The sequence below is a fragment of the Urocampus carinirostris genome, chromosome 11 (assembly GCF_059441175.1).
Source record: "Urocampus carinirostris isolate Australia breed hairy pipefish chromosome 11, RoL_Ucar_1.0, whole genome shotgun sequence".
Taxonomy (NCBI): Eukaryota; Metazoa; Chordata; class Actinopteri; order Syngnathiformes; family Syngnathidae; genus Urocampus; species Urocampus carinirostris.
In genome coordinates, this window is record NC_142359.1 from 40376631 (window position 1) to 40433229 (window position 56599).

The 56599-nt window shown below is 39.7% G+C and overlaps 1 protein-coding gene across 2 annotated transcripts; it reads left to right on the plus strand.

Annotated features, from left to right (window-relative positions):
- Positions 1-2117: 2117 nt before the first annotated feature.
- On the plus strand, positions 2118-55251 carry rerg (RAS-like, estrogen-regulated, growth inhibitor). Of its 2 annotated transcripts, XM_088347976.1 has the most exons (6): positions 2118-2395; positions 17647-17786; positions 42398-42454; positions 47801-47874; positions 51520-51639; positions 51709-55251. In XM_088347976.1, exons 2-6 carry the CDS (start codon positions 17726-17728, stop codon positions 51928-51930), a joined length of 534 nt encoding a protein of 177 aa, XP_088204102.1. In that variant the 5' UTR covers positions 2118-2395; positions 17647-17725; the 3' UTR covers positions 51931-55251. The 2 variants fall into 2 exon arrangements, with proteins under 2 accessions (XP_088204102.1, XP_088204101.1); XM_088347975.1 differs by having other exon boundaries at positions 2121-2395; positions 51520-55251.
- The last annotated feature ends 1348 nt before the right edge of the window (positions 55252-56599 follow it).

Here is a 56599-nt window from a genome sequence, read left to right on the forward strand (position 1 = left end):
AAGCGCACCAAAAAAATAATTGCAATGACATTAGCAGCAACATTTTCCCAAATACAAGTACTGACCTAAAATATCCTAAATTTGACACACATTCATGCAAACATACCTAAAATTGCTCGCACTTTATACATAAATATAGATAAATATACTTTATATAAAAAATAATAATAATAATAATAATTTCCTTTGTATTGTCATTCTTTGTAACAATGTACACAGAACGAAATGTCGATACACCAAATGTATATATATGCATGTATATATATATATATATATATATATATATATATATATATATATATATATATATATATTGAAGGATTTTATACATTTTACTATAAAGGATTTTATACGATTAAATACAAGTTACATTTATCAAGTGCAATGAACATTTTCACTGAGTGGGCTTCAGGTCACGCCGTTCCAAATGCAAAATAATTTGACTAGGGAATTTTGATAACAGGATTCTGACAGAGAAGGCAAGACGCCCAAGGACAGACATTGCGACGCTCTTCTCCGAGATGATGGAGCCCACGTGGGGGGCTTTCCTGGCACACCCATGGTAGGAGCCGGCACACCAGCTTGCGGGGAAAAAACGTGGGCAGAGGAATATATATATATATATATATATATATATATATATATATACACAGAGGAATGAAGAGAGCACAATCCAAAGAACACCATCCCGAACTTTGAAGCATGGGGGTGGTAGCATAATGCTTTGGGGGTGTTTTTCAGCACATGGGACAGGACGAGTGCACTGCATTAAAGAGAGAATGACTGGGGCCATGTATTGTGAGATTTAGGGGAACAACCTCTTCTTTCAGTCAGAGCATTGAAGATGGGTTGTGGCTGGGTCCTCCAACACGACAACAACCCGAAGCACATAGCCAGGAAAACGAAGGAGTGGCGCCGTAAGAAGCATATCAAGGTTCTAGCATGGCCCAGCCAGTCTCCAGACCTGAACCCAATCAAAAACCTTTGGAGGGAGCTCAAACTCAGTGTTTCTCAGCGACAGCCCAGAAACTTGACTTATCTAGCAAATATCTGTGTTGGAGGAGTGGGCCAAGATCCCTCCAGCAGTGTGTGCAAACCTGGTGAAAGAATACAGGAAACGTTTGACCTCTGTAATAGCAAACAAAGGGTACTGTACTAAATATTACCATTCATTTTCTCAGGTGTTCAAATACTTATTTGCAGCTACAATACACAAATAAGTCGTTAAAAAAAACGTGCATCTGGATTTCTGGACTTTTCTTTTTAGTTTATCCCTCTCACAGTGGACATGCACCTACAAGAAAATTTCAGACCCCTCCATGATTTCTAAGTAGGAAAAATATACAGCGTCAAAAACAAGGTTGAAATGTCTTTCGAATGGGTAATGGGCAATGTGAAGCAATGACATGCACTTCACACATTTGTGCATAGCACGTTGTAGGTGTAACCGGTCTTGATTCCTGTGTAGAGATCCCCCCACCCACCAGCCCAATCTCCTGCTGAGTCCTAGGGTAATGGCCCTGTTAGCAAATGAAAAGAATGTTAATTATGCCTATCTGAGCCTAGTTTTGGACTAAGGGATCATTTGATCCCCTTTGACCGTCCAAGGGGATACAGAAATCCCCAGGTCTTGTAGTGTGAAGGAAAGAAGAAGAAAATAACAAATTGGTAGAATAAAAGAAATATACCAAAGAAAAATGAGTGGATAAAAACGGGTCTGTGGGGGGGACAAGAAGGATAGAGCTTAAATATAAAATTGCTTGAAAGGAAGAATTAACTTGAAAAGCTTCTTATAAATTAAAAAAAAGATAAACATGTGTATACACGTACCAAAAGGTTTATGCACTTGTCACCCACAGTGGTTGAAAATAGTAGCATTAACATTTAATTGATTTCTATTTTGTAATAAGTGATGACCGGAATTTGTTTTTCATTTTCTAAACTATTTGCTTCAGATGAAACAAACCCCCACATTCTGGGACCCACAACAGGATACTTCCGGTCTTTAATAAATACGACACGTTATTGGAAGAAAACTGACCAATGAAGTTACAAAACAGAAACGCCTGCGTCAGTCAATCCAGGCGGGTTTCCCCTGTGCTACCAAAACGCTCCACTTTAAGTCGCTGTCGGCGCTTTTTTTAGAGACACCGCAGGGACATGCGGAGCTCGTCACTGTTGGGAACTCCGCGTCTTATATGAATGCTGTCCGCCCGCTTCACGTTCTTTCACAGCACGCGAGAGAGCTGCTGTTCAATATCCTTCCGCCCTTTTACCAAACAGTTCTCTTATCCGCACACTCATTCGTGTATTCTCTCTACATCAAGCTGTGAATTGCAGTCGGCACATCCACTCGGAGATGTCATTTCATTTCCTGCACTGAAGATCCTCAGTGGTGAGTCCTCTGGTTGGTCTATTTAGATGAGTCGGGGTTACAAAATTGATTTGTTTTTCATAGGGAAGTGCTGCTCAGGTGATCATCTGATTTAAATCCACTGGTGTTACAAACAGTGGCACCTCCACATATTTTTCAAAGCGTTGGTCAGATGGGGCCACTTAAAACTACAAGCCATAATTTTGGGTTATTGAAGTATCAAGGTCAGAAAGACTCATGGATACGGCTATTGATATATTTTGGTTTGTGTTTAACCTTGAATGTTACTAATGATTTATTGTGCATAGTCTATAACTGTCCAGGTAACATTTTAAGTACAAACCATTAGGTGGGTAGAGTAGCCTAAAATATTACTCAAGTAAAAGTAGTCACTTCTGAATAATAGAAAAAGACTCAAGTTGAATTAAAAAGCAGTCATCCAAATAATCATTTGGGTAAAAGTAAATAAGTACTTGGTGAAACAACTACTCAAATACTGAGTAAATGTAGCAACCTCTCCTTGTCTCTCTCTGTCTCCCTCAAATATATTCATTCATTATCTGCACCGCTTATCCTCAGTGGGGTCGCGGGGGTGCTGGAGCCCATCCCAGCCATCTTCGGTTGCCAGCCAGTCGCAGGGCACATAGGGACAGACAATTCACTCGCTCATTCACACCTAGGGACAATTCGGACCGGCCAATAAACCTGACATGCATGTTTTTGGAATGTGGGAGGAAACCGCAGGAAACCCACGCAAGCACGGGGAGAACATGCAAACTCCACACAGGGGGTTCGATATCATGACCTCAGAACTGTGCCGCACATGCGCTAACCACTGCGCCGCCGTGCTGCCCCTCTCAAATATATATATATATATATATATATATATATATATATATATATATATATATATATTTTTTTTTTTTTAAACAATCATTAAATCCGATCGTCAAAGTCCACACAATCAACAATAAATTAAGTCTCTGTCAAAAATGCCTGATAAACAAATATCTAGATGAATAAATACAAAATAAAAACTTATTTAATGAGTGTCTGTCCGGCAATCCTAAAAAAATCTGGCAATAATTAAAAAAAAAAAAGTTCCTTACTCTGCTCACAAGTGCTACGTGGTGGTTTGGGTCACAGGTCAAATTTAAATAAAATAAACAAATAATGTTCCTTTGCAGAGACGGACAGATGTCTACTTACATGGAGGGGATTTAAGGAACAGGTTCAATGTAGGTTAATGTCGCGGTGTAGGAGTACACATTTTCTTCTTGACAAATCTACTCAAGTAAAAGTAAAAAGGATAGTGATTTAAGAATGCTCCTGGAAGAACAAAATGTCCCTAAACTTACTCAAGTTAATGTAACGGAGTAAATGTAACCCGTTAGTACCCACCTCTGACCACAACAAATCCGTTTTATTGTGTTGCGTATATATTCGTACTTAAGGTTTACATTTAACAAAACAATTACTGGGTTGAGGCAGATACAAATAAAAACAAGTACAGAGACAATCGTCGCTTAACTGGATCATTTGTAACACATTGTGAATGTGACACAAAAATTATTATATATATATATATATATATATATATATATATATATATATATATATATATATATATATATATATATATATACAGTATAGTGAAGAAAATAAGTACTTGAACACCCTGCTATTTTGCTTTTTCTCCCACTTAGAAATCATGGAGGGGTTTGATTTTTTCTTGTAGGTGCATGTCCACTGTGAGAGGAATAAAATAAGAAAAATCCAGAAATCACAATACAGTGGAAATTTCAAAAAAATTCTTGCTTCGCAAAAAATCGGAGTTCGAACGCCGGTAATGCGTGAGTGCGTATGCTAGGATGCGATGCTGAGCGGCGTACGGGTGTAGATCGCTCTTTTCGTGACCAACTGTTATCGCGTGCGGACGTGCTTCGTTTTGCTTTCGCTTTTAATATAGGTCTACGAAGTGTTTTAGCCCCTAATCAGTGCAAGCAGCAAAGTTGCTACAGGTGGAAAAAGAAAAGTAGTGCGTACAACTATTGCATTTAAGAAAGAAATAATAGCAAAATATGAAGGAGGTGTGCGAGTGTCTGATCTTGCTAGGGAATACCCCACTGTCCATCTCCGCCTTCTGCTGACCACCACAAAAGTAAGAAATCCTATTCATAATTCTTTTCTTTATCCTTTTTTATTTTTACACGTTCATGTTAGCGTAATCTTTCGTACGGAAGATTACGATAACGCAAACGTACGATTAGCCTTGGTTAGCTTTAGTTTAGGTTGAACATTCAGGGTGTTGGAACGGATTAAAACGATTTACATTATTTTTAATGGGAAAAATTATTTCGGTGATCGAACAAATCGGTTTTCGAACAGGGTTCTGGAACGGATTATGGTCGAGAACCGAGGTTCCACTGTACATGATTTTCTTTAACAATGTAATTGTGTGATATAGCTGCAATTAAGTATCTAAACACCTGAGAAAATGAATGGTAATATTTGGTATTGTAGCTTTTGTTTTTTTGCAGAGGTCAAACGTTTCACCAGGTTTGCATCGACTGCGGGAGAGATCTTGGCCCACTCCTCCACTCAGATCTTGTCTCGATCAGTCAGGTTTCTGGGCTGTCACTGACAAACACGGAGTTTGAGCTCCCTCCAAAGATTTTCGATTGGGTTCAGGTCTGGAGACTGGCTGGTCCATGCTTGAACCTTGATATGCTTCTTACGGAGCCACTCCTTGGTTTTCCTGGCTATGTGCTTTGGGTTGTTGTCGTGTTGGAAGACCCAGCCACGACGCATCTTCAATGCACTAACTGAGGGACCGAGGTTGTTCCCCAAAATCTCACAATGCACGGCCCCAGTCATCATCTCTTCAATGCAGTGCACTTGTCCTGTCCCATGTGCAGAAAAACACCCCCAAAGCATGATGCTACCACCCCCATTCTTCACAGTAGGGATGGTGTTCTTCGGATTGTACTCTTCATTCTTCTTCCAAACACGCTTAGTGGAATTATGACCAAATAGTTCTATTTTTTGGTCTCATCTGACAACAAAACCTTCTCCCATGACTCCTCTGTATCATCCAAATGGTCATATGCAAACTTAAGACGGGCCTTCACATGTGCTGGTTGACGCAGGGGAACCTTCCGTGCCATGCATGATTTCAAATCATGCCGTCTTAGTGTATTACCTGCAGTAACTTTGGAAACGGTGGACCCAGTTCTTTTCAGGTCATTGACCAACTTCTGTCGTGTAGTTCCAGGCTGATTCCTCACCTTTCTTAGAACCATTGAGACCCCACGAGGTGATATCTTGTATCTCTCTACTCCGATTGAGATTGACAGTCATGTTTAGCTCTAATGATTGCTCCAACAATGGGCAGCACGGTGGAGCAGTGGTTAGCGTGTGTGCGGCACAGTTCTGAGGTCATGAGATCGAACCTTCCTGCGTGGAGTTTGCATATGCTTCCCGTCCTTGCGTGGGTTTCCTCTGGGCACTCCCACATTCCAAAAACATGCATGTCAGGTTAATTGGCCGCTCCAAATTGTCCCTAGGTATGAATGAGTGAGTGAGTTGTCTGTCTCTGTGTGCCCTGCGACGGGCTGGTGTTTTTCAACCCTTTTTGAACCAAGGAACACTTTTATTCATAAAAAAGTTCCGTGGCACACAGTCCGTTGAAAATGTTTGAAAATTAAGTGGTATCAAATATTTCACTGTACTACCTCATAAGCAGATAATTAGTATATAAAAAGAAGAAAATACTTAATATAAAAAAGAATGATGTGCTTTATGCAGTGTTCTCGTTTGCCCGCGTCCCTGTGTCCTTGACGCATCATTTTTGCTGGGGACGCATTGTGTCAAATCAACGTGCGTCCCTGGGAAGATTTACCGCACTCTAAACCTTTCGTCAGGCAGATCCGCCATTGTTGTTTTGGTCTCGCGCCGATCTCCGCAAACGAGATCTCGTTGCTTCGAGATGACGTCATTGTTTTGGTGGTTGTCGACTGAAAGAGAAGTACGCCTCCGAAAAAAAGGTTGGTATTAGGTGCAAATCAACAAAAAATTAGTAATTTCTTCAGTGTCGATAATAAGTCGAAACATAATACAGAAAGTGGAACAAGGGCAATAATTCCGGCACGAAAAATCAGCGGAGAAATTCTTCAGAAGACCGCGAAGGCAAAGAAAACATGTGTTTTGAAGCGAACAATTCGACGAAAGATAATAAACAAAAGAATACTCCAAACAAGGAAAGGACTTTTCTGCCAAAATGGATTTTATATATATATATATATATATATATATATATATATAAATATTATAATATATATATTATATTCCTGGTTACGCTATGAGGAGGATGATAACGAAGGCTTATATGTTCTGTGATGCGTGCAACCAGCGTGACAAAAAAAACTGGATTGCATAAATCATTTCTCAATACGAACTTTCAGAAAAGCACATTGGATCGGCACAACAACATGAAAACCACAAATTAGCTATGGAAATTCCGTTGCTGCAATTGGACATTGAGAAGGCATTACAACAGTGGCGGGACAGCAAACCACAAAGAATATATGAACTTAAAAATCTGAAGGTATTAAAGCTGCATGAATATATAGACTAATATTTCAGCAATATTATTTTGTATAATGTACAATATTTTTGTGAACTGAAAAATCTGAAGTGATAACTGTTTTGTATTACCAATTAACTGTGATGATTAAAACTGGATGAATATATAGATTTATATATTTATTCATATATTTGTCGCCGATTTACAATTTCAACCCCGATAACACTCACACACACAATTTTGGGGACCCATAGATCTCTGTTGGGACCCATAGATTTTTTGAGGTAAAATGAACACTGTTTATGTTTTTATTTTTTACAGTGCAATCTTAAACCGCTTTGTTAAACAAATTAAGTTATTAAATGTACCGTGCTACCTCAAGAGCAGATAATTAGTACATAAAAAGTATATAAAAATCTACTGCCACCTACGGTTATGGATGACTGTTACAGTTCCTCGTCTGAAGAGTGCAAAAATACTGAATAATGGCCTAAATTTTTGGAAAGATAAAATTCCAGCGGCACACTGGAATAACTGACCTATTTATCTTCCACTATTCTTGTTCATCAATTAACTAAAATATGATTGTGAACAACATATGGAAAGGCCTGTAGCCATTCGGACTTTTTACCAGAATCAACCATTCTTCATCAACTATAAACTACAATCAAAAAAGTAATATGGTCAGCTACTATACCATTCATCAATAATATATTGTTGCAGAAAATATTAAAACTTGAAATAACAGCAGCAATGCAGAAGGCACGCGTGCGCACACATGCAAACACGCTCGCGCGCACGCACACACATGCGCGTGCACACACACGCTTCTTTAAAATATTCGCCATCAGTAAATGGTTTTCCGTGCTTTGCTACTCAGTGAGCAATTTGTTAGATAGCTTCATTGGTGGTGTTTTTACCAGCGACAAAGGTTTTAAGGGTTTGTGTTTATTTGCCGTATCTGGACCTAGCGCATTTTGATGTGTCTGCCTTGAATTCATGTTCATGTCTCGTAATGACGTTTAACACTTGATGCGCGAGGTACAACACTCTCGGGGCATAATGCACAAAAAAGCACGGTAATTTTTTGCACAAAGCCCCAGTCATCTGTCCACGCTGGCTGGAGATACCGCGATCTTTTCGCCCGAGGAGCCGTCATGATCCGTTCATTTATTGCGCGCACGTGTGTTTCGTTGGCTAGGTCTCTCTCTTTCTCTCTTTCTCTCTTTCTCTCTTTCTCTCTTTCTCTCTTTCTCTCTTTCTCTCTTTCTCTCTTTCTTTCTCTCTCTCTCTCTGTGAGGCGCCGTGCAAACTCACACTGAAAAACCCACGTAAAGCCAAACGTATATCCTTTACATAACATGGCGCTCAACTGAAGATGTCTACACTTCAGGTAAATGCGCTTTCCCCCCCAAAAAATCTTTATTATTTAGCCGTGCGCTCGCGTGCCACTGCTTAACCCCCACGCGTGCCAGCAGTGGCACGCGTGCCATAGGTTGCCGACCCCTGCTCTAGAGGACATGAGGTCAAATTGCCAACTTTGAGATTTTATTTTTCGAGATCCATGGCACGTGGAATATTATGGGACATATCTGCATGTTAGAGGAGAGGAAGACTACACGTTCTTTGTGCAATTAAAAGGAAAAAGGTCTTTTGTAATCTCTTTAAAGAGGCAACTTTTGGACAGCAAAGTTCATTGTGAAAGTGATCTACTTGCTGACTTTTTGCATCCTCGTTCTACAAGACATCTGTTTCCATTTAAGTATCCCTACATGTGCAGATATCATGTACTTCCTCTTCTCTAGCCCAGGCACGTTGCATAAGAGTCCATATCTCAGTGGACATGGAGGTCATCTCTTGACAGATCTGCTCCGGCCTAGCTTTCCGTACAGATGCGATTAATTGGATTCAAAGTGATCTTTGACAGGAAATGAAAGTTTATTAAGTTAACAAACCGTTATTGCAACCCCAAAGCTGATGTGTGCACATTAATAGAGCCAAAGAATGTTACTGTAATAACACTGATGTGATGGTTCTAACCCGGTCCACATTTTCCTTTGTTATTTGAGGTAGTATATTCAGTACTAGTAGTAGATGACAGGCAGTGGTCATCTGTCTTTCTATAGTGTATGCTGCAGCAAGTCTCCCAAGGCTTGGAAATTTGCACTCTATAATCCCCTTTAACCTCAGCACCACCCAGATTCCTTTTACAGGGCAACAGTGGCGCAAAAAGACAAATGGGCACAAAAAAAAAGAACCTGAAACAAAACAGGAGCTCAGTTGTACATGGCAATTAAAGAGAGCCCTTGTGGGGAGGAGTTTCAAGACAAATTCAAAGAAAGAACGGTGATAGCTGTAATAGTGGCGCTCAAATCCTCTTCTGGCTACAGAATAAAATGCAACGGAAGTTACATAATTATGAATGAATTAAAAAGTTATGAATGAAGCAATTATAAAATCATGGGTAAATATAGGCAGTGAACTTGCTAAATATTACGACAGTACCAACATGAAATTTGTTCTTGTCAAGTCGAGTCTAGTCATGATTATTTGTATAGACCTTAATCACAAGGAGTCTCAAAGGGCTGCATAGACCAAAGATGATTGCAAACCATAGACTATTATTAACCCATCCCCTGATCTAAAACCTACACGATGGCAAGGAAAATAATTCAAAAACCTCAACATGAGGAAAATGAAGAAACCTTGAGAAAGGGCCGCGCAGAGGTGATCCCCCTTCCAGGATGACCAGGCTGCAATTAGCTGAATGTGCTCCTTTCTTAACTCTTTGGCATAAGTGCTGTGCCATTACTGCCTTAAAGAAAAGATTATTTTTAAATAAAGAGAGCAGTGGATGTAATTCCACTTGTATGTTTAATTTTTAAACTAACTCCAACTAAAGTGTCATGAAAATTATTAAATGTTGATGCTAAGGCAATGCTAACCTGAAGCATCCTATAATTTAAAGGGCCCAGGTGCCAGAGCCAGTATAGGACAGTGGTGAGGTTGTTTATTTCTTTGCAGTTTTTTTTGTAACGAAGATGAGAGAACACGAGTGAAATATACTACTGTTTTACAATTACCTCTTGCACTCAGTAGGTTCGTGGGGGTGCCGGAGCCCATCCCAGCTATCTTCGGGCAGTGGGCAGGGGACACCCTCATCTGGTTGCCAGCCAGTCTCAGGGCACACAGAGACAGACAACTCACTCACTCATTCACACCTAGGGACAATTTGCAAGCACGGGGAGAACATGCAAACCCCGCACAGAAAGGCTGGTAGCTGGATTTGAACCCATGACCTCAGAACTGTGCCACGGACACGCTAACCATTCAACTGCCGTGACACCCCATTTCTTTTTATACTGTTTAAAAAAAAGATTGTGTTTTTACACAATCTAAATGTAATTGTAATAATAATACTAGTAATATTTTTTATTGAAGAAAAAACAAGTTTAAAAATGAACTTTTGTCTAATGATGAAATTAATTTTGGTTGTTTATCAACATTGTACCTTTCTAGCTTTGTAGCTAGCTATCTTCCTATCTTTTAGCTATTTAGAAAGATATCTATCTAGCTTTTATTTTTTTTGCATGCTATATAGATAACACTTGACCTTTTTTGCTAGTTATCAAGCTATATATTGGCCTCCTCTCTAGTTATCTAGCTAGCTTTCATTAGCTTTCTATGTGGCTGTTTGGTTGGCGTTTTACTCTGTTAGCTAGCTATGTAGCTCCCATTCATTTTTTTACCTGTTTGCCTTTGTGGGCTAACTATCAAGGTTCATTTTTAGCTATTTAAAAAGCCATCAAGCTAAGTTGTTATTTTCAAATCAAACTGGGGGTCTTTTGTGCTAATTAGTCAAAAAAATTGTCGCTTGACGGTTGAAAAAGGTTGAGAACCTTGGTGTAGTGTAACAAAAAATGGGTGCTAAAATGCACAAGGAAGAATACAAACTACGGAGACTATAGTGACAAAACTGCACCATTTCTCTTTTGCCGAGCCTTTTTGGTTTTGGGGGGGTTCCCGTAGCAGCAAGATGGCGCACAATTATCTACCTCTATCACCTCTCTTCAACAACTTTTTCAACAGGTTTGACCACTCCGCCTCATCCTCACCCCTGAGTACTGCAGCTGTCCTTCCCCCTCCCCCTCTGGACACTAGCATGGAAGACATCCCCCCACTAAAAATAACTGCAGCCCAGGTGTGTGGAGAGCTGAGAAGGCTGCGAACCAGCAAGGCAGCTGGTCCAGATGGAGTATTTCCCCCGACTGCTGAAAGCCTGTGCATCTGAGCTGGGAGACCCTCTACAGCGCATCTTCAACCTGAGCCTTGAACAGGGGAGGGTCCCTCAGCTGTGGAAAACATCCTGCATAATCCCAGTCCCAAAGAAATCAAGACCTGAGGAACTCAACGACTTCAGGCCGGTCGCCCTGACATCACATGTGATGAAAACCATGGAGCGTTTGCTGCTGCACCACCTGAGGCTACAGGTCCGTCATGCCATCGACCCTCTGCAATTTGCTTACCAGGAGAAGTTGGGAGTAGAGGATGCTATAGTATACATGTTACACCGATCCCTCTCTCACCTGGATAGGGCTAAGGGGGCTGTGAGGATTACATTTTTGGACTTCTCCAGTGCCTTCAATACCATACAGCCTCTGCTACTGAGTAGGAAACTGACAAAGATGGGAGTTAGCTCACACCTTGTAGAATGGATTACTCACTACCTGACAGGCAGACCACAGTATGTGAAACAGGGGGGCTGTACATTGGACACTGTGGTTAGCAGCAAAGGATCTCCGCAGGGGGCCGTGCTCTCTCCGTTCCTATTCACTCTGTATACATCGGACTATAAGTACAACTCTGAGTCCTGCCATGTGCAAAAGTTTGCCGACGACACTGCGATCGTGGGATGTATCAGAAATGGGCAGGAGGAGGAGTACAGGAAATTTATTCAGGACTTTGTCCGATGGAGCGACGCAAAGCACCTGCACCTGAACACCACCAAGACCAGGGAGATGGTGGTGGACTTCAGGAGAACCAGAACTCACGCGGTTCCTGTAACCATCAAAGGAGAATGTGCAGAATTTGTCCAGACCTACAAATACCTGGGTGTGCAGCTGGACAACAAACTGGACTGGACTGCCAACACAGAAGCTCTATGTAGGAAGGGGCAAAGCCGACTTTACTTTCTCAGAAGGCTGGCCTCCTTCAAAATCTGCAAAAAGCTCCTGAAAATATTCTATGAGACAGTTGTGGCAAGCGCCATCTTCTATGCGACAGCGTGTTGAGGAGGCAGCGTCAAGAAGAAGGATGCCTCTCGTCTCAATAAACTGGCTAGGAAAGCGAGCTCTGTTGTGGGTAAAGAGCTGGACACCCTAACAACAGTAGCTGAGAGACGGGCACTGGAAAAGCTGCGGTCAATCATGGACAATCCATCGCATCCACTACACAGCATTTTCTCCAGACAGAAGAGCAGTTTCAGCGACAGACTGCTGTCACTGTCTTGTACTACGGACAGACTGAAGAGATCTTTTCTTCCTCATGCCATGAGGCTCTTTAACTCTACCCGGCAGAGTAAAAGCCCACATTAAACCACACCACCTACATTGCATATTACCGAATTTTATTGCATTGTAGCACTATTTAGATATTCTACAGTATATAACACGCTACAGTGGGCATTTGCACGTCACACTGGGTGTTTGTATATTGTATTCTTTTTGCTTTATTATTGTATTGTTCTCAGCTCAGGGATGCTGCTGGAAATGTGAATTTCCCTTCGGGGATCAATAAAGTATCTATCTATCTATCTATCTATCTATCTAGGTCAGCCTCATTTCATGTAAAAATGAATACACATTTCTTGACCTACAAATATTTAAAAAAAAACACATTTACATGATAGTTCATGTATTTTTTGCTTATTATTTAAATCAATACATATATGTTCTTTATTATATTTCTAATTAAGTTTTTTATTTTTATTTTTCTCCAAACGGAAGAGCAGCTTCAGCGACCGACTGCTGTCACAGTCTTGTTCTATGGACAGACTGAGGAGATCATTTCTTCCTCATGCCATGAGGCCCTTTAACTCCAACCCGGGGAGTAAAAGCCGACATTAAACCACACCCCCACATTCCATATTACCCTATTTTTATTACAGTGTGTATTTTATGTAGCACTATTTAAATACTCTATATCAATACGTTCCATTGGGTATTTATGTATCATATTCCTTTTACTTTATTATTGTGGGCAGCACGGCGGGGCAGTGGTTAGCGCATGTGCGGCACAATTCATGTCTTGGGAACCTCCTGCGTGGGTTCAAATCCAGCTCCAGACTTCCTGTGCGGAGTTTGTATGTTCTCCCTGTGCTTGCGTGGGTTTCCTCCGGGCACTCCGGTTTCCTCCCACATTCCAAAAACATGCATTTCAAGTGAATTGGCCGGTCCAAATTGTCCCTAGGTGTGAATGAGCGAGTGAGTTGTCTGTCCCCGTGTGCCCTGCGATTGGCTGGCAACCAGTTCAGGGTGTCCCCTGCCCACTGCCCGATAATTGCTGGGATAGGCTCCAACACCCCCGCGACCCTACTGAGGATAAGCGGTGTAGCTAATGAGGATTTATTATTGTTTTTTTTTTTTCATCACAAGGATACTGCTGGAAGTGTGAATTTACCTACGGGGATGAATAAAGTATCAATCTATCTATCTGTCTATCTATCTGTCTGTCTGTCTGTCTGATCAAAGCCGTCCTGAATTAAAAAGAAACGTGTATGAATATTTGAAATCAATAGTGGGATGAGGTTTGCGAAAAAAAAACAATGGTAAGCAGAAAGTCTATCATAGGCACATTAAATTAATTTGTTTCTGCCGGATGCTTGACTTCATTTTATGTGTTAAGAAAAACGTGCCGAGACAAACGTCCAAGGACGACAATGTGTCGCTTTTAAGGGTCCTTCAATCAACTTTTTATGCAGAGGTGTCAAACATGCTGCCCTCGCCAAGGGTCTTAATTACGGGCCGCGAGACAACGCTGAGGGATGCGCAAAGCAAAATGAGCTGCAGTTATCAACATGTCCACCCGGATGCCGTCAAAGCCAGGTGCCACTTGCACAGCAACTGTAGCTACATTACTTTCTTTTTTCCTTTTCTTTTGGTTGTTAATAGTATCCAAACCTGTCACAATCCTGCGCATTAAGTTCTGTTTCACTTGTATGCTCTCTCTCTTCAAGTCTCTCTCTCTGTCTCCCTCACTCTCTTACTCTTGTTTTCTTTCTATCTCTCTTTTTCTTTCTTTTTCTCTTTCTTTCTTTCTTTCTTTTCTCTTGTTCTTTTCTCTTTCCCTCTCTCTCTCTTTTGCTCTTTATTTTTCTCATTTTCTTTCTTTATCATGTTCTTTTTTCTCTCTTTCTGGTTTCTTTCTCTCTTTGTCTGTCTCTTTCTTCTCCCTTTCTTTTGATCTCGCTCTTCCTCTTTCCTTCTCTCGCGTTCTCTAGTTGTATTTTTCTCTCTCTCCTCTCTTTACTTTTCACTCTCTTTCTTGCATCCCTTTTCCCTCTCTTTGTCTCACTTTTTCTCTTTCTTTCCTCCTTTTTCTTCCTCCCTTTCTTTTTTTTCTCTCTCTATCTCTATTTTCCCTCCTTCACTCTCTCATTCTGTTTCTCTCTCTCACTCCCTTTCTTTCCCTTCCTCTCTTTATTTCCCTTTAACCTAATAGTCCAGCTCCCCTGAGAGTTTTATTTTCTAACCATGTGTCCCCCGAGCTCAACCTTCTTTGACACCCCTGTTGTCACGACTTTGAATCCTCTGTTATTTCTCCGGGAAGGTTCCGAGTGGGCGGACGCTGCGTAGGGCTGAAGACGAAAATTACCGTGTTGGCAAGGTGACTCGTTCACTGATGTTTCCCTTTCACAGCTGTGTGGGTGTTTTTCTCTGACATTACTGTACAGAAAAAACACACCACATATTTGAAAATTGCAGTTCAAAAGCGTCAGCCAATTTAACATCGGTGGGGCTGCCTCTGGGAACTTAATAAGGTTGGAGAAAACCTATTAGCAGCCGCGCGAGAGGCAGCCAACATTGTAGGCTTTTTTTCTCCAGCTTCACATTGACACAAACACAGAGCAAAACTTCTGTTTAATGAATAAGAGATAAACATAAAAATATACTTTTTGAACAAGCGTACATTGGACCTGGCCCAAGAGGACCATTTGTCTTCTAATTTACGCTAAGATGCTAAATTGCTAATCAGTGTTTAACAATTTAGGGATTACAAAATGCACAGAACGTCTAGTGTTCCTTCCCTCAATCATGCAGATATGTTTAAAAATATTCCACACGCCATGGATCTCGAGAAACTTATCCTCAAATTTGAATTTATATTTCCTGGAGCAGTGACGTCACTGGATGACAACAAGGGTTCAAAACAATGGTTGGTCCTGTTGAAAAACAGCTGGCGATTGTATTTATCAAATGCATAGCGCTCATTTTTGCTTGGATTATTTTGGAACTTTGCGCACTGTGTCGCTGGGGGACTTCTGACTGTTTTGTCTGATGTGCGTGTTTGATTATTAAAATCTGCGTGGGGTAAGTTTACTTGCTAGTCGTTTAACTCCAGCATTTCTTTTTTGCTTTCATCTCTTTCTCTCTTTCTCTCTTTCTCTCTTTCTTTTTTTCTTTCTTTTTTTCTTTTTTTTCCTTTTTTTCTTTTTTTCTTTCTTTTTTTCTTCCTTTTTTTTCTTTCTTATTTTCTTTCTTTTTTTCTTTCTTTGATTCCTCACCTTCTCTCCCTCCATTTGTGTATTTTACATTACATGAGTGGGGTCTGACATGATTGTCCGTCATCTTGCTGCTACCGGGAACCCCCAAAACCTTGTGAAAAAGTGAGCAAAACGAATGAAAGAAAAACGGTGCGGTTTGACCACTTTGAGTCCACCAGTTTGTAATCTTCCTTGAGGTTTGTAGACGTTTTTTGGGCAACCTAAACATGCGACCCGCCCACCAAATGAAACTGAAAATATGACAATATAGTGGTGTCTACTACTAAAATACTACTAGGAAACAATTACAGAATTACTACGAATTTATAAGGATTTCATATATTCTTTTACTTTAATTAAAGAAAGAAAAAAAACTACTAGAGTAATACTGTAATACAAAATACTACTACACGAATCTACAGAAATACTACCACATCTAGTTACCATTATCTTTAGAAATCCAACTACAGAAATCTTACAAAAATACTACAGAAAATCTTATGTAAATACTACAAGAGTATTTCTACAAAAATACTATGACTGAAATACAACCACAGAAATATAACAGTAGCAATACAAAATACAAATACAGTAATACTACAAAGTACTTCTACAGAAACAATACAAAATACAACCACAGCAATCCTACGAAAAAAATCAACAGCTCTATATAAAAATATCCATCTGCACCGCTTATCCTCTGTAGGGTCGCAGTGGGCTAGAGCCCATCCCAGCCATCCTCGGGTAGTGAGCAGGGGACACCCTGAACTGGTTGCCAGCCAGTCGCAGGGCACACAGGGACAGACAATTCACTCGCTCATCCACACCTAGGGACAATTTGGACTGGCCAATTAACCTGACATGCATGTTTTGGGAATTTGCGAGGAAACCGAAGTGTCCGGAGGAATCCCACCCAAGCACAGGGAGAACATGCAAACTCCACACAGGAGGTTCGATCTCATGACCTCAGAACTGTGCCGCACACAGTATTACTACAAAAATACTTCTACTGAAATACAAACACAGAAAGAAATAGAAGATGTATATTTCTGCGTATGTTTCTTCATGGTAACTAGTAATTGCACTTCTTTTAAATTCTATTACTTTTTAAATTCAATGTTTTAATTTCTATTTCACTTTAAATAATTTGTGTATATGTGCACTATATAGGGCAGCTTTGAATTTCACTAACACTTTGTGTAATGACAATAAAGTTGGCCTATTCTATTCTAATCATAAATGCTAATGAGAAAAATTGGATAAGTTTCCCGGCTTGGAGCCCATGCCATTTTCTTTTACCAAATGCGACCTGCCAATCCAAAAGAAAATCACAATGACCCAGCACAGGTACGCAGGCACCTAAACCGTTCTTAGGGGGCACCACGTTGTAGACCCCTGGCACAGAGTATAAGGATTGAGTATGAAGTGTAGACACAAAGTGTAGCAGGCCCTCAAGTGACCCCGTGGAAAAAAAAGGTATGCGGATGCGGAGGCAGGCAAAGAAAGACGGGGTAAAGAGTCAAACAAAAGTCTCCTGCAGTAGCACTTCACTGTGGCCTTGGAGGAAAATAAGCAAAGACTGGTGTACTTGCTATGTCAAAAATGTTGAAAGTGGACAGAATGAAGCCAAATAAATTAAGCTTTAAAGTTCAAATCACACTGATAAAACAATTGATTTTTTTTCTGTGAAAATGTGCCGAGGTGATGTGTTACCATCAATAACGAGTAATCTTTGTTTTGCCCCCACCGCATGTGGTCACTTAAAAAAGAAGGATAAATCTTGGGTGGGGCGCGAAATGATTTATTCTACCGAGGGTGGCTGCACAGAAAACAATTGAGAAGCACTGCATTACAGCAACAGCCATTGGTCAAATATTACGCAGTGTTCTATTAGGCTTCACATTGATATTTGAATGTTATTCGCAGGTACTATTTTCTCCCGTGCACACCAGAAGATGGCCGGTTGAATTCCGAGCTTGCTGATTGGCTGGCCCAGCTTGCCGTCATGGCCAAAAGCCCAGAAGTGAAACTTACCGTTTTAGGCCGAGCAGGGGTGGGAAAGTCTGGTAAGAGATGTATTTTTTTTTAATTGATTACATTTTTTTGTTAATTTTATTGGACATTACAACTTGTGTGGCATTACTCGATGCTGCCCCCTTCTAGTTTGGCTGAATAAGTAATTTTCAGATGACACTTCACCAAAGTTGACACACATTTATATGTTCTAACATTATTTATGACTTTCACTTAGTTTTGTGTGCCTGTGGGTCATAACAACCTTTTGAACATATTTTCTGTCAACAGTTTTATGCCTATCATAAATTCCGCCTAGCTTTTATCAGGGAAGTATTTTTCTTTGTGTTTTGGTATAAAAGCTTTTATTATCTCTACTTCGTGTCCTTAAAAGGACAAATAAAAGGTTCAACCATTCTCAGATGAGTTTTAATTGCACTTTCAAAACCTTGTCCTTGTTTGGAAAAAAAGTTAAGTAAGATATGCACTAAAGAATTGAAAAATAAAGCCGAAGTCTGGCAGCAGTCTGACCGTAAAAGTGACCAAAGTAAAACAAGTTGTGCGTGTGTGTGTGTGTGTGTGTGTGTGTGTGTGTGTATATGTTAATATATGTATGTATGTCTGTATATACATATATATATATATATATATATATAAAAATGTATAGTTTCCATTTAATTTTTTGCTGGCAACTGTGTGGACAAGTAAGAATTTTATTGTGCAGGGAAACGGGGTTCTTTACTGTGCATATGACAATAAACACTTTGAATTCAATTTAGTTTAAAAAAAGACTCATCACAGAAACATCAAGATCGTTCTAAAACAAGATACCGGGAAAATATAAATCAGCACAGCTCACCTAAGTTCTCTTGCAGCCTTCACGTAACCATGGTCTTCTTTATACCGTGAGTGTAGTAAATCCAGGAGAGTAAAATGTTTACAAATACAGAATTGTAAAACATGCTTTTTCTATGCCGTAGTGCAACCCAACGTGTGATTCACATTCATCTTTTTCGGCCAATTGCAGGCTTTGTTTCGCCCCTTTAGCCAATGCGAGCCTGTAAATGATAAAAAGGATCCGCCCCCTTTACCTCCGAATAACTTTAGCCAATAGTGACTGATTCAAATGATGATTGACACATTGGTTAGGAAATGAAACGCCGGTATAAAAATCCCAGCATACACTGCGGACTACTTCGCCTTCGGGGGAAAATGGTCTTCTTACAACCGTGAGTGTAGTAAATCCAGGAGAGTAAAATATTTACAAATACAGAATAGAAAAAATGTTTTCTCTATGCCGTAGTGCAACCCAACCTGTGATTCACATTCATCTTTTTTGGCCAATTGCAGGCTTTGTTTCGCCCCTTTAGCCTATGCGAACCTATAAATGATAAAAAGGATCCGCCCTCTTTACCTCCGAATAACTTTAGCTAATAGTGACTGATTCAAATGATGATTGACACATTGGTTAGGAAATGAAACGCCGATATATAAATGCCAGCATACACCGCGGACGACTGCTTTAGTTGCAAGACTTTGCGACTTAATATTGATCCATATATAAGGCGCACTGTATTATAAGGCGCATGGTCAGCTTTTGAAAAAGTTAAAGGCTTTTAGGTGCGCCTTATAGTGCGGAAAAAACGGTATATACAGGGAGTGCAGAATTATTAGGCAAATGAGTATTTTGACCACATCATCCTCTTTATGCATGTTGTCTTACTCCAAGCTGTATAGGCTCGAAAGCCTACTACCAATTAAGCATATCAGGTGATGTGCATCTCTGTAATGAGAAGGGGTGTGGTCTAATGACATCAACACCCTATATCAGGTGTGCATAATTATTCGGCAACTTCCTTTCCTTTGGCAAAATGGGTCAGAAGAGGGACTTGACAGGCTCTGAAAAGTCAAAAATAGTGAGATATCTTGCAGAGGGATGCAGCACTCTTAAAATTGCCAACCTTCTGAAGCGTGATCATCGAACAATCAAGCGTTACATTCAAAATAGTCAACAGGGTCGCAAGAAGCGTGTAGAAAAACCAAGGCGCAAAATAACTGCCCGTGAACTGAGAAAAGTCAAGCGTACAGCTGCCAAGATGCCACTTGCCACCAGTTTTGCCATATTTCAGAGCTGCAACATCACTGGAGTGCCCAAAAGCACAAGGTGTGCAATACTCAGAGACATGGCCAAGGTAAGAAAGGCTGAAAAACGACCACCACTGAACAAGACACACAAGCTGAAACGTCAAGACTGGGCCAAGAAACATCTCAAGACGGATTTTTCTAAGGTTTTATGGACTGATGAAATGAGAGTGAGTCTTGATGGGGCAGATGGATGGGCCCGTGGCTGGATCGGTAAAGGGCAGAGAGCTCCAGTCCGCCTCAGACGCCAGCAAGGTGGAGGTGGGGTACTGGTATGGGCTGGTATCATCAAAGATGAGCTTGTGGGGCCTTTTCGGGTTGAGGATGGACTCAAGCTCAACTCCCAGTCCTACTGCCAGTTTCTGGAAGACACCTTCTTCAAGCAGTGGTACAGGAAGAAGTCCGCATCCTTCAAGAAAAACATGATTTTCATGCAGGACAACGCTCCATCACACGCATCCAAGTACTCCACAGCGTGGCTGGCAAGAAAGGGTCTAAAAGAAGAAAAACTAATGACATGGCCTCCTTGTTCACCTGATCTGAACCCCATAGAGAACCTGTGGTCCCTCATCAAATGTGAGATTTACAAGGAGGGAAAACAGTACACCTCTCTGAACAGTGTCTGGGAGGCTGTGGTTGCTGCTGCACGCAATGTTGATCGTGAACAGATCAAAGCACTGACAGAATCCATGGATGGCAGGCTTTTGAGTGTCCTTGCAAAGAAAGGTGGCTATATTGGTCACTGATTTGTTTTTGTTTTGTTTTTGAATGTCAGAAATGTATATTTGTGAATGTTGAGCTGTTATATTGGTTTCCCTGATGAAAATAAATAATTGAAATGGGTATACATTTGTTTTTTGTTAAGTTGCCTAATAATTATGCACAGTAATAGTCACCTGCACACACAGATATCCTCCTAAAATAGCTAAAACTAAAAAAGCCCCACTCCAACTTCCAAAATATTCAGCTTTGATATTAATGAGACTTTTGGGTTCTTTAAGAACATGGTTGTTGTTCAATAATAAAATTAATCCTCAAAAATACAACTTGCCTAATAATTCTGCACTCCCTGTATATATATATATATATATATATATATATATATATATATATATATATATATTTTTTTTTTTTTTTTCGCAGAGCCCCTAATATATATCCATAATTCCAAATATATCCTAATCCTTGCAGTCATTGAGCCATGTTTAGGTGTAGAATGCACCTGTCCGCTTACACGTGACTTGTAGGGGGCGATGACGCTTCATTGGACAATGCCTTACAAAATAATGCCAGGAGTCGTTATTCATGAGGGAAGAAGTGCATTGACAAAGGGAAATTGGAGCCCATCCCAGCCATCTCTGGGCAGTGGGCAGGGGACACCCTGAACTGGTTGCCAGCCAATCGCAGGGCACACGGGGACAGACAACTCACTCGCTCAGTCACACCTAGGGACAATTTGGACCAGCCAATTCACCTGAAATGCATGTTTTTGGAATGTGGGAGGAAACCGGAGTGCCCGGAGGAAACCCATGCAAGCACGGGGAGAACATACAAACTCCGCACAGGAAGGCCGGTAGCTGGATTTGAACCCACGCAGGAGGTTCCCACGACCTCAGAACTGTGCCGCACACGCGCTAACCACTGCGCCGCCGTGCTGCCCTTGCAAATTTCATATTCCTTTTAAATTATTTTTTCAAACATACAAACAAAATACAAAACTGATATGATCTCGGTCAAGGCCACTTGTGGCTACAAAATAAAAGACAACTAATATTATGTGAGAAGCTTTGTAAATATGACTAAATAAAGTTATAAATGAAGAAATCATACAAACATACAAACAAAAAAGGAAAAATAATAGATTAAATATATTTAAAAAAATAAAATTGACAACATTGTAGAGTTTTACCAGGTATTCATCTTTTTCCGTGATATTTCTTCTCTTAGATTCCCCAATTAGAGCACCTTGAATGTTTTGGGTATCCTGTGTACCCCAATTTTCTTCAAAACAAAACATAATTTGTTCCGGTAATCTTGTGTTTTTGGACACAGACAAAATATATGGATGTGGTTGATATCTTCCTCTCCACATGCTTTCCGGCATGCTTTAAAAAAACTCCTAATCTTGGGGGGGTGATAAAAAATCTGACCACGTACTTCTAGTTGAATGCCCTCAGAATCTTTTTTCATTTTTACATTTTTTTAATTTCATGTATTAAAGCATTCTGTTTCTTATTAAAAACACAAACAGTCTGCAGGCAGGTTGCATTCTGTTTTCGAATGTTAGGCGTCTCAATGTGCAATCAAACCGTTCTCAACGGCAGGGGGTTTGTTGAGCGGAATTATTTTTAGCGCAAAACTTTGACTGCCCTCAATTTTAGCAGACTGCGTGCGTGATTGTGACGACACTTGCCCACCGGCGTGCGTTGTTGTGCTTTGGAGCTGCTTTTGTTGTAGAGCGTCATTTTTTTTCTTCGTGTTTGTTTGATTCAGGGTAGCAATGATTTATCTTTAAATTAGTAATAATAGGTCAGGATGAGCTGTTTCTTCTGATTGTTTTATTTACAGCACATGTGTCAATAAGGCGGCCTGCGGACCGGATCAGGCCGGCCAACGGTTTTAATCCGGCCCGCAAGACAACACCCATACAAGACATGCAAGACAGGAAAGGGCTGCAGTCTTACACTTCTCGCCAAAGCCAGGCATAACTCGCAAAGTAACTGTAGTAGTATTTACCTCTCTCTCCCTCTCCCTCTCTTTTTTCTTTGATTTTCTCACTCTTTTTCCCTTAAATTCTATATCTCTCACTTTGTCTATTACTCTCTCTTTTTTGCTCTTTTTCCCCTGTATTTTTCTCTCTCTAACTCTCCCCAACTCTGCCTTTTCTTTCTTTCTTTCTTTCTTTCTTTCTTTCTTGTCACAGACCAGGAACGGAGACGGGACCCAATTGCGTTCGTTTTACTCAGTTTTTATTAAGAAGGAGAACAGGACTTGCAACCACAATCCGATGATTGTCGGTCACGGGTAGTATATAGCAGGAACTTCCATGTCGAGCGAGGGTAGTCGTTGACAGCGAGAAAAACAAGTCGATGCCGGGGCGGAGGAGCAAAAACATAAACGGGTCCAGAAAAAAGGGTCGGCAACAGGTATCAGGCAGAAAACAGGGCAGGATAGAGTCGGAGAGTCACAAAAGCTTGCCTAGCTGGGAGCATAGGTTCACAGATGATCTGACAGGTTCTTTCAGGAAGGTTGGAGTTTAAAAAAAGCCCAATAGCCAAACAGGTCCCGTGGCTGTTGGCGCCAACGGGGCAGCCACAGGTGCCCTGAATCAATAATCGTGACATTTGTTCGCTTTCATTTTTATCCTTTCTCTCTTTATCTCCCTTTTTCTGTTCTTCTCTTTCTCTCACTTCTATTCTTTCTCTCTCCCTTTCATTCCTTCCTTCTTTTTTCCCACATTCTGTGTCTCTTTTTCACTTCCTTCTTCCTCTCTCTCTCTCTCTCTCTCCCTCACTCATGTTCTCTCTCTTTCTCTCTCTTTCTGTCCTTCTCCCTCCTTATCTCTCTTTCTTTCACTATTTCTCCCCATTTCTGTCTATTTTATCTTCTCTTTTTCTCACTTTGTCTCCCTTGTTCTCTCTCTCTTTTTCTCTTTTTCTCTTTTTCTTTCTCTCTTTCTCTTCAATATACTAGTCCGGCCACTATGTGTTTTTTTTTCAAGCATGTAGCCCCCAGCTAAAATAAGTTTGACACCCCTAGTTTACAGAATATTCTGGGCATAAATGAGCCACAGACAATGGCTTGTACGAATTCACAATTACGAAGATAGAAGTGGTTTGCAGTCATTGTTTTACAAAAAGGGCAGTCCATAAAATGAAAATCCATAACAAAGTTATACGTGAAAGGGGTCCCACAGTTGGATAGAGCACTGCTATACTGACGAAAACCTGGTCATCCAAAGGGAAATCATGGTAAAGCTGCCCAACCCTAGCCTAAAGAAAAACAAAAAAAAAAACAATTGTCTTCTGATTACAGAAGAGAGCTGGAAGTCACTTGATGTGATCTTCCACACTGGCGCTTAGAAATATGCTTGTTTACACATCTCCTCATGAGTTGTGTATTTCACTTAAAGAAATAATGTGATAGCCCTAACAATGGTGCATAAGGCCACTGCTGAGTACAAAATAAAACACAACTGAAGTTACATAATTACAACTAACTAAATCAATTTATAAATGATTCACGTAACATGTATTTGTATAGTTTTTAATCACATACAGCCTCAAACACCAGTAAGATTAGGCCTAACAATCCAGGACTTGGGTAGCAGATGTGAAAAAAAGGTTAGCCAGATAGTTATGCAACAAACGACACTAGAGTTGTTCGATAAAACCTTCTCAATTCCAAAATTTATACTACGCCTTAAATGTCAGCCCCAAAACCATAAAACACCTTGGGAAAATTAAACTGCAATGTTCCTTTCTTCAATGTACGTCCTATTATTACCTTCCCTATTTTGAACAATTCCAGAAAGCCAATATTATCAATTAAGATTATTAATTGATGCAAAATTAATCCACGGTTAAACAAAATACAATTGTTTTTTTCATGCTTATCATTCAGGACTTTATCATAAATGTAGATAAATTTATGATGTAAAAAAAAAGTTATTAAAGGATTGCCTGCTGTACTTGCAACCTGTTTATTATGATTTCACTTACCCAGGGGCGTTACTAGATGGGGTAGGGATGGGCAGCACCCTCCCTTGATCAGTATATTACCAATGATAATGTAATATTATGCACAACAAAAATGTATAATTTTTTGATCAAGGGATACATTATTCTGAAAAATTATATTGGAATGTATTTTTTTCACTCTCCAGTTAAATTTTGAACCTTTTTATACTAAGCAACTTTAACGTCAAGCAACAAGTAACCTGTATGAAATAACAAACTATTATTTTAAAATATGTATTGACTTTTGAGTGCAGCAACAAACTAAAAAAGAAGAAACAAAATATTTTTTTCTAAAGCTAATAGTAAAACGCATCCCTGAAAAACACTGGAAAAGTAAAAAGATATATATTTAAAAAAGAAAATGCTGAAATACAAAACTATTAATGTTTTACATAATCAACAAATTAAAATACATTAAAAAAAATGTAGATTGACCAATCACAAGGGGGGAAAAGCGTCTAAAAGGAAGTCTATTGTTTTAGTCTATTGTCTATGTTTTAAGTAAAGAAACCTGATGTAAGCTGCTGCTGGATGTGCTGTTGGTTATGTTTAGCGTGCATTAGAAAATACTTTGGGTAAAATAATAGTGTTGCCGCCCCGCATGCATTTGATATGCCCCCCTTGAGACTCATGTCTGAGGACACCACTGCACTTGCCTCAGATTGAATAGTGCTGGCACTTGTTGGGAACCAGATTTTTGTTTTAAAGGGAACAAATGCGACGCATAATCCTAACGCCCTTCCTTTTCAAACCTCTGCAATGTGAGTTTTGTTTATTGCATCTTCCCCACAGAGATGTGAAATCAATGAGGAGTCCATGGTCCCATTTTACTGCAGCCCGAGGGGCCTACCGAGTGTGACCTCGCTTTATTGTGTGCCTGTGAGCTGCTCTATTGCTTGCAGGAGAGGAAATTGTCTGACTTTTTACCTGGCACATATTGTATTGCCATAAAAACAACCGTTGCCACTGTGTAAAAGTATCGCGCCAGCACATTCTGTAAATTTGGTCGCAGTGAAACGGCTTTCACTGCTGTATTTTTGCACAAACAATGAATCAGTTGTTGTGAAAGTTTTGCAAAGTAAAATCAGAGAATCTTTATCTACAATGCAATAGTTCTGTTTTCATACTTTTTTACACAGGATTTTGTCGCACCCTTTTTATGGAGATTCAACATATAGCTTTGCATGCAAGGATTTCAAATGATATAAAGAGCAAACTCATTGCCCATGGAGGAAAAAAAACCTCAATAATCATTTTATAATCAAATCTTACATCCCTTAATCATACATTTTTCGTTAGCCTCTGAAAAGAACCACATCCCTACAGCTAAGGCACACTACTTTTGCCATTATACTACTCATCCGAACACATGATCATGTCTTTTCTACCATGTTGCCCCCGTCCTATAATGCCTTTGCAAATCCTGATATAAAGACTGACAATAATTTAAAATAAACCTTTGTGCACCACTAAAAATGTATCCAAACTAGCACATTCAATGAATTTGGCCGCATACGTCAGTATATTGTTGGCTGTGTAGAACCCTGCGTAAGCTTGTGATAAGGTCATGCACTCATTTAGCCAAGTGTGGTATGATTACAAAAAAAATCTATGCAGTTAATAGCAAGTATGTTTCTCCATAAATGTCAGTTTTAGTTTACAATGGTAGCTAGAAGGGATGATTAATACTACATTTTAATCCAAATAAAGAATAGTCATTGATACCGATACTTCATCTTGATACATTGAGTACATACAATTCTCTTCCATTTGCAAAATAATTATTGATATTTTTAAAGACATTTCCACAAAATGCATTTTATTATTGTAATAAATGTAATAGTAGTTAAACCAGGAAGGAAGTGAATGGTGGAATGATGAGCTCTAAGAGGCTGTGACAGAGAAGAGATGTGCCTTTGAGGAGGGGGAAAAAAAAAAGTTGCTAAAAGCGGTAGTGGAATCAGTGAAAAGGAAACCAAATGATGATAGATATGAGTGAACTTTGAGGAAAGGAGAAAAGTGTGAAAACAGTATGAAAGAGCGAGTTTGGAAAGGAAGTGAAAGTGAAATATATGGACGGTAGATTGCTGGTTAGTGGTAGTGCAGTCAGGACGAGATGGGCAGAGTATTTTGAGGAGTTGCTAAATGTGGAGGAGAAATGAGAGTCGAGGCGATCGGTGGTATGGGGATAATACCTGTGTTGGGTGATATAAATGTGAAGCCTGTAAAAACATGGGATGTGCAAGAGGCAGTGAAAGAAATGAAAGGGAGTAAGGCGCCTGGGTTGGATGGTTGTACTGCTGAATGCTTGAAAAAAGGTGGTACGGCTATGATTAACTGGTTAGTACGCTTGTTGAATGTATTAAGTGGTGTGGTTTCTGTTGATTCGTGTAGTGCAAGTGTGATGCCATTGTATAAGGGTAAAGGTTATAAGTATGAATGTAGCAATTCGAAGGGTATCAGTTTGCTAAAGCTAGAGCTCTTGTTGGTGATAGGAATGAGTGCAGAGGTGTTCGGAAAGGATAGTGGGATGTTTGGACATGTTCTAAGGAATGGGCGGGGCACCTGTATGATGCGGCAGGGGTAAACCAGTGAAAGCTGTTGGGCCCTGCTGTTGAACAGAAGAGTGTGTTGTGTCACCCTGACCCATGTGACCTGGCTGTTTCTCGTGTCCTGTTTCATCTGGAGAGACAAAAGCATGTTTAACTTGTTTTGGTGTTAGGGCATGTGGGTTGGCCATGTTAAATTTTTGTGTTTTTTTTCCTACTTTTTTCCTCTTATCTTTTCTTATTTTTTTGTGTATGTCTTGCTGTCAGTCACCCCTCTCGAGGGATATGACCAGGGTAGATAGATGGATAGATAGATGGATAGATAGATAGATAGATAGATAAACCATTGCTTTATTTTCCCGTTTCTTATTGTTAAAGGCCAATACTGGTATGATACCTTAAAAAGGCCTGGTATCAGGACAGATAAACGGTATCTGTACTCACTCATCGCTACTAGCAAGCCAAGTATAATGGAACTAAGCAATTTTTTTAGATGAAACTGGGGTAAAAAGTTTGACGATGCACACAAATACACAAAGTATAACAGGAAATGTTTTGGATTTACAACAGGCGCCTATTAGCAAAAAAGAGCAGGAGAATGACTATCCACTGTCATTCTAGACCACCGTGTGAGCTCCAAATTTCTACACCCGGTAGTAATAACACGATAATTGTTATTTTAGAAATTGAATCAATTCCAGTTCATAGGCTTCATGGACAAAAAAAACAATTTAAATATTGATAATTATTTTAAGCCATAAATTAAGAGAATAAAATAAGAATCTATTTATGTAAATGCATTTATTTATTCTTCTTTTATTGATTTATTTTAATTTGAGTTTATGGGTTTCATAAAGCGAATGAACAAAAATGTTGTTTTTTTCCCTAGCTAGCTACATGAATAGAATAGAATAGAATAGAATATACCTTTATTGTCATTGTTACAAAATGGGTTAACATATTGTGACAACGAAATTGGGCATGACACTCCAGTTTTACACATTCACAGTGAGGTATGAGTCAAGAAGATAAAGGAACAGAGAAGATAAGGTTATAAAACAAGGGGGATAAGGCTATAGTTATAATTTACATGGTATTTACACAAGAAATGTCGGCATGTGGGATGTTACATACAGTGTTGTCGTGATACCGTTGGTATCGTAAGGGTTGTGCAATATTGCATTTGGTGCAAAGTCATCATAGTGCAAAAAAATAGTCAGCATATGCATTGGTGCAAACATAGACATCATAGTGCAGAAAGAGGAAATGGTCAGACATTGTGCAAGGTGAGCAGTAAACGTAGTGCAGTCGACATGTGCAAGAACATAGACATGAGTACCATTATATTCGTATGAGGTAGTGTTGGCGACCCTTTTAGCTCTGTAGCCTGCTATTTTCCTACGGTTTTAGCGATCAAGCTAGTTTTTTCTTAAAGATGGGTATTTAGATTACTTTTTACTCTTTTAGCTCGCTATCTGGCTCCCTTTTAGTTTTTTACCTGTTTACCTTTCTAGCTATCTATCAAGCTACATTTTTAGCCATTTAGCAAGCCATCTAGCTAAGTTGCTATTTTAGAAATTCATATGAAACTGGATGCCCTCTGGACTAATTAGTAACAAATGGTAGCTTGACTCTTGAAAAAAGATTTGAAAATGGATTAGGGAAGCACAGGCACAATTCATTTAAGGCAGAAAAAACGGCAAAAAAACCACAAGCTGCCAGCCCCGAAAATTGTATGCTCTGCCAATCCCTACAAGTGCAGTTCACTTCTTTATGGTCAAACGGGAAAAACAGCCACTAGGCATGACAAAAATGCACTATGCCACCCCCGATGTTCCATAAATTGATTATCCGCATCGCTTGTCTTCAGGAGGGTCGCAGGGGTGCTCGAGCCCAACCCGGCTATCTTTGGGCAGTGGGCAGCGGACACCCTCAACTGGTTGCCAGCCAGTCAGTCGCAGGACACATAGAGACATACAACTCGCTTACTAAGTCACATCATGGGACAATTTGGACTGAGCAATAACCTGACATGCATGTCATGGAATGTGGGAGGAAACCGGAATGCCCGGAGGAAACACACGCAAGCACGGGGAGAAGTCAAGTCAAGTCACATTATTTTATATAGCCCTTAATCACAAAAATGTCTCAAAGGACTGCACAGGATTACAATTACACAATTGCACAATTACCTGATCTTAAACCAGCATGCGGGCAAGGAACAACTCAAAAACCTCACTGTGAGGAAAAAAGAGTTTGAGAAAGGACCTCACATGTGGTAATCCCCCTTCCAGGATTGACCAGGGTGAATCACAATTATCATTACTGTACACAGAATAGTAAACACTAGGTAAGATGTTGAAAATGTCCGGAAAGTGCATGACAGCAACGACGCCCCCAGCCTGTAAACTAGTCCAGAAAGTCTATGACGGCCACGACACAGCTTCCCATCTCTGCTAGCTGGTAAATGCAGGGGTTGACATGCCTCAGGTCAGACGCTGGTCCGCTGACTTATCTCAAATCGTCCTTCTCCTTCGTATCACCACCAGGCGGGCAGTCGGAAAAAGACAGGACAATACAGAATATGAGGTGGGCATCAATCATAAGCTTTGGAATAGAAGTGTGTCTTAAGCCTCGATTTAAAAACTTCCGTTGAGGTTGCAGATCTTATCTCTGGAGGCAAGGCATTCCATAACACCGGGGCCCGGATGGAGAACGCTCTCGAGCCTGCAGACTTCTTGGCAATCGGAGTCACAAGTAGACCGGCATTTTCCGAGCGCAGACTCCGTGCAGGAACATAGGGGTAAATCAAATCAGAGAGATAAGAGGGTGCAAGCCCATGCAAACATTTATATGTTAATAAGAGAACCTTAAAGTCACATCTTAAGTGGACTGGGAGCCAGTGCAAGTTGGCCAATACAGGAGTAATATGCTCAATCTTTTTGGTCCTAGTCAAAAGTCTAGCTGCCGCATTCTGAACCAGCTGCAAACTTTTAATGCTAGACATCGGGAGACCAGAAAGCAATACATTATAGTAATCAAGCCGAGGAGTAATAAACGCATGAATTAAAACCTATGCATCTGATTGGGACGGCATCGAACGAATCTTCGCAATGTTACGGATGTGGTAGAAAGCTATTCTAGTAATAATTTTCACCTTTGACTGAAACGACCGATTAGGATCAAATATAACACCTAGATTTTTGACCGAGTCACTATGGGTGATATTACATTTGTCTAGGTTCAGGGTAGTGTTTGAAAAATACTGACGACAGTAAGCTGGACCAATAATCAACATTTCAGTTACTAAGTCTGTTAACAGTTTCGAAAATTCATCTAAAAATTTGAGTATGGTCCAGGTGGGTGATACACAACAACTAAATAAATTGGTGTTGACATTAAGGACCTCATAACAAGTTCTTCAAACGTTTTAAAACCAGTAGGGGCATTAGAAGTAAATTTCAACTTACCTTTCGATATAAGAGCAACACCTGCACCTTTTTTGCATGGTCGTGCCAAGTGCGAACTTGCAAAGTTCAGGGGAGAAGCCTTATTTAACACTATAAACTCATTTGGTTTTAACCAGGTCTCACAAAGGCCAATAAGGTTTAGATTGTGTTCATTAATAAGGTCATTGACAAGTAAAGCTTTGGAGGCTAGTGATCTAATATTCAGAAGGCCAAGCTTCAGTACTGTGGACTGAGCTGAAACCTTTCGCGAGTTTTGAACCTTAATGGCAACCTTAGCAGGATTATACTGCCGGTTCCGGGTCTTGTGCCTTGCATGACGGCAGATGCGGCCCGAATTCATTACCACAGGAATATTGTTGACAGGTGGAGTAGCAGGATGACTATTGATAGAAAATAATGTTATTTCTTCTCCCTCCTAACCTAACAAGGGAGAAACAGAGGTAAGAAGCACAGAAGAAGATGCTATAGAAGAGTACAGATCAGGGTGTATGGTGCAGTCAATAGAACGCTCTAAACTACAAAAACTATGTGAATTGCATGAATCTAGCATAGCGCTAGTTAGCTCTAGCGTTACAGACTCCACACCCGTGGTTACAGGTCCACTAGTCCCCTGTGACCTGGCCTGCACTAGTGTACCCTGTCATGGAAGGCTTAAACAGTAATCTATTGTTTTAGAAAGAGTGAGAGCACCTTCCCAGTTAGGGTTTAGGCCGTCTCTCCTCAGCAGGTCAGGTCGGCCCCAGAAAGCAGGCCAGTTATCCACAAACCTAAATCCCTGCTGACTGCAAAAACTTGCCAGCCACTGGTTTTGCGAGACTAGTCTGCTAAACCTCTCATCATTGCCTCTCGCAGGCACGGGGCTAGAGACAATTACTCGATGCCGACTCTTCTTTCTGGCGAGATTACAGGTCCTAGCAATATTTTTCTTTGTAATCTCAGATTGCCTCATTTTAGTATCATTAGAGCCGACGTGAATGACTTTATCGGTGTAGCTAGCCCTGTCCTGGTGTCTAGATTTGCATGTCAGATCCCTCAAATTAGCCTCAATGTTGGGTGCTCTGGCCCCAGAAATACACATAACCGTGGCTGGGGTGATAAGCTTTATGTTACGGGTGATGGAGTCACCTATAACTAGGGTGCGGGAGCCAGTAGACCGGGGTGGAGTGGGACTAGCTAGGGGGCTGAACTTGTTACGTGTCTGAATTGGCTCACCGCGATTAGCATGCCGTTTAGGGCTAGTGCTAACCGGACTGGCAGGTTCGCTACAACCCACGCTAGCAGTGGTACGAGGCACCTAACATTTTCCGTTTGAACTGCTCTAGCTCACGGACACGTCCCTCAAGAAGGGCTACTTGCCTACGAAAGCGGGAGCAACCTTTACGAAAACCCATACTCACTTGTGAGCAGTCGAATGCCGAAAGAGAACATGCAAACTCCGCACAGGAAGGCTGGTAGTTGGATTTGAACCCATGACATCAGAACAGTGCCGCGGACGAGCTAAACCATCCAACGGCCGTTATGCGACGAATTTTGAGAAATCCGGCATGAGGACACAATTTTAGAAGCTCCCTGACAAGAAACACGGATCTTGCCCTCAGGTTAAACAAAAACGACTTTGTTGCTTTTGTAGACGATTTGTCTCCAGAGCGTCAGCACTACCTTCAAGCGAGGCTGCACTTCTGCAGCATTTCCATCGCAAAGAACGTATTTTTACAACAACGACTGACTGATGAATAGGATGTTTAGTTTATTTTGAGTGCCGTTAGTGCTTTTTTTTTCTTTTCGGAGAACCCTTGAAAGTAAATTGAGATTTTGTTTACTTTGTTCAGAGATAATCAGCAGAGGCCATTGAACTAATTGACTGTTATGTTTTGACACTTTAGAAAATTACGGTAAATTTGTCAGAAAAGGAGTTAATAAAAATAAAACGATTTAGGTAAGAATGGATCGGTGTACTATTTGGGTTAATTTGATGCCACCTTCTGTTGTTTTTTTATGAGGGTATCCTGAAATTCATCCAATTCCATTTTTAGCCCTATTTTGGTTATTTTAAACTCATTCACAATGGCCATTGACGTTTGAGCATTACCTTATTCAATGCCATTGACAGCTGCAGACGTCAACGGCAACGAATGAGACATTTTTGCCTGGTATATATCTCCAGACATAAACTATTTTAATCATTAATGAGCTGAAACATTAAATACTGTAGCAATTATTTCATTTCTGTACCAACTACGTCAGAAAATGGAAATAATCTGAATTGCTTCTTTAAAATTGCTGCTCAGGGACAAAAAAATCATGGAATTACCTAAAATATATGTTTATGACTCTAATAATAGGTGGATGATGAAAGAAATGGTACAATTTTTACAGCAGAGAACATTCTTTGCTGTGCTTTTGATATCAAATCTGATCATCGTCGTGTTAAGATTTTAGACTTTATTGTACCCCAGGAAACAACATGAATCAGTTATGAGGTGAGGATCACAAAGTGAAACTGCTTTCTCGCGGGGGTCAGAAACCTATGAGCGAAAGCATTCGAAACACATACTTCAAGTAATATGTGTGTATATGACTAAATAACTTTACAAATAAATATACATGTAAAGAAAGGATTACGTTTTTTTTTACCTTTAAATAGACAGGACCTCAGATGGTCAACGTCGGTAGCAGGTGGATGCAGAAGGAGGTTGGAGAGGGCAATGGCGGACCAAAAATTAAATGGATTTTAACACTAGTATCAGAAAACCAGAACAGACCAGTGGACCCCAGAGCATGATCTGCATTTATATATAAATGATCTGCATTTATATAGCGCTTTTCAAGTCAATGACTTCCCAAAGCGCTCTACAATGTGCTCCACATTTCCCTGCTTATTGGTGGTATTAGGGGTTCAGTGTCTTACCCAAGGACACTTCGATATGTAACACAGACGAGCCGGGATTCGTACTGGGATCCCTTGATCCCAAGACGAGCGCTCTACCTCCTGAGCTACTGACGCCCCCAAAAAGGTTAGATTACTCGTTTTAGTCTTTTATTAAGGAAGCGTTCAGGGCTTGCTGGAGACGTGATGACCGTCAGACGTCAGCAGCGGCGCCGGGGAGACAACTTCAGAATGAGTCGTCAATCGTAGTGCGGAAATCAGGCAGGTCGTGTTTACCGGGGCTGGAGAAGAGATCAAAACGTGGGATGGAAACAGGTCGGATCGGAGGCAGGCAAAAATCAGGTAAGCAGAGTTCTAAACGAACGGGATATCTGGAGAAACACACAGAGTTACAAGAATATACGTTCTGACACTCTCAGGCCGCAGGGCGCTTAAGAGAGCAGTGCCAGCCGATCAGAAGGCGCCCACCCAGGCGCCACATGATTGCCCCAGGTGATCTGAGCTAGTAATCATGACAACTAGTCACACCCTTAGAGGATTTTCTTGCTTTAATCGTCCTCTTGTTTTTAATAATAGTCCCAATCGTCAATCAGTTACGGCTCTGCATCTTAGCGAGGATAGCGATTTGCGTTATTTCTCTTAGGGGCCGGTCACACAGCCATTTGCGGCTGAATCACGGCTAAAATTTTGCGTTTTTTTTTGCCCGTGGATGCCCGCGATGGAAAATGCGCAAAATTGGCCAACCCGCTGTTCATCGGTGGTATGCCCGCAAAACAGACGCCGGCGGTTCAGCCTCGATACGCTCGTGAAAGGCTGTGTACCCGCGCTCTGAAGAATTGAGCAGCGCAAAACTTTTTCGCGCTGCCACCCGCGCGCGAATTTCCGACTGCGTGTTAAGCACTGCTGTATCTCGTCTGTATGGCGATCTCAAAACGTCCAATAGCGTCCGCCTCACAGGCAGAAATTTCTGGCCGTGATTCAGCCGCAAATGTCTGTGTGACCGGCCCCTTAATTTCTTGATAATCGCAATCTTCATTACATTGTTATCATGTTCTTGATTCCCTTTTTAGCATCACTGTAAGCCTTGGAACCCATAGTGAATAAATACTGTACACAAAAAACAGTTCTGTATCGCAAAGTCGTTACGAAGCACACAGGATTCTGAACTAAATAAGAGATAGGCATTGCGGGAGATAGTTCAGCCAATAACATATTGGTATTTTGATGATGTTGTGACATAAACCAATAACAAATCAGCAATTTATATGATGTTGACCAATATGACATTTAGGTACTCACAAAAACTGCAAAGATTGAATTTTATATGTTTTTGGGAACACCAAAAAGTTGTTGATGTTGTTTTGTGGAAAAAAATGCCGTCAAGAGGGCGGAAGAACATCGTAACTGAGCAGCTGCGAGAGAATTGAAGATGAATGAATTGAAGGTTCGCATGTGGAGGAAGTTGAAAAACAAACCTCGACAAGTTTTTATCCATGTGTTTTACAATGTAATCAATACTTATGTAAACCACAACCAAACTAAGTTTTGCTACCACTGTATTTTTAAATGCGCACACTTGTATGCTTGTCTATGTTGTGCCGAACAATGCCCCCAGTTCCCCTGCGTGAAATATCCCCCCTCGCGCAAACGTTACTAAAATGTCTTCATATTTAATTTTTGGGATAATGTAATAGGACAGTAAAGCACGGAGCATTTCCACCTTGTATCCGCAACGAGGGACATTTCATGCAGGGAGGGTTGTCATTTTTCAACACATTAGCGGCCGCAGCAGAGGGCACCCACGCCTTATTGTGCAGTGCGCCCTGTGTCGTAGAAATAGAACCAGCTACTAAGATTGCGCCTTTTAACACGGTGTGCCCTTTGGTCGTGTACAGAAGGTAGCTTAAAACACAATGTTAGGGCAGTTTTCATGAATATATTTCTCAGCCGGGGAATCATATTATGAGCCCAGACTGCTGCTAGCATGGACTTCTTACCCCTACGTGATCCTTGAGGAAATCTGGGCCACCGTGTCTATATTGAGACCTGATAACAAAGGCGTCTCTTCTCCATGCTTATACATTGATTCCCTTGGTGGGGTCATGTTACGTGTAATGAGGATCGGACCCCACACACTAGCGCTTGTTCTGGAATCTGTAATTCTGCAGCTGGCTGGACATATTATTAGCTACCTGCTAACAAAAGCTACCACCACAGTTCATTTAAAATCTAGGGCGACGCCAGTGGCATAAGATTGTCTTGTTTCTTGCATCTTTATGCAGCTTTCCTGTCTGTGAAATGATGTATAGAGAGTACTTTTGGATAAGCTTATTTCGTTCCAGGATTGAGTCTGTAACTTAGAATATGTACACTAATCCTTCTTTAATGGCCAAATTCAATAATTTTTTAATAATTTTAAAAGCCAACGCTCCAATTACAGTACCATTAAAAGAAGAAACCCAGTGTGAATTGTGCATTTTGCAGAGCAAAAGCAGGGGTCTCAAACTCAATCGTGATGCAGACCGCTGATGTTGGGCCAAATAGGGTGAAAAACTAAAAGAGTTACGGAGACTGAAAGTGAGCAAAAGCAGCCTTTTTCTTCATATTTTTATCAAGCCTTTCCAAAAGAAGGACAGAAAGAAGGGAAAACCTTTTTTAAAGAAATACAAGGTAATAGGGAAAAAGAAAAAAAAAAGATCCAAATAAAGAAACCTGGAGTAAAAAGAATCGTGGGGAGAAATTAAACAACAAAAGGAAAATGGAAAAACAAAGCAAATGCAAATGTCTTTTTTTTCCTGTTTCAGTTTTCTTTTCTTTTTTTTTCTTCAGTTTCACTTTTTGTCTCAATAATTTTTTTCTCTTTACTTTTCTTTGAATCTTTCTTCTTTTTTTTGGTCCTTTTTTTTCTTGATTTTGACTTTTGGTCTTATTTATCTTTTTCATTTTTATATTTTCCTTTTTTCTATTTTATGTCATGTTTCCCTTTCTCTTTTTTCTCTCTTTTTGTCAAAAGTAATATGGCACATTTTGGTCATACAGTAAGACCTCGGTTATCACGGTTAATGGGGACCAAAACCACCCGCGATAAGTGAAAATCCGCGAAGTAGCAGCGCACCTTCAAAACAAAAAAAAAATATATATTTCTTTTATTATTATTTTTTTTTAGTTATTATTTTTTTAGACCCGGTTAATGGGGAGCAAAACCACCCGCTAAAAGTGAAAATCTGCGAAGTAGCGATGCCCCATCAAAAAAAAAAAAATCTCATCTCATCTCATTATCTGCACCGCTTATCCTTATTAGGGTGACGCCGCGTCCGCCGAACTCGCCCTGTCGCGCGGCCCGGGAGTGACCTCCGCCGTTTTTATTTTAACCATTACAGACCGCGAAGCTCTGAAGCCGCGAACGTCGAACCGCGAAGTAGCGAGGTCCCACTGTATTGAGTCTTTGGATTTTGTCTCCCTCACTTGTGCTTTTAGCACTCGATTTCCGTGGCAGAATACAGAATACAGAATAAAGCGACATCTAGTTGGAAAATAATACACATTGTCCCCAACTTTTATATTAAGGCGGAGGCTTCAGACTATCATCCAGGGGCCGCAATTGGCCCCCGGGCCGCGAGTAAACCATTGTGTGCAGATATTTTGGAGACAAAGCATATAAGTGAACCCAAAATAGCTGGAAAACACATCTTCCTTATCATTAAAAACACATCCAATTAGTAATTAAACATATAAAAACAAAGTATTAACATTAACTAGAGAATTCCTGGGGCAATTGTTAGAGTTGTGGCTCGGTTCTGGTATGTACATGTTAGCATGTTATCGTTAGCATCTATTGATTAACATCTACCTGTTGGCATGTAACTGTTAGCATCCTCTCGTTAACATGTATTCAATAACATTTAGTCATTATCATTACTCCTTAGCATGTATCCATTAGCATGACTCATTAGTATGACTCATTAGCATGTAGCAATTAGCTTGACTCGTTAGCAGCTATTTTTTAGTATACGAATGCTAGCATGTTGTCGTTTACATGCCATAGCTCATGGTTACACTTCACTGACGCACTTGGGTCAGTGACCCAATTGGGCCACCCCTGGAAACACCCCTTGTTTTACCATGGTGACCAAGCTTCCCCATTTAAAATGAATGCACCTATTCATTCCAGATGGGGCAAAATTTCCGTTTTTTTATAACGACTAAGTCACTGTGGTAACAGTTAGTACAAACAAAAGACATAGCCCATTTTCATATACATGTTTTTGGGGAATTCTCAAAGCCCTAGGAGGAGAAGCGAAAAAAACCTTTATGACAGAAGATGGATATAATAATAAAACGTTGGATTATAGGAGTTACATTCATTGCCACTGTGCTTATAGCAATGATGGCAATGACGAAGGGGTGGGGCTTGCAAGGAGGAGTCATGGAGGTCGCAATTCCGTCAACGTATTCGCTTTTCCTTTTTTTTTTTAATTCATTTTTTTGGTCATTTCACATTTCACACCAAATATTCATTTTTATATGGCGATTTTTTTATTTAAAAAAGGCTGATCTCGTCTTGCCCATTTCAGTTCTAATCCGGACCGTCTCGTGGATTGCTAATATTGTGGCGGTATTCTCCATAGTCCATTTATCTGAGTAGGTGCCGCATTGTGTTTGTAAGGTGTATTATCGCTTAATAAGGAAGATTTGCAATCATTAATAAGGCGATAAATTGGCGGAGGTATGAGTATGAGACACTGTTGTTGATACGTAAACACTTACTGTACATTTAAAATTAAACGTGGGGTGCGTAGTTTGAGGTGTTCTTAAAAAGTTGAAAGTGAAATATTTTCTCTATTAAGTATGTGTTAACAATGCCAATCTGAGTTCAAAGAGCTCTTATACTTTATTTTCCATTGCACCTATCTGCTTTTATCAGGCCTGTTTGGGGTGAGGGTTTGCCTCAAAAAGATAAAGAAGAGAGTTTATCTGAGCGTGTCAAATAAATGAACACACATTCTGTCCTACTTTGCTGCCATTTGCTGGCGTAAAGTCATGATTGAAGCCTTAAGTTTTAAAATGCCACACCCCACTTTTAGAGTTACTGTAACGAACATGCCAACAAAAAATTTTACAGGACATTTTTTTTGCCTGTAGTAGTTTACTTGAGCAAACTGGAGAAGCTGATAATGGTAGTAAGCGGCCTCTAGTGGTAACCTCTGGGCCTGCTTGTGAAACAGATTTTACTACGTATAGCAAGCTAAACTGTAAAAATAAAAAAGAGAAAAAGGCGAATACCGCATCTCTGTATTATAGGGATTCAGGTGTAATGAAATGTTATGTTGCGACCAGGCTATTTTTTCGTTCTCAACCCTTCCCTTTTGGTTACTTGTGGGAGGCCTCCTAATAATGTATCTTTTTACTCCCCGGCCTCCCATAAAACATACCTGGATGAGACGACTTAAGTGGACTTCTCGCGGTGGTTTCAGAGTTACTCAGGCACATGACAGCTCCTGCAGGGAGATGGAATGAATGAAAGTGTGAGCACATACCTAATGCAGCTCAAGAACTGGAAGCAACAAGTGCTCACTCTCATTTTATGCTATTTTGATATTTTTTTGTTTTATAGGGGGGCATGTAAAGAAGAGGAATGGCAATAATGTCATGTCTCCATTTGGTCTAAGTCCCCATTTTTGTACCAAAGACCCGTTTAATGTTTTACAATATTCTTGCGGCCCAGCTGAACAATAATGACACTACTAATAATAAGAATAAGCCTATATTCTCTGTGTAATCACATTGGAAATTACATTGGAAAATAATCACACACACACAAACACATAATTCTATGGCCTGGAGTATTAAAGTGGTTCTGGTTCTGTGACAAACAAAACTGTGTGCAACCCTTCCCTTTTGGCTACTTGTGGGAAGCCTGCTTATAATAGACCTTTTTACTCCCCCACCTCCCAAAGCAAAATGCCTGGATTAGAGGATGGATATAATATATATATGTATGCGTGTGTGGCACAGTTCTGAGGTCATGAGATCAAACCGTCCTGTGCGGAGTTTGCATGTTCTCCCCATGCTTGTGTGGGTTTCCTCCGGGCACTCCGGTTTCCTCCCACAATCCAAATCCATGCATGTAAGGTTAATTGGCCGGTCCAAATTATCCCTAGGTGTAAATGAGCGAGTGAGTTGTCTGTCTGTGTGTGCCCTGCGACTGGCTGGCAACCAGTTTAGGGTGTCCACTGCCCACTGCCCGAAGATAGCTGGGATGGGCTCCAGCGCCCCCGCGACCCTACTGAGGATAAGCGGTGCAGATAATGGATGGCTATTTATACATATATATATGAACTGTTTTTTTCTCTAGTTTTTGAACCATAAATGCAATTCAAAGATCAATGTACTGTATTCTGTGGATTTTTCTTCTACCTCTAGTGGTGCTGTAATTGGGTACAACAAGACACTAGATATAGAAGAATATGCTTCATTTTCTTTAGCAAATGCAATTACTAACTACTTTTTAATCCTTTCCGTGGAACCCACATGAAATAAGTAAGTTTTAAATTAATGTCTAAAGTATGTCATATTAAAATAATTTGTTCAAGTATGTACATGTACATTTGCAGTTCATAGAGTAAGTATGGAATTTGATAACATACATATCTGCAATTTATAGTCCAATACCGCTTGGATAGTTTTTGTTTTGATAGATTAAGTACAGCAGCACGGCGGCGCAGTGGTTAGAGAGTGTGCGGCACAGTTCTATGGTTTTGGGAACCTCCTTTGTGGGTTCAAATCCAGCTACCAGACTTCCTGTGCAGAGTTTGTATGTTCTCCCCGTCTTCCAAAGACATGCATTTCAGGTGGATTGTCCAAATTGTCCCTAGGTGTGAATGAGCAAGCGAGTTGTCTGTCCCTGTGTGCCCTGCGATTGGCTGGCAACCAGTTCAGGGTGTCCTCTGCCCACTGCCCGATGATTGCTGGGATGGGCTCCAGCACCCCCGCGACCCTACTGAGGATAAGCGGTGCAGCTAATGAGATGAGATGAGATGAGATTAAGTACATAGGTGGCTTACATTCAGGAATCTATATTACACAAACCTTTTTTTAAAATTCCAGCCTGGTTAATATCATTTTATTTAATCATAAAAAGGCTCCTATATCTTCAGCCTTTTACAGACGTTTTCAAAAAGAAAAATCTAATGTTCAATTTATTTTATTTAATGATACAGCTGGCAAGGCAAACAACGGCAGCTTTTGAATATTCTCAGGTAGTGATGCAAAATTTGGCCTTCAAGCCTGGCCCTTGAAAGTTTATGAGAAGGGAAAATTGTGTTTGCTGGATTTTACTGTTAACACACACACACACATACACACACACTATTTGGCTGGAGGAAAAAAATGAGTCAATAGCGCTTGGGTTGGTGTTCAGGTGCTCAAGAAGTGAATTTTGCCTTGTATAAATATTCTATTTGGATAGTTCATAGAAATAGTTATCATACCGATAGCTATTGGACCGATAATAGCCAAATATGACGTCACAGTTATTGGCCCAATTTTAAAAAAGAACTGATAATTATTCATTTGAATACTGTGGCTGCAACCGTAAAACATGTTATGTGCTGCAGTGCAAGATTTTCTTTTGTGTTTCCAAGAAAGGGAATTCATTATTAAAGTATCATACCAGATAGGTATAATGCAGGTGTCTGGAAGCTATGGCCCACTAGCTATATTTGGTGCTTTTTATGAGAACATATGGCTCAGAGGCAGCACGGCGGCGCAGTTCTGAGGTCATGAGATCGAACCTCCTGTGTGGAGTTTGCTTGTTCTCCCCGTGTTTGCGTGGGTTTCCTCTGGGCACCCTGATTTCCTCCCACATTCCAAAAACATGCATGCCATGTTGCTTGGCCGGTCTAAATTGTCCCTAGGTGTGAATGAGTAAACCAATTGTCTGTCCCTGTGTGCCCTGCGACCGGCTGGCAATCAGTTCAGGGTGTCCCCTGGCCACTGCCCGGAGATGGCTGGGATAGGCTCCAGCACCGCCGCGACCCTACTGAGGATAAGCAGTGAAGATGATGGATGGATATGACTCAGAGATCAATTTCAACTATTGCACATTTCTCTGTGGCATTCCTAACTCTCATGTAAAAGTTGTTGTAAAAACAAATGATGTTTGTGGGGTGTACAACCTTTCCAATAGTACATTAGTCAATCCATTAATATGTAAAAAGTAATTTGCCAGAAACTTAGCAAAATGTAATTTTATTCAAGTTTGGGATATGTTTGATAATAATTTGGTTGCCACACTTGAGATTGATGTTGCTCACCGTTATGGCAAGTGACGCTCACAGACTTTGTGAATGCTCGGTCCCTTGGAAAATTAGAGGGAACATTGCTGTTAACTAGTTACTTTTAGTATTGAGTAACTACAACTTATTACTTTTGTAAAGTAATGTGCCCAACGCATTACTTTAAAATCAATCATGAAAAAAAGTCCATGCAACAAGAAAAACATACTGGAGGGCTTCACTTGCTGTTAGCTTGTCAGTGCTATTACTAATTCTCTTATTTGGGGCTGATGTGTGCGCCAAATCAGTATCACTATCGCTCTCTACCATTAGGCAAGAGAATTGCATACCTCACAGCAGCACAGTGATGTTACACACTCATTGTATTAAAAATATTTATTACATAATGTGAACGTTTAGCGAATTTGAAAAACTCATTCCAAATGGTAAAGTTAAATGAGAAAGAATTTTAACACTCAGTAAATATAACCATTTCATATATATTTTTTTCCATATATTAATGATGACAGGTGAGCCTTGCCTGCTTCCCCAGACTGCAGGTCGCCGCACTTAATGAACCACGCCCTTTTTTTATCCACAGCGTTGGTGGTGAGGTTTTTGACACGACGCTTCATCTGGGAGTATGACCCAACACTTGGTAAGAATAGCTTTTTAATTTCAGTATATTTAGAGTAATCTCTCTTTTTTTGCAGGGTTTGCTTTCCAAAAAAGCCCTGTGATTGTCAAAACACTTTATCGATTTCAGACTTACAACAAACCCAATTTACAGGTTCAAGCATTTGTTTTACAAATAAAAGTAGTGTTTGTATCCCTTAACCCTTTGGGTCTTAGGGGCACAATTTCCTGTAGTGTGTCAGGCCGGAAATTTTTTGGGCCCTTTAGAAGAATGGGCACCACCAGGCTGTATTTGTCCAAGACACACCACAAATAACTTCTGTACTGTCAAATTATAATTTCTTAAATAATCTTGCTATGATATTGCACTATTGATTGGTTATATCAGAGATTTCAAACTAATTTTAGCTGGCGGCCACCTAATAAAAAAAAAAATACCTCACGGTTGTCAGACTAGTAAATTAAAGAGAAAGGGAGATGGAGAAAAAGAGAAAGAGAGAGGAGAGAAAGATAAAAGACGAGAGAAAGCAAGGGAGACAGAGTAAGAAAAAAGGCAAGAGTGACAGAAAAAGGGAGAAAGAGTAAGAGAAAAAAAGAGCACATAGAGATAAAGGGAGAAAAAGGACAGAGGAAGATAAAGAAAGAGAGGAAACAGTGAGAAAGAAAGAGACAAAAAAGCAAACGAGATTAAGAGAGAACAAAAGTGAGAAAGAGAAAGATCAAAAGAATGAGAGAAAAGAAAAAGACAGAAAGTGAGATGAAGAGTGAGCATGAAAAAGAGGGAAAGAAAGGGGGTGAGAAAGCAATAGAGATATGAAGAGAAAATTAAAGAAAAGAGCAAGATAAGGGGAAAAAGAGTAAGAGATAGAAAGAGGGTGATAGAAAGAGAAAAAGAGAGAAAGAAAAAAGAGTTAGAGAGAGAGAGAAAATGATAGAAAAAAGGAGAGAGAGAGAGAGAGAGAGAGAGAGAGAGAGAGAGAGAAATACTACTACAATTGTTTTGTGAGCTGTGGTTGGCTTGGGTGACATCAAGTGGAAATAGTTAAAACTGCAGCACATTTCTCTCTTGCGCTTCTCACATTGTTGTCTTGCGGGCTAGATTAAAACCCTTGGCGGGCCTATTCCGGCCCATGTGCCGCCTGATTGACGTCTTTGGGGTATATGAAATATAATTGGTTGACTGACTTGGACACTTGTGCAAATAAAGCAGTTCTCCTCGGGAACCTGATTTAGACAATTTGGCCCAAAAAAGTGAATTATGCACTTGTATTATTAGTGTGATGGTACACTATCGGGTTTGTAATTGCACAGTATTTGTCATGGCCAAATTCAAGCACTTTTCAAGGACTTATAAAGCTATTTTTCCAGTAATATTTAAAAATCAACAACAATCATATTTTGTTAAGAATTATTGCTTGATCGTCGTTTTTATTATTATCATTGATTCTAGTAACACAAACAATGCATACTTGCCAACACTACCACTTTCCGCCCCTTAAAAACGCTTACTACTTTTAAAGACATCTAGCGCAGGCATATTGGCAATGTTTTTAAGCAAACATTTTTAATTTTTCTTCATCCACACTTCGTCTATCAAGCCAAGAGGCCGAGAAATAAAGCAACAATTTCAAGCATTTACACTTTACCCAAAATTCTTTGCAGGATTACTGTATATGAAAATGTAGAACACACTGATATACGTTAATGTCAAGTCAATTCAAGTCATGTTTATTTTTATAGCCCTTAATCACAAGCTGTACAGACTATTACAGACCACAGACTATTATTACAACATCCCCTGATGTAATACCTACATGAAGGAAAAACTCAAAAGCTCAGCATGAAGAAAATGAAAAGACCTTGAGTAGGGACTGCACATGAGGTAATCTGGTAATTCAGTGGATATTGCAAAGGCATCAACAAACAATACACATAAATCGTCAACATGGAATATAGGTCATTCATAAGTTATAGAATACAAGTGTGTTTTAAGCCTAGATTTCAACGTTCCACCGAGGTTGTAGAATGCTCTCGAACCTGCAAATTTCTTCTTGACTCTTGGGATCACTAGTAGCACAGCATTTTTCGAGCAAAGGCTTGGAGCAGGAAGATAAGGGAAAATTTAATCCGAAAGATACGGGCAGGTCCTTTTATAATTTTTGATAATACCAACTGAACCTTAAAATCACATCTTAAATTGACAGGGAGCCAATACAGATTAGCTAAACTCTGGGTAATGTGATCAAACTTTCTTGTTTTAAAGGCTAATTAACCCCCTTGTGTTCTTGTTTAAATTTCTCAGAACAGTGACGCATACTATGGAACACCCTTTCATTGCTTCCTTAGTTACTGCAAAAGCAGACGCAACTTTTTAAGGAGCGTATTGGGAACTAAAGCACTTTGAAGGCCAGCCAAACATTGCTTGTTTTACAAGTGCATTACTGTTGTTTGTGCTAGGTAGGCACAAATGTTGCTTTCAGGAGAATTTCTTTTTTGTTAAAAGATCTATCTCAAGGGTTGGGAACCTTTTTGACCACAAGAGCCACAAAAGAGAGAATATAAAAAAAAGAATTGAGAAAGCCACACCTAATATTTTTAACACAAAATTTATCGACAAATCTGCTCACGAGACAAAACCTAGTTCTTCAGAAGATTTGATTTCCCTGTGTGTCATTTGATGATTTGACCAAATCTGAAATTAAAATAAAAGCAGAACCTGTGTTAAGTAACAGCGTTATTCCCAACACTGGTGGCTGCACATAAAGACGGCAGGCGCTGTCGGCAGGCGGAAGAGTGATGGCTTTATAAATAGTCGCTCTCGCAGGACACAAGCCCACCCGGAGTCTCCTGCTCAGCCTCTGAACAAATAAATAACTTTGGTTGACATCTCACTGACATTACCTGAGGGGACGCGGCAGGGGACATGTGCCGACATTTTAGACCCTCAAAAACGTCATAAGACAGTGGTGTCACCAGACATCAAGTCATAGGGGGGGCATATCCAATGGCCAAGGGGTGGGGCTTATGGAGCATATACATCTATTATGACCCCAAAACATACCCATACCCCAAACAAATCACTAATGCACTTTAAACATAGCCAACAGCACATCCAGTAGCAGCTTACATCAGGTTTTATCAGTTAAAACAATAGACAGGTCCTTTTTTCCCCCTTGTAGTTGGTCAATATGCATTTTCAATTGATTCTGCGTTGTTGACTTTGAATTTGTTGAGTATATAAAAAGTTGTAATTGTTTGAATTAGGTATAAGTTCACTGAAGAATAAAAAAAGAAATGCAATTATGGTTAAGTAAAATCATAGATTTTTTAAATGAAAAAAATCATATTTCTTTTGCATAATATTACATTATTATTGGTAGTACACTGATCAAGTGATGTCAGAAAATCTTTTTTTTTTTCCTTTTTCCTTTTTTTATTCTGCTGTTTTCTTCTTTTTATTTTTTTCTTTATTTATTTTACGTTTCTTTTTCCTAGCTTATCATTTTTTCTGATTTTTTTCTTTTTTTAATTTATTTTTTTCAATTTTTTCCCTTTTGTTTTTTTCTCCTAGCTTTTTACTAATTTCTTCTACTTTCTTATTCTTCTTTTTTCTTAATTGGTTTTTCATTTTCCATTTTACTCTTTTCTTCTTTTTGTTTCATTTTTCATACTTTTCATACTCTCTGTTAACAGCCTTGTAACAAACTGTTGTGGCATTAAAATATAATTTTTTTCTTCATGGTTGCACATATAAAGACGAATTTTAAACTATGTTCAACTATATGAAATACCCTGGCCAAAAATGGTATCCATGGGAGAGTTCCCAAGCAAAAACCACTGCTGTCATAAAAGAACACAAAGAGTTATCTCACACTTGCCCTAAAACATCTTGATTATCCTCAAGACTTTTGTTGAAACATTCTGTGGACGGATGAGTCAAAAAATTAACTTTTTGGAAGGCGTTAAATCTGTTGTAAAAATAGCACGATATTTGATAAAAATAACATGATGGCAGTTTGATTGTCTGGGGACCAGGACAACTTGCTGTGGTTGATGGAATATTTTTTATGTTTACCCGTAGATCCTGAGGGAGAGCGTCCCACCATCAGTTTGTGCCCTTAAACTCAAGCGCTCTGGTATCATTCAGCAGTACAACGATCCAAAACACAATGGCTAAAAAAAACAAACAAAAGAAAGGTTCTAGAGTGGCCAAGTCAAAGTCCAGATTTAATTCCAATTGAGATGCTGTGGTGTGAGCTTAACCGGGAAGTTGATGTTAGAAAACCCTCCAACATAGCAGATTTGAAACAATATTAAAAAGAGGAGTGGGCCAAGATTCTTTCACAGTGTCGTGAATGACTCATTACCAATTATTGTAAACGTAGGTTGTGATCTTTTTTGTGCCTTAATAAATGGAATCAAAGTTTCAAAACTGCATATTGTATATCCTCGGGTTGTCACACTGTGTATATTAAAAGTGGTTTGGCGACCTGAAACATTTGTGAGCGATATATATGTAAAAACACAGAAATCAGTAAGGGGACAAATACTTTTTCATGGCACTGTAGCTATCATTGGTAAAGAATGCCATCTTTGAAAACAACATGCATGATATTTTGCCTTTAAAAAAACATCCAAGAAAGACAATTATGCGGAAAAAAAGTGCATGACGCATTAAGGTTGACAAAGACACCAAAATTAAGCGCAGAATCGAGATGAGGAAAAAAATCCTCCTCCCTCAGTTATTTTTTACTTAATCCCAGAACATATTACAAGGCAACTTCTGTTGACACAGATGCGGATTTAGAGTTGATCCATTAAAAAAAAAGCTTAGAATTGAATCCTTTTTCTGCATCAGCCAAAGGTGAAGATGCTGCTGGCAGAGCACATTTTTGTCATGCCTGGCGGCTATGTGTTAACAGTGAACTGCACTTGTGCAGCTGTCATGCATTATCCCTAATCCCGAATTGCTGCAAAAGGGGACCGCCAGAAAACTCTTTTGTCTGGAGGCGTGCTGTTCTGGCTCACCCAAAATGTAATACACGGCTGTGGCCGCGATTCTTTATCATTGGATTAGTATTGCTTAGAGCACGGGCCGAAAGAAAAAAGTGTTTCATGCCTGGTGGCTCTTTTATTCTACTCTTTCTGCATAGAACGGCACCCATGCAGCCACGATCCATTACCCACGTTTGACTATTGCTGCAAGCAAAGGCCGGCAGCGCGCATTTAAAAAGGAGGGCTGACTCATGGATTTTTGCATATTGTGTTTTAATCTTTCTCAAACGTGATATAGGACAGATAAAAGTGTATTTAAAATGATATTTATATATTTGTAATATTGCGATCATACACTATTTTTACTCCACAGAATCTACCTACCGCCATCAAGCCAATATTGATGATGAAGTTGTCACCATGGAGATACTGGACACAGCAGGACAGGTGGGAAATTTTTCCCTATTATGGGGGAAAACCAAAAAAAAAAACAGATTATGAAAAATTCCAAATTGTGGGATTTATCTGTTTAAGTTTTACCTGAACTTATTCACCGCCAAAGATGGCTAAAAATGTCATTGATCTATCTTTGATCTAGAGCCGTCAATCCTCCCTCTCCCAATTAAAATGGCTGGCAACGAGTTAAAGGGACAATGTGTATCATTTAGCACAACTTGTCACGGGGTGTTAGACGGACCCATATGTGGGAACCGTGGAACATGGGGTAAATCATCCATCCTATGGGCAAAAGAGAGACTGCAGGCACCAAACCATGACACATCTAAATGGTTAAAAAAACATAAGAAAACAGGTTGGGTGTGTGACTTCATGTCCCTCCCAAAGTGTTTTTTCAAAACCCTTGGCGGGACTGATTTGGCCCTCTGGCCGCATGTTTGACACCCATGATCTAGAAATATGACGCGGACTTTAAAGCCTGGTACCGCACCGAAGCAGCCAGGAAGGTAAAGGAGAATACACTCTCAGCTTTAGTAGGCCGAGGTTCTTTATTTTGTATTTTTTATTTATTTCAAACATGCACGACAATTAGGGCAAAATTCATACATTTTTTCAGAGCTCCTATTTGAGTTTGAGTAGCATGATGAGTTGGTTCAGCTGTAAAACTGCATTCAAACTGCAGTGTTGGAAACGTATAATCTCACTACCGATTTTTTTCTGCTGTTACAACATCTTTATCATTACTGACATTCAAAAGCGGTGTGTAATTTTGGCCGAAGAAAACCTGACGCCATTTTTAGCGGCACAGTTTTCTGCTCTCCTCCCAGTTGTTTATGTCACGTCTTTTCGGATCATGTCACCATTCAAAATAGTGATCATATAGTTAGATGGCAACTAGGAATATATTATTAACTCCTCCGCAGAAAGAAAAGGCAAATGAGGGCTGAGTTTTCAGAGCACCTGACTTTTGCAAACAATATGTCTATTTTAGCTGGCTCTTGGAAATGAATGAAGGAAGCCCACTAATTAACAACTGGTTCCCTCCGAGACGCCTTTTTTCTTTTGTGATTGGTCGAAAACCTTTTTTTCCCCCAGGGATTCTGAGTTGTTTATTTTAAATCTGTTGAGTATAAAAAAGATTAAATTGTTTTGTAATTTTTCTTGTTTTCTTTGTAGATTTATAATTATTTCAATTATATTGTGTATTTTTAGGTATTAATGTGTTTGTATAAATGTAAAGTTTATTTTTTTTTTCTTCTTTTATCTCTGTTTTTCCTTTTGTTATTGTGTTTTTCCCTTTGTTTTTTTTCCCCATTATTTTTCTTTATTTTTGTTTAATTTCCCCCTTTTAAGTCATTTTATGCATAATGTTACATAATAATTGGTAATGTAGCGATAAAAGTAACAAAAATAACCTGAAGAGTCGTTTTGGACTCCAAAGAACTCTTTTTTTGTTGAGCAGAGCCAAAAGACCCAGTTTTCTGAAAATAGTTGGAATTCCAGCTACAAGTAATCTCTAGTCAAAGACGTTACCGCGGTGTTTTGTATCTTTCGGAAAATTTCAAATTATTTGACATACATAACCTTCTTTTTAAAGTGACGAAAATACTTACTCTACCAGGTAACAAGTTACTTTTACTATAGAGTAATTTAGTTACTAACTTCGTTAGTTTTTAGAAGAATTAGTGTCTAACTATAAACAATTACCTTTTTAAAGTAACTTGTCCAATCAACACTGCTCAACTAAAAAATAAACCACTTAACGCATTCAATTATGAGCATAAAAAAAATCTGAGACATACCCAAAGTAAATTAAATGCAGTTTTTAAACCATTTGGGGAATATGGACGAATTTTGTCTCTTTTAAAAGCCAAGACTTTCAAGTTTTGTTCCAAATCGAAATAATCACTGCAACACACAGAAATAGAATGATTTTATTCTCACCTGAATTTTTCCTGCAATATAATGTCTGCAGATGAATGTAGCATCGGCATCTTAGCTATAAAATAGGTGAGACCATGTTTTCGGGGAATCGTTTCTCAAGTTGAATATTACAAGCCTTGAAGCCTTACCCAGTACCTTGTCAAATTTGATCTGAAAAGGTCTAGGCGGTAGGTCTAAACATTTCTAAGAGTGGCCATTTGGAGACAACCAATAAACAGCCGTAACTTTGCATTCATGTATTTTACTTTGTCATTAAGCACACTTGCACGTAATACTCGCGCGTAAATATGGATGCGCGTTTATTTTCAGCTCTGATTTCAACACAGATCATAAAATTGAGTAAAATTATTTTGGAAATTTCATTGGCTAACCAATCTGTCAATCCACATTTAAATTCGTTACTTTTGGCTAAAGATTTTTAAAGCTGAATTGGTCATGACCTTCCTTTTTTTAATACAGGCCCTCCTAGGTTTTCACAGGCTAATGTTGGGGAAAAAAACTATATTACAAATGTATCATTTACCAAATTGTTCGAATTAGTTATCTGACTCCATTAACCAAACACAAACTTCATTCTCCTAACAATGCATGCTCGTTTCTTGATGGGAAAATGAACAAAGATAGCCAGCATTTTCACACGGGGGCAGATTTATTTTCTTAAAGTATTTAACTAAGTGAATTCCATCGAATTTAGCCGAATTATTGTCGAATTAGTCTAATTAGTCTTCGTCGAGCCTCCCTCTCACGATCTCCGATCTGCTCTCCCATCTCTCGTCTCTCCTTCCGTCTTCCGTCTTTTCACACGTCGGGGCGTCGGCCACCCCCCACGGGCGGGCCAGGTGCCAGCTTCACCACCTCCTCGCTGAAAGGCGCAGCCATGTCTAAAGGACTCACACCAACAAAGCTTTTCAGCCTTTTCCCTCATCAGCCCTTGTCCCCGTTCTTGTTGTTTTTCTGTAAACATCATTCTTGTCTAGGCTACACTGACCTCGCCCCACAGCTCAGCCAGTGAATATCTTTTGTATTTAAATGTAATTTATATCTGATTGTAAAAATCCCTTATAGTCAAATAAATAAAATATGAAATCCTTCATTAAGGACCGTGAAAAAAAGCTTGCAATTGGCCAAGAGTGGGGTCAATCAAAAGGTCAGACAATGACAGCTATACCGGAAGTCATCTGACAAGCTGTAAAGCGCTTTGGGAAGTCATTGACTTGTCATTTCATTTCATTTACAAATCTGTTTATCTTTAAAGGGGAGTCAAGCAGACAATGATTGTCAAATGAATCAAGATTGCTTTTAGGTGGCTTTTGTTTTAATCTGTTGGCATTATTGTGTGTTTTGGAGTAAGAATTTTACACAATTGAATTAACTGGACTCTCCTGAATGTAACTAGACCACATTTTTTAACAATTGTTTCACGAGTGTAATATTACACGACTTTTGGGTGAGTTATATTTATATATATTTATAGTTTTCGGGAATCTTGTTTTAGACCAATTGTGATGTTTTTACGACAAGTATATTTTTAAATCATATCTTGAATCCCAAGAATTTAGGTTTTCTAATGAAATGTGACGTATTTCAGTAAATGGTGACATCATAAATACATGACATTGTTAAGCAACATTTCTACGGCCTTCAGGCTAGAGGAAAAACAAATGCAATCAGTTTTGTTTGGCTTCTATGCAGGAGGACAACCAACAACGTGAGGGTCACATGCGTTGGGGCGACGGCTTTATCCTGGTGTACGACATAACTGACCGGGGAAGCTTCGAGGACATTTCGCCGCTCCGAAGTCTCCTGGAGGAGGTGAAGAAACCCAAAAACGTTCCGCTGGTCTTGGTGGGCAACAAGTGTGACCTGGATCACGCCCGGCAGGTGAGCACAGAGGAGGGCGAGCGTCTGGCGAGCGAGATGAACTGCGCTTTCTACGAGTGCTCGGCCTGCGCTGACCAGGGAGGCGCCGTTGCCGAAACTTTCCACGAGCTTTGCCGCGAAGTCCGCCGGCGCAAGGCCGTGCAGGGCAAAGCTCGACGCCGGAGCTCCACCACACACGTCAAGCAGGCCATCAACAAGATGCTCACCAAAATCAGCAGCTAAGACTCTTGGGGGTGATGATCCCCATCCAAAATAGAATTAATCTCATTTATGTAAATAAATAAATGGTCTGCATTTTTATACTGTAGCGCTATACAAGTCAGTGAGGACCTCACAAAGCGCTTTACAATGTGCTTCACACTTATGCATTCACACACACACACTTACACACCGATAGCGGCGTCAGCCATGCAAGCCTCCTACCTGCTTATCGGAGGCATTGGAGGTTCAATGTTTTGCCCAAGGACACTGGCATTTTACTGGAAGGACCTGGGAACATGCGAACCTGTTTTCTTCCACGTTTTATAGATGTGAAGTCAAAGCAATCCAGGACCAGTTTGCTTTGGTATATATATATATATATATATATATATATATATATGAGTAGATTCAATAAGTTACACCAACAGGCCTAGTTTCACTGTACATCTCCTTGGAATCCTGGACATGAAAGCTCATTAAATCGTTTTTTTCTCATTTAGTGGGTCGCGTACCGATTTTCAGTGTGTTAAAGGGCTCTGCCCTAGCAAAATAATGCTATGAAGAAGAAAAAAATGGAGGGTAAGTTACAGAGTAGATGACGTTAAGGCCCTGCTCGATGTCTTCTTCCTGTTCAGTTGAGTGGCAACGTCAAATTGTGTTGAGGAGAGACGGCATCTCATTTTATTGTGATTTTGCTTGTTTTATTTCCCTTTTCTGCCCATAAAAATTGGTCCTAAGGAAGTGACAAGTGGAAGGAAAAGTTGAAAACGGTGACAACAATTAAGTTGAAGCATGAAATGATAGGAAAATATGGAAATATTGCACAGAGTCTGCCATTGTTTATAGGTACAGTAAATGGTTTAAAAAGGTTATGTTTTTAGCTTTTTGTATATTGATGTTTAGTATCAACACAATTATGTATTTATCAGTGTTGTATTCATATTTTGGATATGAAGTTCTTTTAGTATATGGCTATTTTAAAGCAGTTTTAGGAGGTTGCTTGGATGCGATGATGGCTTTATCTTTTTTATGTTCCCCTTTCATTCGATAAATTTGAGAGGTGGAATTTTTTTTCCTGATTTGGGTCACATCTTGTGGAATGGTGGGTCCTCATGTCAGACAAGTAGAGAACCATTGCATCAAACTAATTATGTTTACTGTTGAGACACTTTATTAACTGTAAACCTGAAAATACCAGCCGAGCACCCAAAGCAATTTGTTTATGTGAGCGGATCTGCACACTCTACTCTCTCTCAGCCAGCATCCACTGCGCCAGGTATAACTTTTTTTATGAGTCCATTTGGCTTGGAGAGACTACTTTTTACCACTAGCGGCAGGAGTTCTGTAGTGCCTCTCTACCTTTAAGGCTGGTAAGAAAGAATGTTATTAGGATTTTAGCCATGTGTCTGAGCAATGAGATGCATCAGAATACACATGTAAATGTGACATCTGCCTTCAACAATTTCTCGGATATTTTCAAGTGTAGTTTGCGCAAGTTATTATAAAATGACAAAATCAAATACAACGCGTTTGATGACTTTTAAGACAAATATTTTTAAATTTAAAAGAAGTCAAAGCTTTGAGTCTATAAGATGAAATGAAGGAGGAATAATGACCACTCAATTCTTAAGCTTAGAACTGTGACCACTTTGCATAGCTGAAGGTAAATACATCAGAATCCTTCTCGTTTGCAGTATTTTTATTTTTTTTATTTTACAAAAGAATCAGCACTCATTATCATCATCACTCACAACAAAAATGACAGTCAAAGCCTCAACTGTGGGATGGGGACAAATTTTATGTGGGTTTGGCAGTTTTGTTGAATTTTGTCTTAAAATATATGGTGTGTCCCTCAAAAAAAAAAAAAAAAAAAAAAAAGACAAATCTAAATGTTAAGCTTTCATAGCTTTTTGAGACAAAAATGTTCCCAACCCTTGACTAGAAGTGCACGTCGATTTGTTTGTTGCTAAAAAGTGCAATACGTATCACCAAGTTTTAGGCCCGTTCTGTAAAACACATGGGTAAACTGCAGTCTGCGGGCCACCAACGGCTCCTTACAGGGATTCTGTGTAACATTTGACCACTGGATGTCGCTGTATTGTTTAGTACAACCAAAAAGCTCAAACTACAGAAACCAAAAATGACTAAACCGCACCATTTGTTTTTTTTGGGGTATCTCTAGCAGCAAGATGGTGGACATTCATGTAGGCTCACCCGAGGTGAGCCGAATGTTATGTCAAATGAATACAAATTATTACTACCAGTGAGTTTTATAGAAACGCAAGTTTTAATGAGAGTTTACGTAGTTTTGCTCATAACTAAAATGTTTTTATCTATAGACACTCAATAATGCGCAACGTCCCTTTAAGTTTATAATCCAGCCTGAAAATATTTAATATACACCAGTAAAAAAAAAGGATGACATTTTATTTTATAATTAACATTTTATATTAAAACCCTAATGTTGAATACCAAATATACTCTTGTTTGCCGTCTTTTTGTGCCCCATATCATAGAAAAAAAATGTGAATAATCTCCCAAAAACATGGGATTTCACTCAAAATTGTTGTAAATCTAGACTCAGAACTTTGAGCCCTCAGGAGCGGGAGCCAAACCCTAAGGCCCCTGAGCACGTCTCCCTTTGTTGCTCTGCTTTAGAGACATTACAGACTGCTCAATAGGGCGCGCCCTATATTTTGAATGAAATCTGAGACTTTAATGTGCGCTATTGGGCCTGAAAATACAGTAATCCCTAAAAAAGCGTCATCAAATTAAATAAATATCCATGACACATAAACTAAGAATATAAAATCTGCTTTCATTACTAAAATGATTTAATTCATCCATATATGATTTCTGCATGTCATTGTAATTATGCATTTCCATGTTTAAACCGTGTTTTCTGGGATATAACGCGCACTTTCGAATGTCTGACAAATTTGGGATTCTTATGTTTGCCTTAAAGTTGAAAAATGGTAATGGTAATTTTGTTGTTGTTGCATAGCTGGATTTGATTCCAGTATTTATTTTCCTGAACTTGCATAACACTTCTGATTGACAGTATATGGAATGCACTAACATAAATAAAAAAATAAACTCAATGAATTCCAACGATTAATTAATTCCAATTATTAGAAATTGCGCTTGCATCTAAAGGTACCACTGAAATGACACATTCAACAAACAACAATCACACTCCAGGAATGTTATAATTGTTTTTACTGTACAAAATGTAAGCCTTAAGCACTGCTGCTGCATCTGTAAACACAAATGCATGAAACTCGTGGTTTTTTTTTCTGTTTGTGAGTTGTCAATAGGACCAATAAAAACAATACAAAGGGTGATATTCCAAACACATTTTTTGTTTTTTTGGACCTGAATTGACGAGTGAAAGGGAACGTCAGATATCGGTGCTTACATATATATATATATATATATATATATATATATATATATATGTGTGTGAAGAAAATAAGTATTTGAACACCATGCTATTTTGCTATTTCTCTCACATAGAAATCATGGAGCGGTTATAAATTTTTATCGTAGGTGCATGTCCACTGTGAGAGGGATAGGGATAAAAGAACAATCCAGGAATCACAATTTTTTTAACGAGTTATTTGTGTACACAGCTGCAAAGGGTCAAACGTTTCCTGTAGTCTTTCATCAGGTTTGCACACACTGCAAAAGGGATCTTGGCCCACTCCTCCACAAGGATCTCCTCTTGATCAGTCAGGTTTCTGGTCGCTCAGTTTCCTCCAAAGATTTTCGATTAAGAGACTGGCTGGGCCATGCTAAGATAAGATAAGATAATTTTTTATTCGTCTCACATTGGGGAAATGTCTTTTGTTACTGTAGTAAAACAATGAATAATGAATAACAGCTAAGAATATCAACAGTATAAACAAGTATTTGGAAATATAAAAAATAAAAACCAGAATATTTCCAATGCCAGGTGTGCAAAGTAGTTAAAGTAAAGTGGCCAGTAATGTGCAAATATGCAAATTCATGGAGGGTGTGACGTCTATCGGGAGCACTGCTTAATGTATAGTCTGATGGTTGCAAGGAAGGAATGAACTGCGAACCACTCCTTTACACACTTGAGGTGAAGCAGCCTGTCACTGAAAGAGCTCTCCAGAGCAGATACGGTGTCCTGCAGGGGATGGGAGATGTTCTAGGTCATGGATGACAGCTTATCCATCATCCTCCTCTCCTCTGCCACCTCCACTGAGTCGAGGGTGCATCCCGCTACAGAGCTGGCCTTCCTGATTACACTGTCCAGTCTTTTCCTGTCAGCCATCAAAATGCTGCACCCGCAGCAGACCACTCAATAGAAGATAACTGATGCCACCACGGTGTCATAGAAGTTTTTCAGGAGTACCCCTTGCACTCCAAAAGACCTCAGCCCCCTAAGCAGATAGAGTCTGCTCTGCCCTTTTCTTTTTGTTCAGAGCAGTTGTTTTATGGGTCCAGTCCAGTTTATCATTCATGTAAACGCCCAGGTTAGCCATGTTTCCGTAAACATTATGACGCTGCAGTCCTGGTCGTTCCTCTGTTGAAGAGTCAACGCCGCTAATTGGTCCATCTCATTGGGGAGAGATCTCACGTTCCCAATGATGATGGACGGGAGGACGGGTCTATATTTCCTCTTCCTGGCATGGCGAAAAGCTCCGGAATGGCACCCCCGTCT

Coding starts and splice junctions, on each gene's coding strand:
- rerg (XM_088347975.1), top strand. CDS start 17,726: ATGGCCAAAAGCCCAGAAGTGAAACTTACCGTTTTAGGCCGAGCAGGG. Junction 17,787..42,397: donor AGCAGGGGTGGGAAAGTCTG/GTAAGAGATGTA, acceptor TTTTATCCACAG/CGTTGGTGGTGAGGTTTTTG. Junction 42,455..47,800: donor GGAGTATGACCCAACACTTG/GTAAGAATAGCT, acceptor TTTACTCCACAG/AATCTACCTACCGCCATCAA.